This window comes from Callithrix jacchus, chromosome 7 (assembly GCF_049354715.1).
Source record: "Callithrix jacchus isolate 240 chromosome 7, calJac240_pri, whole genome shotgun sequence".
Classification (NCBI taxonomy): domain Eukaryota; kingdom Metazoa; phylum Chordata; class Mammalia; order Primates; family Cebidae; genus Callithrix; species Callithrix jacchus.
In genome coordinates, this window is record NC_133508.1 from 156,442,030 (window position 1) to 156,514,118 (window position 72,089).

The 72,089-nt window shown below is 38.3% G+C and overlaps 1 long non-coding RNA gene across 1 annotated transcript; it reads left to right on the top strand.

The window, feature by feature from the left end:
- Positions 1 to 35,885: 35,885 nt before the first annotated feature.
- Positions 35,886 to 58,124, top strand: LOC128928263 (uncharacterized). The gene is made up of 3 exons (XR_008473126.2): positions 35,886 to 36,025; positions 52,747 to 52,834; positions 56,688 to 58,124. It is a non-coding gene; the product is annotated as an uncharacterized LOC128928263 (long non-coding RNA).
- Positions 58,125 to 72,089: the final 13,965 nt, after the last annotated feature.

Below are 72,089 nucleotides of genomic sequence, written 5' to 3' on the forward strand. Positions count from 1 at the left end.
AGGGTGTTGAATTTTTTCAAATAAATTTTCTGCATCTGTTGAGTTCACCACGTGTTTTTCTTCCCTTTTTATTTTTGTATGCTGACCATCCTTGAATTTCTGAGATAAATCATTATGAAATTATCTTGTTTGAATAAATACTGAATTTGGTTTGCTGGTATTTTGTTATGGATATTTGAATTTATATTCATAAAGGATATTGGTCTCAAGTTTTATTTTCTTGTGATATCTTTGCCTGGTTTTAGTGTCAGGGTAATACTGGCCTCATAAAATGAGTTGAGAAATGTTCTTTCCTTATCTATTTCAGAAAGGTTTGTGAATGATTGTGTCTTAGTCTGTTTTGTGTTGCTATAACAGAATAGCACACACTAGGTAATTTATAAAGAAAAGATATTCACAGATCAACAGAAAGCTGGAAAAAAAAAAGAATAAAAATAGTTAAAAAAAAAAAAGAAAAGACCTTTATTTCTCACAGTTCTGGAACAGGGGATATCAGGTATCTAGGTGCTGGCCTAACAAGGGCCTTCTTGCTGCAGTATGCCATGGCATAAGGTGAGAGAAAGAGCAGGAGAAAGAGCAAGGTATAAAACTCAGAGATTCAAGCCTTTATATAACTGACACTGATCCATTTGTGAGGGTAGAGCCTTCATGACAAACTCAACACCTTCTATTAGGCTGCATTTCTCGACACTGTTACATTAGAGATTATGTTTTTAACATGTTCTTTGGTGAGGCACATCAAACCATATCATGGTGCTAATTCTTCTTTAAATGTTTGATTTAATTCACTATTACAGTGAAACTGGAACTAGACTTCGTTTTTTGTCAAACATTTAAAAATTGTTAAATACCTTCACTTTCTGCTGGTGTATCCATGTTTTCAATTTCTTCCTGAGTCAGTTGTGGTGATTTACATTTCTCAGAATTCTCCACTTTCTCTAAGTTCTGTATTTTGCTGGCATATATTTGCTCATTGTAATCTCTGATATGCCTTTTTATTTATTTTAAGGCTGTCTTGTTTTGTCTTTTATTTTTAATTTTCGCAATTTGATTCTTCTCTTTTCTTTGTCAGCTTAGCTAAGGACTTTTTAATTTTGTCAACTTTTGAAAGAACCAACTTTGTTTTCTTGATTTTCTCTATTGTTTTTATATTGTGTGCAATTATTTACTTTTACTATTAGTACTTTTTAGTTTCAAGCACACATTCACATCTAGCCATTCTTGTTCTCATTCCAACTTCTCCAGTGAGAACAAGAGATTGTCCTCATTTCAGGTTTCTTTTTAAAACTGTCCCTTCAGTGATACCCTGTACCCCAAGTCACCCAGGCTAGTATCACTTGAATAAATGTGGGTTATAGTGGCAACTGTGCCCTAATACTTGTCAGTCTCTCAAACCAACTACACCCTTATCAGCACTGAATGGAAGAGAAAGTGTAATTAAGAAATAAGTTGAAAAGACAGAATCTAAATCTTGAAAGGACTGTCAGGGCTATATTATCTCTTCAGATTTTCAATGACCTTTGTTTCATGGCTTTCAGAATTGCTTTCTCTATCTTGTTTCTTAACTTCATACATGAAATCATCTGTTTGATGAACTAATTATACATTGTTCAATACTAATTGTTACCAAACACTTGGCATATTGATATGGTTTGGCTCTCTTTCCCACCAAAATCTCATGTTGAGTTATGATCCTCAGTGTTGGAGGTAAGGCCTGGTGGGAGGTGATTGGAGCATAAAAGTGATTTCTGATGGTTTACACCATCCCCCTAGTGCTGTCTCATGATAGAGTTCTCAGAAGACCTGGTTGTTTGAAAATGTGCAGCATTTCCACTTTGCTTTCTCTCTTTTGCCAGCCATATGCTTTCCCCTCACCTTCTGCCATGATTGTAAGTTTTCTAAAGCCTCTTCAGCCATGACTCCTATACAGCCTGTAGAATTGTGAGCTAATTAAGCCTCTTTTTTATAAATTACCTAGTCCCAGGTAGTTCTTTACAGCAATGCAATAATGGACTAATATAGAAAACTGGAACCAGAGAAATTGGGCATTGCTATAAAGATGCCTGAAAATGTGGAAGCAGCTGTGGAAGTGAGTAATGGGCAGAAACTGAAACAGTTCAGAAGGCTCAGAAGAAAATACATGAGGGAGAGTTTGAAACTTCCTAGAGATTTGTTGAATGTTTGTGATCAAATGCTGATAGTGATATGGACAATGAAATCCAGGCTGAGGAGGTCTCAAATAGAAATGAGAAACTGACTGGGAACTGGAGCAAAGGTCTCGATTGCTATGCTTTAGCAGCACTGTGCTGCAGAGATCTGTGATTTTTGAACTTGAGAGTGATGATTTAAAGTATCTAGTGGAATAAAATGGTTTCATAGGCCAGAATTAGGGCCCCACTTCTCTGTACAGTCTCAAGACATGGCACCGTGTTTCCCAGCCACAACAATTCCATCCATGTCTAAAAGGGACCAAGGTACAGCTTAGACTGTTGCTTCAGAGAGTGCAAGCCCAAAGGGCAGTTCCCACATGGTGTTAAGCCTATGTGTGTGCAGAAGGCAAAAATTGAGGATTGGAGGCTTCCACCTAAATTTCAAATAATGTATGAAAATGCCTGATGTCCAGGCAGATGTTTGCTGCAGGGGCAGAGCCCTCATGGAGAATTTCTACTAGGGAAGTGCAGAGAGAAAATGTAGGGTTGGAGCCCCTACATAGAGAGGCACTTTATTAGTCCATTTCACACTGCTGATAAAGAAATACCTGAAACTGGGCTATTCACAAAAGAAAGAGATTTAATGGGCTTATGGTTCCACATGGCTGGGGAAGCCTCATAATCATAGTGGAAGGCAAGGAGGAACAAGTCATGTTTCACATGAATGACAGCAGCAAAGAGAGAGTGCTTGTGAAGGAAAACTACCCATTTTTAAACTATCAGATTTTGTAAGACTCATTCCCGAGAACAGCACAGGAAAAACCTACCCTCATAATTCAATTAATTCCCACAGGGTTTCTCCTATAACATGTGGGAATTACGGGAGTTACAATTCAAGATAAGATTTGGGTGGGGACACAGACAAACCATATCATTCTGCCTCTGGCCCCTCCCAAATCTCATGTCCTCATATTACAAAACCAATCATACCCCACAACAGTCCTCCAGAGTGTTAACTCATTTTAGTATCAACGCAAAAGTCCACAATCCAATGTCTTATCTGAGACAAGGCAAGTCCCTTCTGCCTTTGAGCCTGTAAAATCGAAAGCAAGTTAGTTACTTTCTAGATACAATAGGGGTATCCGCATTGGAAAAATACAGTCATTCTAAAAGCAAGAAATTGGCCAAAGCAAAGGAGCTACAGGTACCATGTAAGTCCAGAATCCAGCAAGGCAGTCAAATCTTAAAGCTCCAAAATTATCTCCTTTGACTCCATGTTTCACACCCAGGTTATACTGATGCAACAGCTCAGTTCCCATGGTCTTGGGCAGCTCTACCCCTGTGGCTTTGCAGAGCACAGCCTCCCTCCTCGCTGCTTCTACAGGCTGACATTGAGTGTCTGGGGCTTTTCTAGGCACACTGTGCAAGCCGTTGGTGGGTCTACCATTCTGGGGTCTGCAGGATGGTGGCCCTCTTCTCACAGCTCCACTAGGCAGTGCCACAATAGGGACTCTGTGTAGGGACTACAACTCCACATTTCCCTCCTGCATGGACCTAGCAGTGGTTCTCCATGAGAGCCTTGCCCCTGCAGAAAACATCTTCCTGGACATCCAGGAATTTCCATACATCTTCTGAAATATAGGTGGAAGTTCCCAAACCTGAATTTTTGACTTTTGTGTGCCTGCAGGCTCAACACCAGGTGGAAACTGTCAAGGTTTTGGGTTTGCATTCTTTGAAACCATGAGCTGAGCTGTATCTTGGCCCCTTTTAGCAATGACTGGAGTGGCTGCCATGCAGGGCATGAAATTCCTAGGCTGCACAAAGCATGGGGACGCTGGGCCTGGCCCACAAAACAATTGTTTCCTACTAGGCTTCTGAATCTGTGATGGGAGGGAATGCCATAAAGACCTATGACATGCCCTGGAGACATTTTCCCCATTATCCTAGTGATTAACATTTGGATCCTGATTATTTATGCAAATTTCTGCAGCCAGCTTGAATTTCTACTCAGGAAATAAGTTTTTCTTTTTTACTGCAGTGTCAGGCTACAGATTTCCTGAACTTTAAATCTGTTTTCCTTTTAAAATGGATTGCTTTTAACAGCACCCAAGTCATCTCTTGAATGCTTCACTGCTTAGAAATTTCTTCTGCCAGAAGAATACAGAGAAAACCACAAAGATATTCCTCAAGAAGAGCAACCCCAAGGCACATAATCATTAGATTCACCAGGGTTGAAATGAAGGAGAAAAATACTAAGGGCAGCCAGAGAGAAAGGTCGGGTTACCCACAAAGGGAAGCCTATCTGACTTACAGCAGATCTCTCAGCAGAAACCCTACAAGCCAGAAGAGAGTGGGGGCCAATATTCAACATCCTTAAAGAACAGAACCTTCAGCCCAGAATTTCATATCCAGCCAAACTAAGCTTCAAGACTGAAGGAAAAATAAAATCTTTTATGAACAAGCAAGTACTCAGAGATTTTATTACCACCAGGCCTGCTTTACAAGAGCTTCTGAAAGAAGCATTACACATAGAAAGGAACAACCAGTATTAGCCTTTCTAAAAATATACCAAAAAGTAAAAAGCATCAACATAAAGAAGAATTTACATCAACGAATGGACAAAACAGCCAGTTAACATCAAATGGCAGTAATCCTAAATTTAAATCAACTAAATCCCCCAATCAAAAGATACAGCCAAACCCAACAATATGTTACATCCAGACCCATTTCACATGCAAGGTTACACAAAGACTCAAAGGGATGGAGAAAGATTTACCAACCAAATGGAGAGCAAAAATAAATAAATAAATAAAAAGCAGGAGTTGCAATTCTTGCCTCTGATAAAATAGATTTTAAAGCAACAAAGATATAGTGGTAAAAGGATCAATGCCACAATAAGAGCTAACAGTCCTAACACCCAGATACATAAGACCTATAGACATAGACTCCCTAGACTCCCACACAATAATCGTGGGAGACTTCAACATCAGTATTAGATAGATCAACGAGACAGAAAATTAGTAAGGATATCCTGGACTTGAACTCAGATCCAGAACAAGTAAACTTAATAAACATTTATAGAGCTCTCCACTTTAAATACACAAAATATACATTCTTGTCAGTACCACATCACACCTACTCATAGGTTTAAATGAAATATCGATAGGCCATTATTAAGCACAATTATTGGCATAAAAGAGGTTTTCAATACCCATTTTTAGAATAAAGCAACATTCCCATTCTCTCTCCCTCTTTTTCTTCCTCTTTCTTCCTCTCCTTTACTCCTTTTTTCTTTCCTTCTCTCCTTTCCAAAATAAATGAATAAATAAATAAAGTAAAAAAAAAATTAACTGGACATAGTGGTGTGGATACCTGTAATCCCAGCTACTTGGGAGGCTAAGGCAGGACAATCACTTGAACCAAGGAGGCAAAAAAAAAAAAAAAAAGAAATTTCTTCTGGCAGATTCCCTAAATGATCTCTCTCAAGTTTAAAGTTTCTCAGATCTCCAGGGCAAGGGCAAAATGCCACCAGTCTCTTTGCTAAAACATATCAAGACCTTATTGTTCGTATCACTATCAGCATTTCTGTCAAAGCCACTCAACAGTCTCTAGGGAGTTCCAAACTCCCACATTTTCTTGTTTTCTTCTGAGCCCTCTGAACTGTTTCAACCTCTGCCTGTCACTGAGTTCCAAAGTTGCTTCCACATTTTTGGGTATCTTTCTAGTAGTGCCCCACTCTCAGTACCATTTTCATGTTGCTGATAGAGACATACCTGAGACGGGGCAATTTACAAACAAACAAACAAAAAAGAGGTTTAATGGACTTATAGTTCCACGTGGCTGGAGAAGCCTCACAATCATGGCGGGAGGCCAGGAGGAGCAAGTCACATCTTACATGGATGGCAGCAAAGAGAGGGCTTGTGCAGGAAAATTCCCATTTTTTAAACAATCAGATCTTGTGAGACTCACTATCATGAGAATAGTGCAGGAAAGATCCACTCCCATAATTCAGTCATTGCCCACCTGGTTTCTACCACAACACATGGGAACTGTGAGAGTTAAAATTTTGGTAACTCTCAATTTGGGTAAGATAAGATTTGGGTAGGGACACAGCCAAGCCACATCAGGCACTATGCAGTGGAGCTGTGAGAAGAGGGCCAACATCTTCCAGCCCTCAGAATAATAGCTTCACTGGCAGTTTGCACTGTGCACCTGGATAAGCCACAGGCACTCAACACCAACCTGTGAAAATAGCCATGGGGGCTGTATCCTGCAGAGCCACAGGAGCAGAACTTCCCAAGGCCTTGCAGCCCACCCCTTGCATCAGCATGGATGTAAGACATGCAGTCAAAGGAGATAGATTATTTTGGACCTTTAAGATTTAATGACTGCCTTGCTTGGTTTAGAACTTGCATGAGGCCTGTAGAGCCTTTGTTTTGGCCAATTTCTCCCTTTTGGAATGGGCGTATTTACCCAATGCCTGTGCCCCTATTGTATCTTGGAAACAGCTAAGTTGTTTTCAATTTTAGAGGCTCAAAGGCAGAAGGGATTGCTTTGGCTTAGATGACACTTTGGACTTAGACTTTTGGGTTAATGCTGGAATGAGTTAAGACTTTGGGGAATTGTTGGGAAGGCATGATTGTGTTTTGAAATGTGAGAAGGGCATGAGATTTTGGACGGGCCAGGGACAAAATGATATGTTTTCACTCTGTGTCCCCACCCAAATCTCACGTTGAATTGTGGTTCCCAGTGTTGGAGGTGGGGCCTGGCGGGAGGTGATTGGATTATGGAGTTGGTTTCTAATGGTTTAGAACCATTACCCTAGTGCTGTTTCATAATAGCATTCTCATGAGATCTGGTTGTTTAAAAGTATGTCCCCCTTTGCTTTCTCTCTCTCCTGCTGGCCATATGAAGTGTGCCTGCTTACCTGCTGCCTTCCATGATTGTTAGTTTCCTGAGGCCCCCTTAGAAGCCAGAAGCCTATACATCCCACAGAACTGTGAGCCAATCAAACCTCTATTCTTTATAAATTACACTGTTTCTGGTATGTCTTTACAGCCATGTGAGAATGGACTAATGCATATACATATTTTGGTTCTGATTCCTGATGACTTGACTTCTTCCCTCTGCTGTCAAACTGTGTAGTCAGATGTATTCATTGACAATCTGTGCTAGACTAACTTAGAATTTTGACATGGAAGTTTGTGGTATACCTAGAAATTACACCAGTCACATGCTGTTCAGTCCGAAACATAAAACTCAAAAATGCTACAGGTATTTCCATTTGTGTGAGAGGGAATGCCACTCAATATCTTTTGTATTGGGGCTTCAACATCTATGAGGGATATGGGTTGTCTTGCAGGCTGATATAAGTATTGTTAAGTTTAGACCAAACGCTGGAAGGTCAGACTGAATTATGTGTCAGTAACAAGCAACTCTCAAGTATTGTTTACTTACAACAAGCATTTATTTCTTGCTCAAGCTATATCCATTGCAGGTCAGCTATGACTCTGCGCTACTTCATCTTCTCTCCAGGATTCAGACTAAAGGGACAATACTTCTTAGGATTATTTCTCGTATTGTCGCAAAGAGAAAAGAGAACATTGTGTGATGGTTTTTAAGATCTTTGTTCAGAAGGGGCACATGTCACTTCTGCTCATATTTAATTGGCTAAAGCAAGCAACATAGCCAACACTAACACCAACAGGGCAAGAATATGTCATCCTTTCACATGAAGAAACACTGAGTATTTATAACAATAACAATCTACTATGATTGTGAGGCTGAGAGGAAGACGGGATGTGATCTCTCTCTCCATTAATTTATAAACAAGTGAGGACAATAATTCATACTCCATATTCTTCTGCTCACAATTTAGTCTCTGATTTGTTTTAGCCTCAACACTTAGGGCAGAGGAAAAGACTAGATGTTAGTTCATAGAAACCACCCTTGCCGCAACTTTTTCTTGACGTTTTCAGAGTCCTCCCTTCCATACTCCCATAATGTAGACAGATGGAGGCAAGTGTCTTCCTTGAAGTGTCTGGTTGATGAGAATGGGGAGTGGAGCCTGGGAGGTGTTCAAAGATGTGTTTAGTTTCATTTATGGAGCTATCTCATCAAGCACAAGTATGCTGTCTGAAGAATAAGGATAATAGAAGACAGATCCCTGCTGGGATTATCCTGCACTCCTCCCTGAGGTTAGTGAAAAAAATAAGACAATCGCTACTTTCTGGAAGAGTCTAAATGTTTCCTTTTGAAAAAGATACTGAAGCTCTTTGCTAATCCTTAAAAAGCCTGCACAAAAAGGCCACAAAATATTATCCTCGAAAAGCTTGAACAGAATGGCCCACATGCTCCTAAGTCAGAGTCCCCTGGTCTGCCATAACAGGGTAGTCCTGGAGTATCCTCCAGTAAGTGCCTGTGGGAAGTCAATCACTGGGCAGCTAACCAAGGCTTCAGCACACAGGCCTTGTGGTTGGTCAAAGTGGATGAACTAACTACGCTTGCCCCAACTAAACAGAGTAGGCTTTACCCAAAGCTGCAGAAACAGCCAGCTGTCTATGTTGAAAGGTGCTGAGTGAATCAGTTAGATATCATTTTCCCTTTACTTCCAAGCACAGGGAAGGTCTGTCACTGCTATTCACTGGGGAAGGGAAATAGAGAGTGGGGCTTAAAAATGAAAAAAAGAAGGCAACCAAGCCCATCCTTAAATTCCTCTGAAAGGAGGGTGGCAAATGAAGAGATGAGGAGGAGGGGGGGAATTACAAAAACAAATCCTTGCCCCAGATCCATCTGGAAGCCAGATACTCAGTGTGTGGGCAAAAAACCTCTCTTCTGTTCCAGGTGCTGACTCTGGTGGCTGTGTGGCTTAGTCTGCCCCTCCCTCTCACCAAACCACAGGCAAGTCCTACTCCTCTGCAACTCCCCCAAGACACATTGCTTAATATCTGAAAATATAGTTTTGCTAAAATCAACTGAAAATTATTTTTCCCAACTATGGTTTAATTACCAAGATTATAGATTGTATAATCATTAGTTGTTCAACTTGAATGTACTCAGATAGTAGCAATAATAGAAAGAGATAATGGACAGATGTAGATTTCAAATCTGATGCCCATTCATGAACTAAGTAAATAAGTTATTTAATTTCTTCAAAACTTCATTTTTCTAATTTGTGAAATGGTGATGAAAACAATATTGCCCTTATCCTATAACCATTCTTCATTCATATATCTACCCATTCATTTAAGAAATACATCATATGTATGTTTACTGTGTAGAAGACACCTGATACTGTTATGGTTTGGCTGTGTCCCCACCCAAATCTCATCTTGAATTGTAGTTCCATAATCCCTGTGTGTCATGAGAAGGACCCATGAGGGGTACTTGAATCATGGGGGTAGTTACCTCCATGCAGTTCTTATGCTAGTGAGTAAGTTCTCATGAGCTCTGGGGGTCTTATAAGCAGCTTTTCCCCTTTTGCTTGGCACTTCTCTTTCTTCTCTGTCCTGCCGTCATGTAAAGAAAAATGTATTCCTTCCCCTTCTGCCATGATTGTAAGTTTCTTGAGGCCTCTGAGCTGGGCAGAATTGTGAGTCAATTAAGACTGTTTCCTTTATAAAGTATCCTGTCTCAGGTATTTATAGCAGCATAAGAACGAACTAATGCAAACCATGCTAAGAGGCGGGCATATGGTAGACAACCAGTCTGACAGGGTCATTTACTTCACAGAATTTACAGTCTCTCTGCTGGGAAGGTCAGACATCAACAGTCACACAAATAAACATAATTGTTTTTGTGATGGGATGCATGAAATAAAAAGTATTTCTGAGGTGGCATCGGGCCGAGATTTGAAGGATGAGTGGGAATTAGAGGAGTGAAGAAGAGGAGAGTGTCAATGGGATAGGACCATGTATTGGGCAAAGGGAAGACTCCATTTGATGGTACCAAAGAATGACTGAGTTTAGTTTGCTGCTCAGATATTTAGAGTTTGCTACTGAGCTAGTTGGATTAAACAACCATTTAACTTAGAGCGATCACATTGAACACGTGGATTTCCTTGAAACAGACTGACAGAAAAAAGAAGTCAAGTGAATGAAAAGACTATTTTAAATCAATCAGGCTCATGCATGATCCTGTCTCTCACGTCTGTAATCCGAGCACTTTGGGAGGCTGAGGTGGGGGGATCACAAAGTCAGGAGTTCAAGACTAGTCTGAACAACATGGTGAAACCCTGTCTCTACTAAAAATAAAAAATTAGTCAGGTGTGGCATCCGGCACCTGTAGTCCCACTACTCAGGAGGCTGAGACAGGAGAATTGCTTGAACCTGGGAGGCGCAGGTGGCAGTGAGCCGAGATCATGCCATTGGACTCCAGCCTGGGCAACAGAGGAAGACTCGGTCTCAAAAAAAAAAAAAAAAAAATCAATCAATCAATCAATCAATCAGAGAAAACAAGATTCATTAGTGGGAAAAAAAAGAGTGACTAAGTTTCCAGGAACAAAAATCAGTATAAAAGCCATAACCAGAATGAAAATTACCACCACTAGGTAAGACAGAACCAGCCTATCCAGATCACACAGAGCGCTGTGGATCACTTAATGGATTTTACACTTTATCTTAAAGTGAAATGGGACACCAAAAAAGGACTATAAGAAAGGGAGCAACTATTAAATAGAGAATGTGTGTAAAATACCACTTCCTTAAAAGGTGTTTAATAAAGTCTGTGTGTGTGATAAAACACACAAACACTCCAAAGTCTTCATTTTTAAGATGAGGGATCGTAAAACTTAGCACATAATTTCACAATGTCCAAAGAGAATAAGAACATGATAATACTGAGTCCTGAACAAAACTCTTCATTTAGTTGGATTGATTGTAAATAAAGAATCTATTGGTATTTAAATGATTGATAGTGTTTAGGAAAATATAATCTATTTGACTGCATCTAGGAATGTCCTGTTTTGAATGGACAAGGGTCATGGCATTAGAGATATGAAGAAAATACTACCCTTGCACGAGGCATTGTTGTGTGAGCAGATTACCAGCTCAATTGGAATTTTAGACAAACATCAACCTTTTAGTGTAAGTATGGCTGAAATACTTCATAGAACATACTTATACACAAAATCGTTTGATGTTTATCTAAAATCCAAATTTATCTGGGCGTGCTTTATTCTTATTTGCCAAATCTGGAACAACAGTCACATACTCATAATAATATTTCTGAGTTCTGTATTTAAATTTTTGTCTTTTGAAATTTAAATAATATTTAAATTTTTGTCTTTTGAAATTTAAATAATATTTAAATTTGTTTAAGATAGGTTCTCTCTCTGTCACCCAGGCTGCAATGCAGTAGTGTGCTCACGGTTCACTGAAACTTCAACCTCTTGAGCTCAAGGGAGCCTCCTGCTTCAGCCTTCTGAGTAGCTGAGACTATGGGCTTGAGCCATCACACCCAGCTATCTTTCTGTTTTTTGTAGAGACGGGGTCTCACTAAATTGCTCAGGCAAGTCCGGGGCTCAGGTAATCCTACTTCAGTCTCCCTAAGTGATGGGATTACAGGCATGAGCCACTTAATAACATTATTTGTTGATTTTCAAGTTTTAGAGTTGCGTTATTGGTGAAACATCAAATACCTAATGTTATAGATCAGAATACAAATTTTAACAACTTTCAATATAAGAGACATAAATGACACATGGGAAACAAAGAGGTATAAAGAAAGATAGAGGAACGGATGTCCATTTTCAGTAGAGGCGAATGGAAATGTTGCTAAAAGTTGATGGATATCATGTGATTCACCTAGTCTAGTATTCTTTTTGCCAGAAAAGTTCTAAGAGATGGTATTATCATATCAGACTTAAGGCACAGATGTCTTTTTGTCTCTGAGTGGCCTTTTGTTGCATCAACTGATTTTTTTTTCCAAAGACGTTCAAAGTCTAGTCGGTGCTACCTTAGGAAATGAGGAGCACTTCCAACTTTATTAACTGTTATATAAGGCAGCTCATTACAAGTCATCTTTATCTAATACAACTGGAAACATTATTCTGGTAATATAAAAGCCAGTTGAAGTGGGAAATCATAAAAAAATGATGCATACAAACATGCATTTTATTTTTATTTTAAAAACATGAAGGGCCATTTATATGCCAGTCTTTTGATGTGGGGCCAAGACCTCTTCATTGACTATGGCTCTCTGAGTTGGAGTTTGTGTCACCATAAAGCAGCATCTCTCATTTCCATTATTTCCACTTAGTTTTTATGAATTGTAGTGAGAATTTGAGAATATTTAATCTGAAGGAAAAAGCATTCTGTATTTTCACAAAAATTTCCCCCATCTTCCACCATCTTGCCCTCAGCAATTTTTTTATGACTTGCTTTTACTGATTCTTTTCTAAGCACTTAATGTAATTTATTGGTGAAAACAATAAAAATATCCTTTGATATTTATATTCCATTGAGTTTCATTCTATTTCATCACATTATATAATTATATAACCAGAAAGACTGGGACAGGCTATGACAGTAGCATAAAAAGTCTACTTCTTTTTTCCTCAGTTGAGGTAAAATTCTCATTCTACTTCATATGCTCACCCCAAAAGTACAAAAATAAGTTGTCAAGGAGTTGAGTCAATTAAGTCTTCTTATAGGCTACACTACTGGGAGGCTGGAAATCAGGTTATACGATCGTAAAGGCCAATTTCACTCAAAAGTTGTATCATGACATGTATCTTGATATCATTCTTCAGTTTCTTAAAGTGTGAGATTTTTGATTCTCCTAAAATTGTGTTGCTTCCATGGAAAAGTTTCTATTTCTCTTGCACCTCATTATTTTTTCTTTACGTTTCCCCTTGAGGATGGGCGTATGGGGGAGAAGGGGTAATATATTTATTAAACAGCCTCAGAAAGTTCCTTGGGAGACAAGTGGCAGGTTATACTGAGGATAGGTCCTAAGTTAATTTATTATATTCTCAAACCCTGAACAAAATCTATTTTAATGAATGTGTAATAGGATTTTCTAGGCTATATCCAGTCATAGTGCTCCAGTAGAGACATAACCTCATTAATGGAAATGTATTTCTATTTCGTTTTTCTTTGCAGAGTTACGGTAATCCAAGTTTCTTCCTCCTTAACCAAGAAGGTCCACATCTTAAGGCACGAAACCTTCTTATTGCATCTAGTATTAAATTTCGTTTCATATACCAAATTTACCAGGTCATAGTCCTAATTTTACCTATCCATGAATATCAAAGTTTGACTAATTCCCAGAACTAAAGGTTAAATTGAGCTATTTTCCTTATGACTCATTTTCAGTAAAGCCAGAATTTTTCAAGTAACCTTTTTTTTTTTTTTTCAGTTTCTTATATGGATTTTCTGTTCTTAAATGTTTCTTTATAACGAGAAAAGAGATTCATTGTTGGAATGATGGATTTTGCTTTTTGTTTAAAAAGACAGAGTGCCCAGGGTGGGGTCTGGCCATTTCCTGCCCCAAAGCACAACCATAAAGATCAGTCATGTTATAGGCCTAAACAACATGACAAGAACACTTTAACCGCAACAGCAAATAAAGGTGATTCCCAACAGGGGTTTACCTCTCCCTTAATGAAGAGGCAGTTTCTCCTACTGGTAACATTACCTCAATAGAGGCACCCTCAGAGCAGCCCAGGACACTCTTCAGGAGAGTATGTTTCCTTGGCCGAAATAAATGAATCTTAGTACAAACTTAAAGGGTTCCACGTCTGTTGAAATCTTACCCTTCTTTAAAGGCCCAGATTAAAGGCTACCTCCTTTCTCACTGAACATGTCTGAACTGATTTTCCTTTACTGAGATCCCATTGTATTTTGTTTGTTTGTTTGAGATGGAGTTTTGCTCTTTGTCGCCAGGCTGGAGTGCCATGGTGCAATCTCAGCTCACGCAACCTCCACCTCCTCGGTTAAAGTGATTCTCCTGCCTCAGCCTCCCAGGTATCTGGGATTGCAGGCATCTGCCACCATGCCCAGCTAATCCTTTGGCATTTTTAGTGGAGATGGAGTTTTACCATATTAACAAGGCTGGTCTTGAACTCCTGACCTCAGGTAACCGACCCGCCTCAGCCTCCCAAAGTTCTGGGATTACTGGCATGAGCCACTGTGCCTGGCCCCATTGTATTTATTTTAGTTCACTTAGACAACACTTTAAATTATGCGTTTTTGAACAATTGACCACCTCACTGGATTATAAACAGCTTGAGGAAACGATTCTGTCTTACTTGTTATTGTACCTCCAAGGAATGGTGCTAAGAACAAGAGATATCAGATAATACAAAGATGAATTAGTTCATGATATCACAGTCTAATGGAGGGGGCTAATCTGTAAATAAATATTTGCAATGCAATTTGCTAATGATTCTATTAAAAGTGGATACAAGGCAATATGGAGACAAAGTACAGGGGAAAACTGATTCTGCCTGGAGATTTAGTATAGCATTGAAAAATACACACACACACACACACACACACACACACACACACACCACACACCTCACATACACCTCAGCTAATCAAACTGCATGAATTCCTAGTACCAGAGTCTGTGGTTGACACGTTTTCAGTTGTCTTCAAAGCTGTTCGCTACTATTCTCTGAAAAGTTCTTCTAGCTCCCATTTCAGGCCATATTTACAACTCTCTGACCCTATACCTTCCCCATAGCACACTGGTCCTTGGGTAGAACGTGCCTCAAGCTGGGCCAGTCCAATCCTGAGTGGTGAATATTGTGGTACATTGGATCTATTATACCTACCAACAGTTCAAACTTTAGATTACCCTGGATACATAGCCAGGGAGTATACCACCTTCTTCGAGAGATTTCATGTTGGAGATCAGCAAATAGTCTTTAAATCTGTACTGAGCAAAAAAATCACATCTTGGTGATCATTTTTGTCAAATAAATCAGTGAGATCAATATAAAAATGTACAGGGCAATTACCTATTCAATACCTATTGTATATGAATGGCTGTTAATCAATCAATAAAAGATAAACAAGGTATATGGTAGTCCCTTTCATCAGGGACAGGTATGTAGAAAAATGATTAGGATACATAGATAGATGCTAAACCAAAAGAATGAAGCAGGTGACATGAGCAGAGAGAAGGTCTAGGTCTGCGGCGATTGCGACCCTCTGCCTTTATGCTACTCTGAGAATCACAGGCCTCCTGGACAAAGTCACAAACCACAAATAATTTTTAAATAAAGATGCTCCTGTTCTTCCATCTCATCAAAGTATGGTTAAAAAAAAATCTCTTAATAAAAGTTCAGGTTAAATTCTATTGTCAAATGTATCGAAATCTTTGCGGGTTTGTTTTTTCCCCTTTTTCATTATGGGTTACTGAGCAGAAGCAGAGTGACTCTGGCCTGTTTTTCAGTCTGGAATTCGTGTCTCTGTGGGCTTCCAGACCTCAGTGACTGATCTCCAACATGAAAACGCTTGAAGGGGCTGACATCACCCGCCGAGAGGTCCCAAATTAGGAAACTCAGAGATTCCAAAGAGTTCTTTCTGGTCTCTGTCTCTCCATTTGCCCTGTTTTACTGCAATACGAGCCTCACTGAGGCAGCTGGGGTGTGTGTGTTAGCAGCTAACAGGGGCAAAAGCTGGCACTGAAAGGAACTACTTCCAGAGAGAAGATCCTGTTTCCACCATTACCACTTTCCTAGGACTTATTCAGCACCCTGGCTCCAGGAAGATTTATGGGCTGCTTAAAACATTCATGTCTGCTTACTGCTGAGCACTGGAAATGTAAGGGTGAGAACTGGATTGTTAGCAGTCAGGGAGCCCTCTGTTCCAGGCCCATGGGTCTTGGACATACATCCCCTTAGATTTCGCTCTCTATTCCTGCCCTCACAGCTTCCCCTGAGGCATACACCACATATTTCCTTCTGGGCTTCACTTGAAGTTGCCAAAGTTCAGTCAGTGTGCAACAGCTTGAGAGAGTCAGAAAATAACCATGTAACCTGTATAAGAACTCACATTTGTGAAGTTTATAGTTTACAAGGTATTTTCACATACATTAGCACCTGGCTCATTTATTCATTCATCCAATCATGCATTCATGTATCATATGTGTGCTTAGGAACCGGGTCTTACAGTGGCATTTTACAAATAAGGAATATTGCTTAATTTCTGTGGGCTTACATTTAATTCTGTAAAATCTATTTAACATTTTTGAAACATTGACGCTATAAAAAGCCTTGTGAGTAATAGGTGTGGGAAATATATAAATTAATTAGCTGAAATACAGATGATAAAGGATTGCAATCTAGTGAGGGAAATGGATTTGCCAAACAATGCAAAGAAACAAAATGGGTTGAAAAAGGGAATAAAACTAAGGAATAAACAGCAGCATCTAGGGTTCTGACTGGAGCAAAGGGTGATGCTGAGGTTTGCTGAGATCTCTTTTCTGATTATGATTAGGAAGCACAAGTCACCATTAATCCTATCCAACTCTAGTGAGAAGTGGGTTATACAAAAATCTCTTTTTTTTTCTTTTCTTTTTTTTTTTTTTTTGAGCTTCTCTCTTGTTACCCAGGCTGGAGTGCAATGGTGCCATCTCAGCTCACCGCAACCTCCGCCTCCTGGGTTCAGGCAATTCTCCTGCCTCAGCCTCCTGAGTAGCTGGGATTACAGGCACACGCCACCATGCCCAGCTAATTTTTTGAATTTTTAGTAGAGACGGGGTTTCACCATGTTGACCAGGATGGTCTCGATCTCTTGACCTCGTGATCCACCCACCTCGGCCTCCCAAAGTGCAGGGATTACAGGCAAAGCATTAATATGAAAACCCCAACCTGGGCCCCGTGGAATCCATAGGCAGTTTGCTTCACTGATGCTACAAACCAGAGCAGCTTTGTTTGTTTTTTTTTCCCTTTTTTCAGACTTAACTCCAGCAGAAGCTTTAATTTGAATAAAAGTTTCTAAGGCTAACAAAATAAGGAAAGGAAAGGAAAAAAGAAAAGGAGGAAGGAAGGAAAGAGGGGAGGGAGAGAAAGAAAATGAAAAAGAACAAAAACCCTCTGTTCTGGGTCTCTAACATGCTGTGGAATTAGAGAAAGGTCACCGTTATTTCATCCACGGAATATCTGAATTCTAATAAGAAAAAAATTACGTAAACAAAAATTTAAAATAGAATTTCAAGTATCAAGATAGAGAAGGTGGGTAGAAAACGGAAGTGGCTAATAGCTTCAATCCCCTCATCAAAACACCCAGCCCTGATGCCTGTGTTGATTTAATGTTGGCCCCAATTTTGTGTACTTAGCTTTTAATGTTATTAAGATACATTGAAATAATACATTAGTTCAGAATAGAGTTTTGTTTTTTTTTTTTGAAATAGAGTCTTACTCTGTTGCCCAGGCTGGTTTGATCTCAGCTACCTGCAACCTCCACCTCCTGGGTTCAAGCAATTCTCCTGCCTCAACCTCCTGAATAGCTGGGATTACAAGCGTGTACCACCATGTCTGACTATTTTTTGTATCTTTAGCATAGGGCTTTTTTTTTTTTTTTTTTTTTTTTTTTTGTCGTGTTGGCTAGGCTGGTCTTGAACTCCTGGCCTCCCAAAGTGCTGAGATGACAGGCGTCACATACTGCACCCAGACAGAATGAGCTTTATCTGTTAGATTTTTAAAGTTCCTTAAGTTACCCCCTCTGTCACTCTGTTTAACACTTTCAGAAGTTTTTGGGAAAAAACAACACATATCACTTCCCCTAATAGCTTAAGAACAACCTAGTTTTTATACCCAGGAATCTTTTAACGTAAGACTGATGGGAAGGCAGAGAGTTCCCAACGTGGCTGCCCGTAGCCTTCGGCTTTTACTACCGTGGGCCCCAGTTGTGACCCAAGCACGGTGCCCTGGGGCATTCATCCATCAGAAACCATAACTGGGAAACTTTACATGTATGCAGCTCCAGCTTTTTAAGGGTTATCAGGAGATGTGAATGGGGGAGCTTTCCCAGATATATCCAGTATATTAATAATTTATTAATGGCGACAAGACCCCTTGGGGCATATGAGTGTGGACCCTTACCCCCACAGTGCAAGTAGCCCTCCAAGCACAGCGACTGCAGGCTGGGTGCTGGACACCAGCTGGTAAGCTCTGGCCTGACCATTCTAGACTGTACCTAGGCTGGCCACCATGCTAAAAACAAACATAGACCATGCACAGATGCAAGCACAGCCTTCGCATTGCTCCAGCAGGTATTCTAGGCCAAGAAGGGAGGTGCCCCAGAGACATTTGCTCCCCTTATTCAAGGGAAACATTTCCTCTCTGGTTCCAAGTTCCCTAGAGTCTGTTTAGCCTCATTTTCTTTTCCTACCTGCTTTTTCTGGGGGAGCATGTATACTTTTTTCATCAGCTACATTCTGAACCCAGGGCAACCAATAGACATTTTAATTTGAATGCCTGACAAGTATGCAGATTCAAACAAATTTAATATTTTCTCCCTTTGCAATCCCAACTGCTTCTCACCTTCACTAGTGACCAAGCCTTAGTCTTTAGAGGCAGAAATGTCATTTTCTCTTCCTCAGCCTGTCTATTTTAGCACTTAAGACCTGGGGAATCTACCTCAGAAATATCTCTGAAATCTCCATCTTCTACTTTAGTCATTAATCTGTATTGAACACTAAAGGTCTTGGATAAGATTCAGCCCATTTTAATAATAATCAGGTGCGTACTGGAGTGTGGGAAATATAAATAGCCATTAATCCAATGTGAGAAATGGTTTCATAGAGGTTTGCACAGGGTGGTCTTGGAGTGAAAAGGAGGGGCCATGTGTATGTTTTTCTGGTAGCAATGCTCAAAAAGCATTTGTCGTGGATGTTCAAAAAATATTTTTAGGCCGGGCGCGGTGGCTAGCACTTGTAATCCCAGCACTTTGGGAGGCCGAGGCAGGTGGATCACGAGGTCAAGAGATCGAGACCATCCTGGTCAACATGGTGAATCCCCGTCTCTACTAAAAATACAAAAAATTAGCTGGGCATGGTGGCGCGTGCCTGTAATCCCAGCTACTCAGGAGGCTGAGGCAGGAGAATTGCCTGAACCCAGGAGGCAGAGGTTGCGGTGAGCCAAGATCGCACCATTGCACTCCAGCCTGGGTAACAAGAGTGAAACTCTGTCACAGAAAAAAAAAAAAAACTTTTAGAAGCAAACTAAACTGAAGTGGTGATGCATATTCTCAGTCTTTGAGAATGGATTTGTCAGGTAGACAACTGAAGGGGTGCCATGTAGGGAAAAGAAACTGTCTATACAAACCATAAAGAAGCAGGAGAGACAGTGCGGAATGAGTGAAGGCGAACAAGGTGACGGATGTAACTGGAGGGTAAGTACCTGGAAATGACACTGGAGACGTAGGCAGGATCTTGTGTTTCCCGTTGCCAGGCTTGGACTTTAAGGCAAGGCAATGCCGTATGGGAATTTTCAGTTTGGAACAGAACTGACAAATTAGTCTTGGTGGTGACTAGGGGGTGCTGAAATGGTCTACGATGTCGAAGAGGCAGTGCATTTTGGGGAAATGTAGAAGGTAGACTCACGTAGATGTCGGTACTAAATAAGATAGGAGTGCTGATGATGGGCGGCAAAGAAGGTGGAACGAAGGCTTTGGAGGGGACTGGAGTTTCTGACTTGGGCATGTAATTCAGTGGGTGGCTGCCTTCATATGTGCCCTTCTCTCCCTCTGTTATTTCACTGCCTTCGTACGTGCCCTTCTCTCTCTCTATTATTTTCACTGCCTTCGTAAGTGCCCTTCAGTGGGTCACTGCCTTCATACATGCCCTTCTCTCCCTCTGTTATTTTGGCAATAATCCTCTAACTGGTTTCCTTGACTTTCGTTTCTCCATCCTTCTCACGGAAGCAGCACTCATCTTTCCTAAACTTAAATCCGATCATAGGACCCTCCTGCATAAAGCCCTAGATTGACTCTCACTATGTGAAGAACCGAAAAGGCCAGACTCCTCAGCCACCACTTCAATCGTGCCTTTGCCACGCCCTCTGAGACCCTCACTTGTTAACTGCAGCCACACTGAGGTGTTCAGTGTTTCCCAGGCATGGCCTGCATTCCCTTCCTCTGTGCCTGTACACATGCTGTTTACTCAGGAAGCTCTTCCAGTTATTGTTTCCTGGTCATAGCTACTGGCACGAAAGACTCATTTTAAACATCACCTAGTCTGTAAAGACCTTCCTGCCTTCCCCAGGCACAGCAGCTCACTCTCTCTCTTCACTCTCTATTCTCTTTTTTCCTTTTTAACTCTTTTACAATAAACTTCGTATGATATCAAATCACAGCTTGTTCTTGAACAGCGTGAGTCTGAACTGCACAGGTCTGCTTATACGCAGATTTCCTTTTGCCTCTGCCATCCCTGAGACAGCAAGATCAAGCTATCCCCTCCTCTTCCTTTTCAGCAACACAATCTGAAGATGATAAGGATGAGGAGCTTTATGATGATTCACATCCACTTGATGAATAGTAAATATATTTTCACTTTTTCATTATTTTTAATAACATTTTCTTTTCTCTAGCTTACTTTATTGTAAGAGTACAGTGTGTAATACACATAACATACGAGATAGGGGCTAATCGACTGTGTTATCTGTAAGCCCCCTGGTCAGCAGTAGGTTACCAGTAGTTAAGTTTTTGAGAGACAAAAATGATATGTGGATTTTCAACTGTGGGTGAAGGTCAGTGTCCCTAATGCCCATGTTGTTCAAATGTATTTTGTTACATTGTATTATTGTGTCTGGATCAGTTTCTCACACCATCTTCTGAAGTTTGAAACTATTATTCTCATCATGTCTTGTAGAAGATGCTTCATAAAGTGTTCTGTGGGTTGGGTTTTTTTTTTTTTTTTTGGTAAATTTCAGAGCTATTCCCTTAAATTTTATTTTTTTCTTGAATTTCTCGCTATTACCACTAAAAAGAGGGGAGAGAGGAGAAGGGAAAAGCAGTCGCAGAGAGGAAAGAACAAAGCAAGATTTTCTCTTGGATAAACAGGTAGCAAGTCTGAGAATTTAGAAAGAATTGGAAGGGTCTAGAGTGAACAGTTTCCTTATGAAAACACAAATGTTACACATGGAGATCCTGTAGCATGTAGGGAGTGATTGCAGAGTTGACTTGTAAAGAGACTTCTTATTCCTCAGGCCTATGAGAGGGTGGATTTTGAATCAAAAGTGTTTTGGTATTTTCATTTGAAGAAGTTTCTAGCTTAAAGGCTTTGATGTGTGTGTGTGTGTGTGTGTGTGTGTGTGTGTGTGTGTGTGTCTGTATGAGAGAGACAGAGAAGGGGAAAGTACAGAAAGGAGGAAGAGGGAGAGAGAAGTGTGAATGAAGCATATGATTTCTGTGTTTTTTACAGATTTGCTTGTCAGTGCATTTGCAAATTTCTTTGCATGTGTTTGGCTGCATATTGTTTCCATGTGTTCACGTGGGTGTGTTTATGAGGGAGTGAATTGTATAAAAATGTGTTGTTTTTGTCTGTAAGTAGTTCAGTAGAGTGATGTTTATATGCGCATGTAGGGAGTATACCAATATACAATGTTCCGTATATACACCGTGAATATACATTCATGGAATGCTGTGAATTTTGAAAGCATTATTTATAAACATTATGGGTTTCTATTATTATATTAAATTTCTTTTTTATTGTTCCCCAAATTTATTCAATTATAACATTTTCCACATTTACCTTTTTTTTTAGTATTGTACGTTAAGTTCTGGGATACATGTGCAGAATGTGCAGGTTTGTTACATAGGTATACACGTGCCATGGTGGTTTGCTGCACCCATCAACTCGTCATTTACATTAGATGTTTCTCCCTTCCCTAGCCCCCACCTCCCAACATGCCCTGGTGTGTGATGCTCCCCTCCTTGTGTACATGTGTTCTCATGGTTCAACTCCCATTGAGAACATGTGGTGTTTGGTTTTCTGTTCCTGTGTTAGCTTGCTGAGAATGATGGCTTCCAGCTTCATCCATGTCCCTGCAAAGGACATGAACTCATCCTTTTTTATGGCGGCATAGTATTCCATGGTGTATGTGTGTCACATTTTCTTTATCCAGTCTATCATTGATGAGCATTTGGGTTGGTTCCAAGTCTTTGCAATTGTAACTAGTGCTGCAATAATCACACGTGTTCATGTGTCTGCATAGTAGAATGGTTTATAATCCTTTAGGTGTATACCTAATAATGGGATTTCTGGGCCAAATAATATTTCTGGTTCTAGATCTTTGAGGAATCACCACACTGTCTTCCACAATGGTTGCAATGGTTGAACTAATTTACACTCCCACCAACAGTGTAAAAGAATTCCTATTTCTCCACATCCTCTCCAGCATCTGCTGTTTTCTGACTTTTTGATGGTCACCTTTCTAACTGGTATGAGATAGTATCTCATCATGGTTTTGATTTATATTTCTCCAATGACCAGTGATGATGAGCTTTTTTTCATATGTTTGTTGGCCACATAAATATCTTCTTTTGAGAAGTGTCTGTTCATATTCTTCACCCGCTTTTAGATGCGATTTTTAAAAATTTCTTTTAAATTTATTTAAGGCCTTTGTAGATTCTGGATATTAGGCCTTGGTCGGATGGATACATTGCAAAAATTCTCTCCCATTCTGTAGATTGCCTGTTTACTTTGATGATAGTTTCTTTTGCTGTGCAAAAGCTTTTTAGCTTAATTAGATCCCACTTGTCAAGTATGGCTTTCTGTGTTTTAGTCATGAGTCTTTGCCATGCCTCTGTTCTGAATGGTATTACCTAGGTTTTCTTCTAGAGTTTTTATGGTTTTAGGTCTTATGTTTACTTCTTTAATCCACCTTGGGTTAAGTTTTGTATAAGGTGAAAGGAAGCAGTCCAGTTTCAGTTTTCTGCGTATGGCTAGTCAGTTTTCCAAACACCATTTATTAAACAGGGAATCCTTTCCCCATTGCTTGTTTTTGTCAGGGCTATCAAAGGTCAGATGGTTGCAGACGTCACCCACTTTTTGATGGGGTTGTAACTAGTTATAGATGTCTGGCATTATTTCTGAGGCCTCTGTTCTGCTTCATTGGTCTATACATTTGTTTGGGGACCAGCACCATGCTACGAGGTTATTGTAGCCTTATAGTGTAGTCTGAAGTATGGTGGCATGGTGCCTCCAGCTTTGTTCTTTCTGCTTATGATTGTCTTGGCTATGCGGGCTCTTTTTTGGTTGCATATGAAATTTAAAGTTTTTTTTTTTTTCTTATTCCGTGAAGAAAGCCAATGGTAGCTTGACGGGGATAGCATTAAATCTATAAATTACTTTGGGTAGTATGGCCATTTTCATGATATTGATTCTTCCTAACAATGAGCATGAAATGCTTTTCTATTTGTTTGTGTTCTCTTTTATTTCCTTGAGCGGTGGTTTGTAGTTCTCCCTGAAGAGGTCCTTTACATACCTTTTTTATTTGTAGGTATTTTATTCTCTTTTTAGCAATTGTGAATGGCAGTTCGTTCTTGATTTGGCTCTCTGTTTGTCTGTTATTGGTGTATAGGAATGCTTGTGATATTTGCACAAGATTTTGTATCCTGAGACTTTGCTGAAGTTGCTTCTCAGCTTAAGGAGATTTTGGGCTGAGACAATGGAGTCTTCTAAATATACAATTATGTAATCTGCAAACAGAGACAATTTGACTTCCTCTCTTCCTATCTGAATACGCCTTATATCTTTCTCTTGCCTGATTCCTCTGGCCAGAACTTCCAATACTATGTAGAATAAGTGGTGAGAGAGGGGATCCTTGTCTTATGCCGATTTTCAAAGGGAATGCTTCCAGCTTTTGCCCATTCAGTATGATATCAGCTGTGGGTTTGTCATAAATAACTCTCATTATTTTGAGATATATTTCATTAATATCTAGTTAATGGAAAGTTTTTAGCATGAGGGGGTATTGATTTTATCAAAGGTCTTTTCTGCATCTATGGCTTTTGTCATTGGTTCTGTTTATGTGACGGATTATGTTCAGAGATTTGCCTATGTTAAACAACCCTTGCATTCTAGGGATAAACCTGATTTGACCATGGTGGAGAAGCTTTTTGATGTGCTTTTAGATGTGGTTTGCTGGTATTTTATTGAGGATTTTCACATCAATGTTCATCAGGGATATTGGACTGAAATTTTATTTTTTCTTTTGTCTCTGCTAGATTTTGATATCAGGATGATGCTGGCCTCATACAACATGTTAGGGAAGAATCCTACTTTTTCTATTGTTTGAAATAGTTTCAGAAGGGACGGTACCAGCTCCCCTTTGTACCTCTGGTAGATGTCGGCTATGAATCCATCTGACCCTGGGCTTTTGTTGGTTGGTAGGCTATTAATTACTGCCTCAATTTCAGAGCTTGGTTTTGGTGTGTTCAGGGATTCAGCTTCTTCCTGGTTTAGTCTTGGTAGTGTGTATGCATCCAGGAATTTACCCATTCCTTCTAGATTTTCTAGTTTATTTGCATAGAAGTCTTTATAGTATTCTCTTATGGTAGTTTGTATTTCTGTGGGAGCAATGATGATATTTCCTTTATCATTTTTATGTGTGTATTTGATTCTTCTCTCTTAACTTCTTTATTAGTCTGGCTAGTGGTCTATTTTGTCAATCTTTTCAAAAAACCAGCTCCTCGATTCATTGATTTTTTTGAAGGGTTTTTTTGTATCTCTATCTCCTTCAGTTCTGCTCTGATCTTAGTTATTTTTTGTCTTTTGCTAGCTTTTGAATTTGTTTGCCCTTTCTTTTCTAGCTTTTTTAACTTGTGATGTTAGGGTGTCAATTTTAGATCTTTCTCACTTTCTTCTGGGGCATTTAGTGCCACAAATTTCCCTCTAAACACTGCTTTAGATGTCCCAGAAATTCTGGTACATTGTAAATTTGTTCTTATTGGTTTGGAGTGGACCGCCAGCAAACTCTAGCAGACCTGCAGCAGAGGGGTTTGACTGTTAGAAGGAAAACTAACAACTGGAAAGGAATAGCATCAACATCAACAATAAGAACCTCCCACAGAAACCCCATCCAAAGGTCACCAATATCAAAAACTAAAAAAGATAAATCCACAAAGATGAGAAAATAGTGCAGAAAGGTGGAAAATTCCAAAACCAGAATGCCTCTTCTCCTCCAAAGGATAACAACTCCTCACTAGCAAAGGAACAAAACTAGCCAGAGAATGTTTGACAAATTGACAGAAGTAGGCTTCAGAAGGTGGGTAGTAACAAACTCCTCTGAGGTAAAGGAGCATGTTCTAATGTAATGCAAGGAAGCTAAGAACCTTGAAGAAAGGTTACGGGAGTTGCTAACTAGAATAACCAGTTTAGAGAAAACATAAATAACCTGATAGAGCTGGAAAATACAGCACGAGAACTTCATGAATCATACACAGGTATCAATAGCCAAATAAATCAAGCAGAAGAAAGGATATCAGAGATTGAAAATCAACTTAATGAAATAAAGCATGAAGACAAGATAAGGAAAAAAAGACTAAAAAGAAACAAGCCTCCAAAAAATTTGAGACTATGTGAAAAGACCAAACCAAGTGACAGGAAGAATGGAACCAAGTTGGAAAACATACTTCAGGATATTGTCCAGGAGAACTTCCCCAACCTAGCAAGACAGGTCAATATTCAAATTCAGGAAATACAGAGACCACCACAAAGATACTCCTCGAGAAGAGCAACCCCAAGACACATTATTGTCAAATTCACCAAGGTTGAAATATAGGAAAAAGTGTTAAGTGTAGCCAGAGAGAAAGGTCCAGTTACCTACAAAGGGAAGCATATCAGACTAACAGTGGATTTTTTCTGCAGAAACCGTTCAAACCCAAAGATAGTGGGGCCAATATTCAATATTCTTAAAGAAAAGAATTTACGACCGAGAATTTTATATTCGGCCAAACTAAGCTTCATAAGCAAAAGAGAAATAAAATCCTTTACAGACAAGCAAATGCTGAGAGATTTTGTCAACACCAGGCCTGCCTTACAAGAGCACCTGAAGGAAGCACTAAGTATCGAAAGAAAAAACCGATACCAGTAACTGCAAAAGCATACCAAATTGTAAAGACCATCAACGCTATGAAGAAACTGCATCAGCTAGTGGGCAAAAGCATACCAAACTGTAAAGACCATCAACACTATGAAGAAACTGCATCAGCTAGTGGGCAAAAGCATACCAAACTGTAAAGACCATCAACACTATGAAGAAACTGCATCAGCTAGTGGGCAAAAGCATACCAAACTGTAAAGACCATCAACACTATGAAGAAACTGCATCAGCTAGTGGGAAAAATAACCAGCTAACATCATCATGACAGAATCAGATTCACACACAACAATAATAACCTTAAATATAAATGGCCTGAATGCCCTAATTAAAAGACACAGACTGGCAAACTGGATAGAGAGTAAAGAGCTATTGGTGTGCTGTATTCCGAAGACCCATCTCACATGCAGAGACACACATAGGCTCAAGATAAAGGGATGGAGGAAGATGTACCAAGCAAATGGGAAGAAAAAAAAGCAGGGGTTGCAATTCTCATCTCTGATAAAACAGACTTTAAATCAACAAAGATCAAAAAAGACAAAGAAGGGTATTACATAATGTTAAATGGATCAATGCAACAAGAAGAGCTAACTATCTTAAATATATATGCACCCAATACAGGAGTATCCAGATTCATAAAGCAAGTTGTTAGAGACCTATAAAGAGACTTAGCCTCCCACACAATGCTAGTGGAAGGCTTTAACACCCCACTGTATATATTAGACAGATCAATGAGACAGAAAATTAACAAGAATATTCAGGACTTGAATTCAGCTCTGGATGAAGAGGACCTAATAGACATCTACGGAACTCTCCATTCCAAATCGACAGATTATGCATTATTCTCAGTGCCACATCACACTTATTCTAAAATTGCCCACATAATTGGAAGTAAAACACTCCTCAGCAAATGAAAAAGAATGGAAATCATAACAAACAGTCTCTCAGACCACAGTACAGTCAAATTAGAACTCAGGATTAAGAAACTCACTCTCAACCACACAACTACATGGAAACTGAACAACCTGCTCCTGAATGACTACTGGGTAAATAACAAAATTAAGGCAGAAATTATATTAAATTTCAATGCATAGTAATCTCTCAATAAGAATTTACAAAGGAACAACTGCTTTGAGTAATGGATATTAAACCCACATAATAATACCTATATATATCTTGTTTTGAATTTACAATTGTAAAATTTGCAGAAAAGTATTATACACAAAAGTTGTAGAAACTGAAGAAGGTACAACAGGAGATGGTTTTTCACTTGCTTCTTGATTCTTTTGGTAAAGTTCACAGTTGTCTATAGGAACCAATTATTATTTTCCTAGATCCGCGTCAGCAAGCGCAGCTCAACTCTTTGCCAACTTTTGTCCTTTTCAAATTAAACGGCGACAGAGAAGGAGGACAGGAGGCTTATGTAAATCCATGTCAATGCCTGAAACAAAGCAGATGATGGTGCTGTGCAGAAAGCCGACTTTGGAGTCATTTAGAATGGGGTCTGAAACACAGTCCTGTCATGTGCCAGCTGTGAGGCTTTGAGCTCGTTACTTCACTCTTCAAGGCTTAGGTCCCTCAACAACTCAATGGGTTAATAATACCTACCTTACTTTTAAGGGTGGTTGTGAGAATCGAGTGAACTAAGCAAGTAAAATGCGTCTTATTAAGTCTGGTAAATAGGTAGAAACTCAGCACATATTAATGCCTCTATCAGAAAGGCGGTGAAAATGTCAAGCAGTGGTGCTGGAAAGAGAAAAGCCTGGTTTTTGTGTCTGTCATGTCTGCTATGTAAGAAGACAGGTGTGGTTATTCTGAACTAGACTGTCTGGGAGGTAACTGAGAAATACCGTAAGTCAGTTGCTGAGTATACTGCTTTCAAGGGTCTGTATTGCTCTGAGTGAGAAAGCATGGAGAGGTACTGTAGTCAAGCGTGCCCGTCTTCCCACAGCTTCCCAGCTTTCTGCCTCTGTCTTGACATCCAGAGTTTCCCCTGCCCCTTTCAGGCCCCACGTAAAGGAAAAGGGGTTTGAGCAGAAGCATTGCACTGTGAATAGGCTGGTAGTGATTCTTATGAGAAAATAGGTTTTAGAAGTTGGGAGGAGCAAAAGCAAACTGGCTGAAGACAAACAGCAATGTGAGTGAGCTGCTGAGTATGGGATTTAGCTGGTGTCTTGGTTCCTAAACCTGGGCTGTGCTGACTTCTAACAGTCACCTCCAAAATGGAGACAGTATGAGCTCCAAATGGTGACTAAGGCCAGTACCATATTTAATCAATTTTCTCATTAATTACTGTGAGGAGAATAAAGACTTAATTTCTAATTCATGTGTAGTTTAGAAGGGGGAATGCGATCCATATGTTTCTTATTCAATTACATTTCTATCATCAAAATAGACTGTCTGTTTTTCTAAAGCTATATCATGGCCAAGAAATTCAATGAACCCTTTTAACTAGCATTTTAAGCCTTATTTCTTAAAAAACAGGAAGTCTCATATTTGACTTTGAGTAAGCCAATTTCCTCTGGACAAGTTTTAGAAGTGGCTAAGTTGGACACCTGCAAATCCTAAATTGTTTTCAGTCAAATTCTAAGTTTGTTTCAATCGTGTGGAAACCAGTTCATTGAACTTTTGAACAAACTTTCTGAAACCAGGGAAGTGACCATATTGCTCAACAATTGTTCTCTTTACAAAGTAGCCTCTTCTTGTTTAGAGAGGTGTGTCCAAAAAACAGCTCTGATACTTTCTTGGTGCTGCCTACCTACTGTGTAGTCTTGGACAAATTCCTGACAAGTGACTTGAATTATGGGCGTCTCAGGTTTTCAATGCTCTGTTCTGTAACATAATTTTCAGTTTGAAAATACGACGTCCTTGTGATTCTAGAATCAGCACACAATGAAAAAATATTCCCTCTAGATGCTCTTGTAAATCTGGGTTAAAATTCTGTACCAGAACTTACAAGCTATTAAAACTCTTGGCCTCGATTTTATCATGTGTAATTATGTGAGATAACATTTATTATCACAGTTTGTGGTTCTAAGTAATCATTTCATATGTGTATTTTTATTGTTTCCTCTTCCTTCCTATTCCTCTTCACTTCCCTCCCTTTTTTAATTCCTCTGATTTTTCTATTATATTTGCATCTTTTTCTAACAGGTGAAAGTTTTGATTGGCTTACACTATTCCTTCTGCAGAAACTCATCTGTGTGATTTCATCTCCTCTAGTTGGTGAACTATTTGAGGAGTGAACAATTTCTTCTGTCTGATGCTCTCCATGTTGCCTCACCAAAGATCCCAAAAATCGCAGTTCCTGAGTCAATGCTATGGGCCTCTTGGCCTCAGTGATTTTGGCAGCTATTTACACTTAAAGACAGCTAGATTCCATAGAATGATTCACCTCTGTACTCTCTTGTGCTTTACCTTGTAGGCTTAACGTGATCAAATCGCCTTAAATATAAAACACGTATTCACGGTGCTTAGTTTTTCTTTGGCTGATTTTATATGTTTCTAAATATACACTTCTAATAAAATTTAAATCTTAAGAAAATCAGGAAATTCAGTCAGAAATGGGACTAGTGAAGCAAGATGTACTCCCCTTTCATGAATACTCTAAAATCATTTTGAGACTTCATCTAATAAAATTTAGAACTGCTGATGCCTGAACCATTGAAGGACACGTTGGCCCTTACATACTGTGAGTCAAAACATTGTTCAGGAGCTAAATTTGCTAAAAATATGTTCGCCCTTTAGCAATTCTTATACTTATAGACCATAAAAAGCCATTTCCATGGCACTTTCCTAGGAACCTGATAACCTGTGTTCCGGCATTTTAGACTTTTCATGTAGGCCTGTCTCGTAGAGCAATGCTTCTCAAGTTTCAGTTTACATAGAAGTATTACTAGATCTTGTTAAAACATAGATTGATTCGGTGGGTTTGAGGTGGAATCTGCAATCCTGCATTTCTAACAAGTTCCAAGGTAAGGCTGAGGTTGCTGTTCCAGTAACAAGAGTTCAGCACTTGGATCAACATGAATCTCAAACCACATACTGCACAGTGTGCCCTTGAGTTTCATGACATGCTGGGCCTTAGTACCTCTCTGTATAGGTTTGAGAGCTCATGGCTTCTAGAAGAATTTGTTGAGATTCTGTAAGATCACTAGCTGCCAAGGAAACCTCTCTTTGAACTTAAGTATGTTTCTCCTTGACCCTTGTTCACACAAGTTAAGGAGAGAAAAGACAGAACGTATACTTGGACTTGGGATAAAGGTCATGGTTACTAACGTGTTACCACCTTTTTGTCCACATTTCTGTTCACCGAGGGTGGTACAGCTGAGGGCTCCTCGGCTTATTCAGGGATGATGAGGTCAGAGTTTGCACGACATACCAGGTCACCGTCTACCCAGCAGTGCTTATACACACGTCCTGTAAATATTTTCTTTTTATTCCACACATTTCAGTTGGACTGAAGAGAGTAATATAGACGGAGATGTGGCTCCCCAGCTGACTAGCTATGTGACTTTGGTGAGGAGACTTCACATCTCTCTGCTTCAGTGTTCTTAGCTGTAAAATGGGTCATAGCAACTTTCAGGGCTGTTGTCAGAATGAGAGGTACCTTTGAAGTGCCTGCCAGAGCAAATGCTGGATGTGACTATTCGCCTTAGTGATTTCTGTCATTACATGTACTGCACTGTAACTGCTCAAGGCCACTGAGAACAACGGGCAAAGCTGATTCATTATTCAGAATAGTTCCATGTGCAGATTTGGCCCCAGTGACGGTAATTAGTGAATTCTGGTGTTTGAGACTAAATTTATTGTATCAACACTCTCAGTACAATTGCATTTAGGCTTATTCAGTGTAATATATTAACCGGGGCTTTTAGAAAACACTAAAAATAGTTGATACAATCACGAGCTTTATAATTGGTGAAAATGCCTCCTACACGCTACTACTAAGTAAGAACTGTTAAAGCTACTTAGTGTACACTTTACCCCCTTTCTAAGACATGCTGAAAAATGGAGAACAAGCAAAACTCTGAGGCAGTTGACATAAAGTTTTCTAATAATGAAAAGAAGTATTGCATAGTCTGCTAAGTGTCTACCCCATTAACTCAGTCTTACTTATTTCGTCCAAAACTCCTCTGGGGTGGGAGGGACGTCTCGGTGTTTTCCTTAGCTCCTTCTACCCGGTCATATCACGTAGACGTCACTTTGTCAACCGTGTTATGAACTTGCTTCACCTCCTTGCTTCCCTTTTTTTAAAAATTTTTATTGCATTTTAGGTTTTGGTGTACATGTGCAGAACATGCAAGACAGTTGCATAGGTACACACATGGCAGTGTGTTTTGCTTCCTTTCTCCCCTTCACCCACATTTGCATTTCTCCCCAGGCTATCCCTCCCCAGCTCCCCGCCCCCAGCTGGCCCTCCCCTATACCCCCCAATAGACCCCAGTGTTTAGTACTCCCCTCCCTGTGTCCATGTGTTCTCATTTTTCATCACCCGCCTATGAGTGAGAATTTGCGGTGTTTCATTTTCTGTTCTTGTGTCAGTTTGCTGAGAATGATGTTCTCCAGATTCATCCATGTGCCTACAAACAACACAAACTCATCTTTTTTGATTGCTGCATAATATTCCATGGTGTATATGTGCCACATTTTCCCAATCCAGTCTATCATCAATGGGCATTTGGGTTGATTCCAGGTCTCTGCTATTGTTAACAGTGCTGCAATGAACATTCGTGTGCATGTGTCCTTATAGTAGAACGATTTATAGTCCTTTGGATATATACCCAGTAATGGGATTGCTGGGTCAATTGGAATTTCTATTTCTAAGCCCTTGAGGAATCGCCACACTGTCTTCCACAATGGTTGAACTAATTTACACTCCCACCAACAGTGTAAAAGTGTTCCTTTTTCTCCACATCCTCTCCAGCATCTGTTGTCTCCAGATTTTTTAATGATCGCCATTCTAACTGGCGTGAGATGGTATCTCAATGTGGTTTTGATTTGCATCTCTCTGATGACCAGTGATGATGAGCATTTTTTCATATGATTGTTGGCCTCATATATGTCTTCTTTCATAAAGTGTCTGTTCATATCCTTTGCCCAATTTTGAATGGGCTTGTGTGTTTTTTTCTGTAAATCTGTTTGAGTTCTTTGTAAATTCTGGATATCAGCTGTTTGTCAGATGGGTAAACTGCAAAAACTTTTTCCCATTCTGTTGTGTGCTGATTCACTCTAATGACTGTTTCTTTTGCTGTGCAGAAGCTGTGGAGTTTGATTAGGTCCCATTTGTCTATTTTGGCTTTTGTTGCCAATGCTTTTGGTGTTTTGTTCATGAAGTGCTTGCCTACTCCTATGTCCTGGATGGTTTTGCCTAGATTTCCTTCTAGGGTTTTTATGGTGCCAGGTATTATGTTTAAGTCTTTAATCCATCTGGAGTTAATTTTAGTGTAAAGTGTCAGGAAGGGGTCCAGTTTCTGCTTTCTGCACATGGCTAGCCAGTTTTCCCAACACCATTTGTTGAACAGGGAATCCTTTCCCCATTACTTGTTTTTGTCAGGTTTATCAAAGATTGTATGGTTGTAGATATGTTGTGTTGCCTCCGATGCCTCTGTTTTGTTCCATTGGTCTATATCTCTGTTTTGGTACCAGTACCATGCTGTTTTGATTACTGTAGCCTTGTAGTATAGTTTGAAATCCGGTAGTCTGATGCCCTCCGCTGTGTTCTTTTTGCTTAGAATTGACTTGGCTATGTGGGCTCTCTTTTGGTTCCATATGAAGTTCCTGGTGGTTTTTTCCAGTTCTGTGAAGAAAGTCAATGGTAGCTTGATGGAGATAGCATTGAATCTATAAATTACTTTGGGTAGTATAGCCATTTTCATGATGTTAATTCTTCCTAACCATGAACATGGAATGTTTCTCCATCTGTTTGTGTCTTCTCTGATTTCGTTGAGCAGTGGTTTGTAGTTCTCCTTGAAGAGGTCCCTTACGTTCCTTGTGAGTTGTATTCCAAGGTATTTTATTCTTTTTGTAGCAATTGTGAACGGCACTTCATTCTTGATTTGGCTCTCTTTAAGTCTGTTATTGGTGTATAGGAATGCTTGTGATTTTTGCACATTGATTTTATATCCTGAGACTTTGCTGAAATTGTTTATCAGTTTCAGGAGTTTTTGGGCTGAGGCAATGGGGTCTTCTAGGTATACTATCATGTCGTCTGCAAATAGAGACAATTTGGCTTCCTCCTTTCCTATTTGAATACCCTTTATTTCTTTTTCTTGCCTGATTGCTCTGGCTAGAACTTCCAGTACTATATTGAATAGGAGTGGTGAGAGAGGACATCCTTGTCTAGTGCCAGATTTCAAAGGGAATGCGCCCAGCAGAAGACAAGAAATAACTAAGATCAGAGCTGAACTGAAGGAGATAGAGACAAGAAAAACCCTTCAAAAAATCAATAAATCCAAGAGCTGGTTTTTTGAAAAGATCAACAAAATAGACAGACCACTAGCCAGATTGATTAAAAAGAAAAGAGAGAATAACCAAATAGATGCAATAAAAAATGATAAAGGGAAATCACCACAGATTCCACAGAAATTCAAACCATCATCAGAGAATATTACAAACAACTCTATGCACATAAACTAGTAAACCTGGCAGAAATGGATAAATTCCTGGACTCCTGTGTCCTCCCAAGCCTAAACCAGGAGGAAGCTGAAACCAAGAATAGACCAATAACAAGGGCAGAAGTCGAGGCAGCAATTAAGAGCCTACCTCACAAAAAAAGCACAGGTCCAGATGGGTTCACAGCCGAATTCTACCAGACACACAAAGAGGAGCTGATACCATTCCTTCTGAAACTATTCCAAATAATCCAAAAAGAGGGAATCCTCCCCAAATCATTTTATGAGACCAATATCATCCTGATACCAAAACCTGGCAGAGATCCAACAAGAAAAGAAAACTTCAGGCCAATATCCATGATGAACATAGATGCAAAAATCTTCAATAAAATATTGGCAAGCCGATTGCAACAGCAAATCAAAAAACTTATTGATCATGATCAAGTAGGATTCATCCCAGGGATGCAAGGCTGGTTCAACATACGCAAGTCTATAAACGTAATTCACCACATAAACAGAACCAAAACCAAAAACCACATGATTATCTCAATTGACGCAGAGAAGGCATTTGACAAAATTCAACAGGCCTTTATGCTAAAAACCCTCAATAAACTCTGTATCAATGGAACGTATCTCAAAGTAATAAAAGCTATTTATGAGAAACCAACAGCCAATATCATACTGAATGGGCATAACTTTCTTCTCTTTCTTCCTTGTCGAATGCAGGAAGACAGTGAATGCCCCCTCATTGATCCATGCCTGCTGAAGGCCCTGGGTTCACTAAAGAGTAAGAGGCAGTAAATACAGTAAGTGGAGTGGACGTTAAATCACTTGCTGCCCAGAAGCAGCAGATACACTAGCAGACTGGACTAGGGAAAGGCCTGTGTGCTTACATCCACGAGACAGCTCAATTCTCGGTACCCTATGTGAAGGACAATTGTGGTCAGGGAATGGATTTTCTACTCCCAGCCTCCTTGTCTTCCTTCTGTATTTTAACAAGTACAGTAAAATTTCTGAGAAACAAGCATGCTATTTCACGCCCTACGCTTACTCAGTCTTCTTTTGTAATCTTCTAAGTTTTCTCTCATTTTTCCCCAAGGGCAATTTTATTTAGGGAGCCCTCTTCATGTATTCAGTTCAACAAAACAAAGAAGAAGTGTCAAAATGGCTTTTTGTGGTCTGGTTTTAGGAGTTATCAAGTTACTTAAACTACAACGTGAAGTTTTACAGGCTCATTAATCACCCTCACTTGTCCACGTATGCCCCTTTGCACACAAACAAGTCAATTTATGCAAAAGTGCAGAAAGGCCTTCTGTGCTTTTTTGTGTATTCTAATTGAGACCCCCAGAGGGAGAATGCATATGATACACGCTTGTAATGGAGGATTCTCAGAATGCCGAGACTATGCTATCTCAAAGTTGAGAGAGTCCTCAAAGACAATTTTTTAAAATGATTCATGTGATGCTTGAACCCTCTGCACAGTTTCCTTATCTGTATCAACCAGAGTTTGATTACCTCGATTTCCAGAAACTTCTTACCTCCCTAAGCTGTCTGTTGCATCTTTGATTGCATTGCTTCACTTGAATTACGTATTGCACTTCTGGCTGTATTTCATAGCTGCCTGTACCTGCAGCAGCTGACCTATCTGTAACAGGCATAGTTGATAGCAGATCAAGGTTCTCCCTCTGAGGGTGTGGGCACCACAAGCAGATTGTACATTGGGTAATCAGCCATGCCCATGCAGAGAGCCTTTTTGGGGTGTTTGTGCCCAGTGTGTGGAGTGGTGGCTCCGAAGTCTGCCAAGGCCAGTGCGATCTCCCTCAGCTTCCTGGGAGACTCTTAGCTGTACACTTTGAATGATTCCCTGCTCACCTGCTGCACTCTGTCAACTAGCAAGGAAAATTTTAGGGCAGAAGCCTAGGATGCAGCCAGGTTCAGAAACCTCTCACTGGGCCTTGCGGTGAATCCATGCTCACACATGGGCTGCCTGCCAAACATTAACTAAAATACTCACGCTTGTTTTCGACAACGGTCCTCAGGTTAAATTTCACCAAGTGCTATTTTGGGTGAGACGCTATGGTAGAAATGTCTCCAGATTCCGGGTGGCTGTAATGCCTCTGCAAAGCCACCTTTCAGCATGTCCCATTTGCTGTGCTTTCAAGTACTCAACTGTGTTGGTGCCTTTACAAGATTCAGCCCCAAAGGTGAGTGGGGAAGCCTGGAAAGGGGCTTCTGAGATAGAGCCTTTGGGACAGGCTACTCTAGGAGCCTCCCTGCCTGAGTTGACTCATTCTTTGATATATGAAAGCAACAGCAAGGGGTGGTTTCCAAGTGCCTGTCTGTGATGATGGATGAGTTTGGCCCTGCAGCCTGGGGAACAGATAGGAGTCAGCAGAACACAGATGTTGCAAGGCAGCCAAATTAATCTTTAATGGGAATGTACAAGTTGGGTTCTTATTAGAATATCTAATAGCCTAACCTCATTGCAACTCGAGAGCTAACCTTACAGAATAGATTTACAGAAAAATCTCCAGGCCTTGCTGAACTTGAGTCAACAACTGATTCATCTTGTGAGGCTTTCTTGAAACTCTTTCAACCATTAAGGAAAGATTTCACAGCCAAGAAGAGCACAGTCTGAAATGCTCACTTTATGCAGTCCTTCGGGGGAGTTGAAGCTCAGGGTGGCAGACATTTGAGTGACTCAGACTGAGCACTGATCAGGCTGAATCAAAAGCAAGAATCAAATTTTATGACAATCCTTGGGTAAGAAGTATCCTCTTCTGCAGAAATATCTCCAGAGAAATATACATTTAATTGGTCAGGCAACCAAACCTATGATTTCTTTCCATTAAGAAAGGTTGTGTGTTAACTGACCTAAGAAAGCTAGTTAGCTATGTAGAAATATGTGGAAAAAGTTACCAACATCAGAGACCAAATGCATCTTGGGTATCTCTTACCCTACCAAATTAGAAAGGTGGTGGTATCTTGATGTCCTTTCAATAATTTATTTCTGGAACTATGTAACTTTCAGGGAATTCATTTCACATTCTAAGGATATTGTGGAGAAGTGGAGATTCTGGTGAATCAAGCCCCTTTCTCAGTAGAATTTCCGAATAAAGAAGAAAAGAAAATTGAGGGAAGAAATCATGACCATAAATGGTCTCAGAAAAATGTCTATAAATTGTTTTAACAGTATATATATGATGACTACACTAGATACCTGGCAAGTCTAATAGAAATGAAGGTTGCACATCTGATCCAAGAGTATGTAAGCTTATGAAAGGCACTGATCATACATTAAATCAAGACCGTCTTGTGGGTCTTCAGTATTCATATGCAAGCCATTTAGAGACAAGAGGTAGTGTGCATCATACCAAATACATAAGATCGGGCGAAAGACAGGCCTGGTTTGGAGCTTCAGATAGTTTTTATGACATACGTGATATGGTTAGGCTTTGTGTTCCCACCCAAACCTCATCTTGAATTATAATTCCCAGGTATCAAGGGAGAGACAAGGTGGAGGTAATTAAATCATGGGGATGTTTTCCCCCACGCTGTTCTTGTGATAGTGAGTGAGTTCTCGTGAGAGCTGTTGGTTTTATAAGGGGCCCCTCCCACTTCACTCAGCATTTCTCCTTCCTGCCACTATGTGAAGAAGGCCCCTTGCTTCCTCTTTGCCTTCTGCCGTGATTGTAAATTCCTGCGGCCTCCCCAGCCATCTGAACTGTGAGTAAATTAAATCTCTTTCCTTATAAATTACCTAGTTTTGGGCAATTCTTTATAGCAGTGTAAAAATGGACTAATAAATAGGGATAAAAATACCTATCCTACAAGACCATTGGGAAGATTTTGGCTCTATTTTTGAAGTAAGCTTATTCTTGTCAAGTGTAATAATGCACAATTATACATTTGTGCATTATTGCACAATGGCTGCCTCTCTAGCTCATTATGATGGGGAAAAGTTTAGAATTGAGGAACATTCTGAGAAAGTGCCAGAGCCTGTGTGGTAATCTCCACTTTCATCCCTCTCTTCTGAGAAAGAAGAGATAGAAGTGCCTTCCATACTGGGAAATCTGATTGAGGCTTTGCTCCATCTGTCCTGGAGATGAGTTATCCCTGTCTGATGTAGCCATTTCTTGGACTCTAACAAATACAGTCCAAATGAGCACTATGTACAAGAAAAATAAAAATAATAAAACAAATTGACACAGTTAACACACTAAGGCTTTAACTATCTATTATAAATGTTCTCATGTGTTTAAAGAAAAACTTTGATCATAAATATAAAACAAATAGGAATATCAGTAGGAAAATGGAGAGTTAAGGAAAGGATCCAAATGGGAATTTTAGAACCAGAAATCATGATATCTGATATGAAAAACGTGCTAAATGGGCTTATGATTAGATTAGATATTATAGAAGAAAAGATCGCTTAATTCAAAGACACTACAATGGACGTTAGGCGAACTATAGCATATAGGAAAAAAAATGTCTGACAGAAGAATGGACAGTGAACAGAGGGTTAGTGACTTGTGGGCAAAATGAGGCAGTTTAACATATCTGTAGAGAACCAGAACAAGGTGAGATGAGGGAAATACCCGGTAAAAAATACTTTAAAAAGCACCAGTGGAATGTTTGTCAGGTTTGATGAAAATATAAACCCACAGATTCAAGAAGTTCAATAAACTCTTAGCAGTTTAAACAGACATACTGATAGAAGCACTTATATAATTGCTGAAAACCAATGATAACGATAAAATCCTAAAAACAGAGAAAAAGGCACATAGAACAGAACAAGATTTGCTAATAACTTCTCATCTAAAATGACAGAAGCCAGATGATAGCATGAGACCTTGAAATTGCTAGAAAAAAAGTCAATCCACAGTTTCAATTGCAGTGAAAATATGCTCCAAAATGAATGTGTAAGGAAGACATTTTTGGTTAAACAGAGTGAAGACATTTCTTTTCCAGAAGACCTATGTTATTGGAATTACTAATGGAAGTTCCTCAGGGTGGACAAAAATGGTATCAATGGATCTAGAGAGTACTGAGAAGGGCAAATCTGTGGGCAAATACAAGAGACATTTTCTTCATTTCATAATTTATCAAAACATTATTGTCTGGTTAAAGCAAAAACGATAATAATGTACTACACGACTTAAAACAGTTAAAAGTAAAATTTATAATAATAGCAAAGGGAATGGGAGAAGGGTGATTATAGAATACTGTTTTAGGGTTCTCACATTATACATTATGTGATGTAATTGACAGACTGTGGTAGATTCAAAACCCTAGAGAAATCACTTAACAAATAAAATAGAAAAGTATGCCGAGAATCCAGTACAAGGGATACTAAACACTGAAAAATAAAAGATCTGTAGAAGGTTGAAAAGGAGAGAAAAGGAAGAACAGCAGTAACAGTAAATAAATACCACAAATAGAAAACAAAGAGCAAGATGACACTAAAATTTAGCTGTATTGATAACTGCATTAGAAAGTAAAATGAAATATGTGTTATTTGTAAGCAACATACTTTCAGTATGACATGGATAGTTTGAAATTAACACAATGGAAAAAGATGCATTATGCAATCAATACACATGAGAAAGGTGGCTTGGTTATATCAATAACATGCAAAATAGACTTACAAAAGGATCAATTCATCAAGAGAAATAAATACAGTCCAACACAATTCAGTGTAATTCCTGGTTGATTTTAGTCTATTACATTAAGTTTAGATAAAGAAATATTAAGCCATGATAAAAAAGTAACTATAAGATGTATAGAATAAGATAAACAAGGAATGCCAAAACATACCCTGGGGCTAAGGGAGACGTCCCAAGTAAAGACAAACTTTGAATGGAGGACAGTTCCCAAAGGCCAGCATTGAGATCTCATTGGAGTAGGTGTGACTGCAGATCTCTGAGAGGCGGAGAAGCTTCCTGTGTTCCCAGGCCATTATTAGAACAATTGGATGTCAACACAGCAAACTGTGAACCTAGACCCTTACTTTGTGCCATATATATATATAGTATATAAAAATTATATATATTATTTTATATATAATGGTTTTAGCTATTACATTTAGATCTATTATACATTTTGAGTTGATTTATATATAATCATATATATTATATATAAAATAATATATATAATTTATATGTATAATATATATGAATATATATAAATCAATATTATTTTTTTATTTTTTTCTGGGGTAAATACTTAAGTGTGAGGCTGATGGTTCATAAGATAAGTGAATACTTAATTCTATAAGAAACTCTAAAATTGTTTTCCAAATTGACTGTACCATTTTATAATTCCACCAGAAATATATGAGTTCATATATATATAAATTATATATGTAAAACAATATAATTTATATATATAATATATATGAATATATATAAATCAACTCAAAATGTATAATTGATCTAAATGTAATAGCTAAAACCACAACACTTCTAGAAGAGAACGACAAAATCTTTGTGACCTTGAATTAAGATTTCTTAAATAGTATCCAAAAGCACTAACCATAAAATAAAATAATAATGAATTGGGTTTTATCAAAATTCAAAACATTTGTGCTCTAAAATATAATCATGAATAAAATGAAAAGGCTACCAAAGAGAGGGGGAAATTATTTACGAATATAATACTGGAAATCAGCTTGTATCCAGAATATATAAAGAATTCTTACAGACAAATAGTGAGACAGACAATCCAGTTGAGATGTGGGCAAGAGATTTAATGTCACTCATAGCAGAAGGCAGATGAATGGCAAATCGGCATGTGTAAGATGCATATTGTAATTAATCATCAGAGCCATGCCACCTGCCGTGCGCCATTACAGCTGCATGATACACTAGACCCTGCTGCGTTGCCTGAAGCTCGCGAGACGGACATTGCCAAACGTTGGACGTAGTGGAGCAGCTTGATCTCATAGGTTCTGGTGCAATTATAAAATGGCACAGTCAATTTGGAAAACAATTTTGTAGTTTCTTATAGAATTAAGCGTTCGCTTATCACATGAACCATCAGCCTCACACTTAAGTATTTACACCAGAAAAAATAAAAATATATGTTCATACAAAGACCTGTAATACTCAAGATCTGTGCATTTTATTGCATGAATAATACATTAAATTTAAAACAAATGGAAGTCATAAAATGTATTTTTTAAAGTATTATGATGATGACACAGACAATTGCCTGATAGTACAAAACAATTGTAGAAGAATGAATGTGGTACATTTATATAATGTACGGTCTGGCTGAAAACCAGTCTGGCTCTTGAAGCAAAGGTTAACAAGGCAATTGGGTTTGATTCTATTCTCTGATTGAAGAAGAAATGGGGTTCTTGGAGATGTTAGTCTCCCTTCTCACTTAAAGGGTTGGGCCTGTGACCCTGAGTCCACAGTTTGAACATGGTAGATAGCAGAAGGAAGTCCACAAATACATGACTTTAGTGAATGAAAGGCATAGCCTGACAGATTTCCAGAACTAAGGAATTTTCTGGTGAGAAGCAAGCATGGCAGGGTCAATAGGTATGTCAGGGTAAAGAAAACTCTTTCTAAAAAATAAAAACGTCTTGCCTCAATGTCTAAGTCACTGGAAATGCTAAATGTCATAGCGAATTCCCTTCATAATGCCAGATTAATTAGGCCATAGTCAGCTAGTTGGATGTTTTTAAATACAAAACAAATTTCCAGCAATCCATGTGCAGCACATTTTTGTTGCACATATGGTTGCTTGGCTTACTACTTTATGTTTCAGTAAGATCTGGAGCATTGATTCTGTTATAGGCATAGGAACTTCCTCTTCCCTCAGAATCTCTGCTTTCTCTGACCAGGATTAGGGCTTCCAAATCTTCGCAGCCGCCGCAGGAAGCCACTAAACACATATCCTGATGGGAAAGCCTCTGAGGAATGTGAAATCTGGTATAGTGCTTAAGGATGATATCTCCAGGAGTGTGGCAGAAACAATCAGTAATAATACTAAAGTTTAGTTTCTTGGGGAATTTGCATTTGATTTAAAAACAGTCACTATGTGAATATTCTGACTTCTCCAAGAAGAATTTGAGTGAAAGATAAAGTCTAGAAGGTCGTGGCATGACCTGAGTTTCCTATTTTTATGGCTTTTATGAAATCAAGCTTGAAGCTGCACCAGGCAGAACAGCCAAAACGGATAGGAAAACTGTAGCCGTGTTGGTCTGAATAACCAGAGGACAGAATTTGGAACAACCACAGTTGCTGGAAAATGAGGGGAGAAATTTTGGAAAGGAGAATGACAAAGAGAGAGTATTCCTAATTCTCTGAATAACTTTTGGCCTAACCTCTGGTTGACTCCTGAACTATGTATTTGAGGGCACATGCCAAACATCCCGGTAAAGAACTGAACGGAGGTTTTTTTAAGCCAGCACTCACCGTAGGGATACAAAGTTTTCAGTATGGATTTATTCAGATTAAGTGCCTGTTAAAACACATGTAGACACATGATTAGCACTCTTCAGAGGAATATAATAGAATCCAGAATGCCTACAACTTATTATTCACAATATCCATGATGTAATTGAAAATTGGCTGACATACAAAGAAACAGGAAACCCAGACTAGTTCCTAAGATAAAAGACAGTTTGTAACCATTCCTGAGATAACCCAAATGTTGGAATTAATAGACAGCATTTTAAAGCAACTATCTTAAGCAACTATGCTAAGTAACTATGCTTTTATTTCTCTGCTAAGATCTTTTTGTTGTTAATACATTGTAAGAATTCTTAGCAGAGAAATAAAAGGAACAAGTAGAACTGAACTGAATAAATGCCATACTTGAAAAATCTACTTGATGGTTTTAACAACAGAATGGAGATAATGGAAGAGTTAGTGAACTTGAAGATAAATTGTTTAATCTAGAGAACAGAGAGAAAAATTGGGGGCAGGGGAAATGAATAGACCCATGGAATAATATCAGTAAGTCTAGTATACATGTATTTGAGTACCAATGGATAGCAGAGAGACAAGAAAGTAGAAAATATATTTGAAGAAATGACACAGTGGATCATGCTGTAATTCTAGCATTTTGGGAGGCCGAAGTGAGTAGATCACCTGAAGCCAGGTGTTAGAGACTGGCCTAACCAACATGATGAAACCCCATCTCTACTAAAAATACAAAAAATAGGTGTGGTGGTGCATGCCTGTAATTCCAGCTACTTGGGAAGCTGAGGCAGGACAATTGCTTGAATTTGGGAGGTGGAGGTTGCAGTGAGCTGAGATCATGCCATTGCACTCTAGCCTTGAGGAAAAGAGTGAAACTTTGTCTCAAAAAAAGAAAGAAATAAAGAAAAAAAGGAAATAGGGACATCAATTTAATAAACGATTTGAATATTATTTGTTAATAGTGGAATACATAGGATGGGACATTGGGGGCAGGTCACTCTTGGTCCAGCCAATAGGGGATACATTTTTTGAAGATAATTCATAAACAAAATAATAATACCTCGAAGTTAATCTTTTTAAAAATTATCACTCTGTGCTGGCACTTTTAAAGAATATCAATAAAAAGATACTTCTTCCTGCTCAGGAGACCGGCAAGCTGGTCAAATACAAATAGCTTCAAGGGTCTGTAGCTCTCAGCAAGACCAATGCAGAAGGCAGGCAATTCCTGCATTTCCAACTTAGCCTCCTCTGTGATACCAGGCAAATAGGGTCTGGATGATACCAGGCAAATAGAGTCTTCAGCAAACTCCAGCAGACTTACAGAAGAGGGGGCCTGACTTTAGAAGGAAAACTAGCAAACAGAAAGTAATAACGTCACATCCACAAAAAGGATGCCCACGCCCAAACCCCATTCAAAGCCTATCAGCATCAAAGATCAAAGGTAGATAAGTCTACAAAGATGAGGGAAAACTAGCACCAAAAGGCTGAAGATTCCGAAAACCAGAATTCCTCTTTTCCTCCGAATGATCACAACTCCTTGCCAGCAAGGGCACAAAACTGGATGGAGAACTACTTTGATGTAATGACAGAAGCGGGCTTCAGAAAGTGGGTAATGACAAACTCCTCTGAGCTAAAGGAGCATGTTCTAACCCACTGTGGGAAAGCTAAGATCCTTGATAAAAGGTTACAGCAACTGCTAGCTGGAATAACCTGTTTAGAGAAGAACATAAATTGCCTGATGGAGCTGAAAAACACAGCACGAGAACTTCATGAAGGACACACAAGTGTCAATACCCAAATCGATCAAGCAGAAGAAAGGATATCACAGATTGAAGATCAACTTAATGAAATGAAGCGTGAAGATAAGATTAGAGAAAAAAGAATGGAAAGGAACAAACAAAACCTCCAAGAAATATGGGACTGTGTGAAAAGACCAAACCTACAATTGATTGGTGTACCCAAAAGTGACTGGGAGAATGGAACCAAGTTGAAAACACACTTCTGGATATTATCCAGAAGAACTTCCCCAAACTAGCAAGATAGGTCAACATTCAAACTCAGGAAACACAGAAAACACCACTAAGATACCCCTTGGGAAGGGCATGTTAAGGGCAGCCAGAGAGAAAGGTCAGATTACCTACAAAGGGAAAATCATCAGACTAACAGCAGATTCTCTGCAGAAACCCTACAAGCCCAAAAAGAGTGGGAGCCAATATTTAACATTCTCAAAGAAGAGAATTGTTAACCCAGAATTTCATATCCAGCCAAACTAAGGTTCATAAGCAAAGGAGACATAAAATCTTTTACGAAGAAGCAAATACTGAGGAATTTTGTCACTACCAGGCCTCCCTTACAAGAGCTCCTGTAGGAAGAACTAAATATGCAAAGGAAAAACCAGTACCAGCCACTGCAAAGACATACCAAAATGTAATGACCAATGGCACTGTGAAGAAACTGCATCAACTAATGCACAGAATAACCACCTAGTATCATGATGACAGGATCGAATTCACACATAATGATATTAACTTTAGATGTAAATATGCTAAATGCCCCAATTAAAAGACACAGACTGGCAAACTGGATAGAGTCAAGACCCACTGGTGTGCTTTATTCAGGAGACCCATCTCATGGGCAAAGACACACATAGGCTCAAAATAAAGGAATGAATAAATATTTACCAATCAAAGGGAAATTAAAAAACAAAAGCAGGAGTTGTAATCCTAGTCTCTGATAAAACAGACTTTAAACCAACAAAGATCAAAAAAGACAAAGAAAGGCATTAGATAGTGGTAAAGGGATCAATGGAACAAGAAAAGCTAACCATCCTAAATATGTATACACCCAATACAGGAGCACCCAGGTTCATAAAGCAAATTCTTAGAGACCTACAGAGAGACTTAGACTCCCACACAATAATACTGCAAAACTTTAAAATTCCCATGTCAATATTAGACAGATAAACAAGGCAGAAAATTAACAAGGATATGTAGGACTTGAACTCAGCTCTGGACAAAGAGGACCTAATAGACGTCTACAGAACTCTCTATTCCAAATCAACAGATTATACATTATTCTCGGCACCACAAAACACCTATTCTAAAATTGACCACATGATTGGAAGTAAAACACTCTTAAGCAAATGCTAAAGAACAGAAATCATAACAGTCTCTCAGACCACAGTGGAATCAAATTACAACTCAGTATTAAGAAACTCACTCAGAACTGCACAACTACATGGAATCTGAACAACCTGCTTCTGAATAACTACTTGGTACAAAATTTAGGTAGAAATAAATGAGTTCTTTGAACCAATGAGAACAAAGACACAACATACTAGAATCTCTGGAACACAGCTAATGCAGTGTTTACAGGGAAACTTGTAACACTGAATGCCGACATCAAAAACTGGGAAATACAAAAATTGCCACCCTAACATCACAATGAAAAGAACTATTGAAGCAAGAGCAAACACATTCAAAAGCTAGCTGAAGACAAGAAATAACTAAGATCAGAGCAGTACTGAAGAAGATAGAGACACGAAAAACTTTTCAAAAAAATCAATGAATTCAAGAGCTGGTTTTTTAAAAAGATTAACAAAATAGATAGATTGCCAGCCAGACTAATAAAGAAGAAAAGAGAGAAGAATCAAATAGACAAAATAAAAAATGATAAAGGGGATATCACCACTGATACCACAGAAATACAAACTACCATAAGAGAATACTGTAAATACCTCTATGCAAATAAACTAGAAAATCTAGACGAAATGGATAAATTTCTGGACACATACACCCTCATAAGACTAAACCAGGAAGAAGTCAAATCCATGAATAGACCAATAACAAGTTCTGAAATTCAGCCAGTAATTAATAGCCTACCAACCAAAAAAAGCCCAGGACCAGAGAGATTCACAGTCAAATTCTAACAGAGGAGCTGGTACGTTCCTTCTGAAACTATTTCAAAAGTAAAAAAAGAGCGACTCCTCCCTAACTTATTTTATGAGGCCAGTGTCATCCTGATATCAAAACCTGGCAGAGACACAAGAAAGAAAATTTAAGGCCATTGTCCCAGCTGAGCATCATTGCAAAACTTCTCAATAAAATACTGGCAAAATGAATCCAGCAGCACATCAAAAGCTTATCCACCATAATCAAGTGAACTTCATCCCTGGGATAAAAGGTTGGTTCAACATACACAAATCAATGAATGTAATCTATCATATAAACAGAACCAATGGCAAAACCACAAGATTATCTCAATAGAGGCAGAAAAGTGTTTCCATAAAATTCAACACCCTTTCATGCTAAAAACACTCAATAAATCATGTATTTATGGAACACATCTCAAAATAATAAGAGCTATTTATGACAAAACTATAGCCAATATCACACTTAATGGGCAAAAGCTGGGAGCATTCTCTATGAAAACTAGCACAAGACAAGGATGCCCTCTCTCACCACTCCTATTGAAAATAGTATTGGAAGTTCAGGCCAGGACAATGAGACAGAAGAAAGAAAGAAATGGTATTCAGATAAGAAGAGAGGAAGTCAAATTGTCTCTGTTTGCAGATGACATAATTATACATTTAGAAAACCCCATCATCTTAGTCCAAAACTCCTTAAGGTGATAAGCAACTTCAGCAAAGTCTCAGGATGCAAAATCAATGTGCAAAAATCACAAGCATTCCTATACACAAATAATAGTCAAACAGAGAGCCAAATCATGAGTGAACTCCCATTTACAATTGCTACAAAGAAAATAAAATACCTAGGAATACAACTTAGAAGAGACATGATGGACCTCTTCAAGGAGAACTACAAACCACTGCTCAAGAAAATAAGAGAGGACACAAACAGATGGAAAAAAAAATTTCATTCTCATTGATAGGAAGAACCAATATTGTGAAAATGGCTGTGCTCCCTGAAGTAATTTATAGATTCAATACTATTCCCATAAAGCTACCATTAACTTTCTTCACAGAATTAGAAAAAAAAAACTACTTTAAATTATATATGGAACCAAAAAAAGAGCCCATATAGCCAAGACATTCCTAAGGAAAAAGAACAAAGCTGGAGGCATCACGCTACCTGACTTTAAACTGTACCACAAGGCTACGGTAACCAAAACATCATGATACTGGTACCAAAACAGAATTATAGACCAATGGAACAGAACAGAGGCCTCAGAAATAATGCCACACATCTACAACCATCTGATCTTTGACAAATCTGACAAAATGGCAACGGAGAAAGGATTTTCCACTTAATAAATGGTACTGGGAAAACTGGCTAGCCATATGTAGAACACTGAAGCTGTACCCCTTCCTTACACCTTATACAAAAATTAACTCAAGATGGATTAAAGACTTAAATGTATGACCTAAAACCTCAAAAACCCTAGAAGAAAAACTAGGCAATGCCATTTAGGACATAGGCATGGGCAAAGACTTTATGACTAAAACACCAAAAGCAAGGGCAACAAAAGCCAAAATTAACAAATGGGATCTAATTAAACCAAAGAGCTTCTGCACAGCAAAAGAAACTATCATCAAAGTGGACAGGCAACCTACACAATGGGAGAAAATATTTCGCAATCTATTCATTTGACAAATGGCTAATATGCAGAATCAACAAGGAGCTTAAACAAATTTACAAGAAAACAAACAAACCCATCAAAAAGTGGGTGAAGGATATAAACAGACATTTCTCAAAAGAAGACATTTGTGTGGCCAGCAAACATATGAAAAAGAAATAATCATCACTGGTTATTAGAGAAATGACAATCAAAACCACAAGGAGATGCCATTTCACACCAGTTAGAATGGCAATCATTAAAAAGTCAGGAAACAATAGGTGCTGGAGATGATGTGGAGAAATAGGAACGCTTTTGTGTAAATTAGTTCAACCATTGTGGAAGACAGTGCGGTGATTCCTCAAGGATCTAGAAACAGAAATACCGTTGGACTCAGCAATCCCATTATTGGGTGCATCTCCAAAGGAGTATAAATTATTCTACTATAAAGACTCATGAACATGTATGTTTATTGTAACACTAGTTACAATTGCAAAGACTTGGAACCAACCCAAATGCCCATCAGTGATAGAATGGATAAAGAAAATGTGGCACGTTATCTATCATGCAATACTATGCAGCCATAAAAAAGAATGAGTTCATGTCTTTGCAGGGACATGGATGAAGCTGGAAAGCACAATTCTCTGCAAACTAACACAGGAACAGAAAACCACACACTGCATGTTCTTACTCATAAGTGGGAGTTGAATGGTGAGAACACATGGATACAGGGAAAGGAACATGATACACCAGGGCCTGTCAGGGGTGAGGGACAGCTTTAGGACAAATACTTAAAGCGTGTGGGACTTGAAACCTGAATGACAGGTTGATGGGTGTGGCAAACCACCATGGCACATGTCTACCTATGTAACAAAACTGCACATTCTGCACACGTATCCCAGGACTTAAAGTATAATAAAAAATGAAATGAAATAAAATAAAATAACAACATAAAAGACACTTCTTCCCCAATCTCATATTGTCCTAATTTCTAAACAATTGCTATAATTAGTATTGATTTTAATAATACATATTTAACTTTCAAATAAGCACCTTTTCAAAAAGTACCATTTAGTAAATATTGTTGTATAAAAGAGTTAATGTGGAGTACTTCAGTTAAAGAATTGACCATTTCTATATATATTTCAATATAATTTATATTTCAATGAATTTATATTTCAGTATAAATTCATTCTAAAGGTAAATTCATAAATTTTGGTATAGAGTGCATTTAAGTACAATTTTGTATACAACTCCTAAATGCTATATATTCCTGCATTTAAACTGTAATTCAAAACAATAGATGTTAACACTGTGATTGTAAAGATGAAGAAACAGAACTCGAGTTTTGCAACTTTGTCATTTGGTATGACTTCATGGAGTTATTTTGTTTAGATTTTAAACAACAAAACAGTGAACTTGTGAGGTGTAATATTCATTTTGGGAATGTAGAAATTTTAGTTCATATGTGACACTTTCATATAGCCTTGAAAAATATTGTCTTAAGAAACAAAATCATGCTTTTGCAGTAACATAAATGCAGCTGGAGCCACCGTCCTAAGTGAATTATCACAGAAACAGAAAACCAAATACTGCATGTTCTCACTTATAAGAGGGAGCTAAACATTGGGTACACATGGACACAAATATGGGAACAATAAACACCGCGGAGTCCAAAGGCAGCGAGGGAGAGAGGAGAGAAGGGCTGAAAAATTGCCTATTGGGTATTCTGTTCGCTGCGTAGGCAAAAGGATCATTAGAAACCCAAACCTCAGCATCACACAATATATCTATGCAGCAAACCTGCACAAAACTAAATTAAACTAAAGTAAGATAAGTAAAATCTTTAAAAATTGGCATGTATTCCTTTTTTTTTTTTTGGGATTTCAACAGATTACTTTAATGTTAAACCTCGCAATGAAGGATACTTTCTCAAGAAAATAATGCACTTTAGTGTAATGAAAAGTTTCATACATACAAGTAATATTGAAAACAAAATTCCTAGTGACTGGTTAGCTGGTCATATGCTGCTCAAAAACTGTCTTTCAAATCTAATGGACATAGATTGCCTTATTATTTCTTTACATTATCAAAGAATATTTTGCCACAAATGAATAATGGGCAGAGACATGTATTCCTTCTTACATTGTTAGATATTTATGTTTAGGTTAAAGAACAAATGGAGAGGTATAAAATTACTTCAGTCATTCAGTTTAGTCATAGTATAAATTGTTCCTTTTGCAGACATTTTTGTTGTATTAAAATTTACTTGGTTATTAGACAGTTATTTACATAACACATTTTACATAGAATTTTAATATAAGCATCAGAGCTAAAACTGCTAGGTTAATATAAAAGTACTGAATTGTGCACTTTTGTCCTATAGGAATTTGGAGGACCTCTCAGTCATTTAGAATATTGTTCCAAATTAGAAACTGTTAAATACTTTTTTTGAATTTTATAAAGAAGTTTGGAGAAAAACAACCCACACTTACATGAAAGAGCAAAAACCCGGTGGAGCTCAACAGATAATTTTTTTTAAAGCAAAAGGGGAGTCAACTGAAGCGATGTCTATAACTAGCCTGAAATAGATAATTCCTTCAGCACTGCATATAATTTATGAAAGTTTTAAATAAGTCCAAGTTGGTACATTTAAACGTGGATACTAGAAACACAGGATTCAGATGATACTGGCATAAAAGACAGCAAGAATTATCTTCTACAAGCATTGACAAGAAAGAGAAAGAAATGTTCGCAAATATCACTGAGGATTTTTTTTAATGGAGAAGAAAATGGCATTAATAAAGCAGAGACACTGATGAAGAAGAGACAGTGGATGATACTTTAATCTAATTTGATATTAGTGATGATCAATGCCGTTTCCAGAGGGCAGGAGTTAATTTGATTAAGAGAGGAAGAGAACCTTTCCAGAATACATATGGACTCTTCTCTGCAGTTCAAAGACAAGGAAAAAAGAGCAAAGGAAGCACCCCACACATGAAGGCTTCATGATTTTAGAAATCCTTACCAAACAGTGAGAACACGGCAGTATTTTCAAGGTTGAAATAATTATTTTGTTTTGGCTATAGACTATAGATACTGGAACAGAAAATGAACATTCAACTTTATAAATGGCTCTAAACCTAAAAGTTAAATCCTAAGGTCTGTGAGACATCTCAACAATATCTCCCCTGCTTTTCTAACCATTGTTATTTTATTTCATGACCGTTACTGAAAATAATTTTGCCATATAAAGGAGAGAGTGTTAAAAAGGATTTTCTCCAGGTGTCAAATATGCGAGGTATACCATTATTAGATAAAATAATAACATCAATAACTTTTCTGACGTGATCATTTTTATGATAGAGAAATATCTGACTTATGTAAATAACTATCTAATAACTAAGTGAATTTTAATACAACAAAAATGTCTTCAAAGGGATAAATTTATACTATGACTAAACTGTATGACTGAAGTAATTTTATTCCTCTCCATTTGTTCTTTAACCTAAAAATAAATATCTAACAGTGTAAAAAGGAATACATTTCAATTTTTAAATATTTTACTTATCTTTAGTTTCTGATTTCCACATCCTTGTTAACACTTGTTATTTTATGGGTTTTTTTTTCTTAAAATTTTTTGGATAATAACCATCCTAATGAATAAGAGGTGGTATTTTATTGAAGTTTTGATTTGCATTTCCCTAATTTGTATATACTATTTAGAGAAATGTCTACTCAAAGCTTTTGTCCTTTTTGAAAAATTGGGTTATATATATGTTTTGGCTTGGGTTGTAATAGGTCTTTATATATTCTGGATATTAACCTCTTATCAGATATATGATTTGCAAATATTTTTTCCAATTTTGTAGGTTGCCTTTTCACTCTATTAATTGTGTCCTTGATGCACAGAGTTTTAAATTTTGATTGAGTCTAACTTGTCTATTTTTACTTTTGTTACCTGTGTCTTTGGTGTCATATGTAAGAAATTGAGAAATCCAATATCATACAGCTTTCCCCTATTTTTCTTCAAAGGGTTTTATAATTCTAACTCTTGTGTGTAAGTCATCAATCCACTTTGAGTTATTTTCTTGTATAAAGTAAAGGTCCAGCTTCATAATCTCGCACATAGATGTCCAGTTTTTCCAACAACATTTTTTTGAAGAGACTGTCCTTTACCCATTAAATGGTCTTTACATTTTTGTTAAGAAACATTTGATCATATATGCAAGAATTTATTTTTGGTCTCTCTATTCCATTGGTCTATATGTCTATTTCTTTGTTAATACCATACTGTTTTGGTTACTGTAGCTTTGTAGTAAGTTTTGAAATCAGGAATTATAAGACTCCTAACTTTGTTCTTTTTTTGATTGTTTTAGCTCTCCAGGATCTCTTGAGATGTGAAATAAATTTTAGAATGATTCTTCCATTTCTGCAGAAATGTTGGATTTTGGTAGGGATTGTATTAGATCTGTTGATCACTTTGAATAGTACTACTATCTTGACAATATGAAGTCTTTCAATTCATTAACACAGATGTCTTTTCATTTATTTGTGTCTTCTCTAATTTCTTTCAGCAGCATTTGTAGTTATCACTGTATAGTCTTTAGTCTCCTTGGTTAGGTTTATTCTAAAATATTTTATTCTTTTTGATGCTAATATAAATGTTTTGGTGTAGGTTTAACTTGTGGGCCTTCAATTATTATATATTTAATATAAAGTTTCTGATAAGATTTTTTGCTCATTTTTGCATTGAGTTTTTGTACTTCCTCTTCCCCTTAATCAATTTTTACTGTTACCAAATAATGATTTTATAATCCCTATATTCTTTCTACATTTATTAGTTGACATTTGACTATAAATAAGAGCTTTTTCCTTACTATTATTATTTAACAGAATGCTTAAAATTGTCATAGGCTTGTGCAGTAGAAGCCGCTTCATGCTCTCTCTTGTGTCCTCTGAAATGATCATCATTCTTCAAGTGCTACCATACTTTCTGAAATGGTAAGATATTTCAAGCTCGTTTTTAACTTCTACAACCCAAGCCTGGAATAAACCATTTCTCCAAGGATCTCTGGTTCATTTTTAGCGGAAAAAGTATTTTGTAACAAATATGTACTACTGCTTGTAGGCCCTGTCAGCAGACAGATCTAAGAAATAAGAATATGTATATATAAATATATGTGTGTCTATACATAAACACACCACTGAACATAACTGTATCAATATCTGTGTTTGTATCTGTACCTTTACCTGCATTAAACTGTGAGTTTATAGTGAAAGATTTAGTTCTAATTCAGCACCAACAGTTTCATTACGTATTTTCCTTTGATGCATAACTTCTTCAACTGTGAAAAATATGCTTCTTATTATCTATGACATATTTAATTTTTGCTCAAGCTAGGATATCCACAAAGCAGTTTCAGAGTTGCTAAACCATAAAGATGCAAGAAGCATGCCTAAGAGTCTAATATTTGTCTACAGTATTTTTCTGTAGCCTATAAAATTGTACTCGGAGTGTTTCCTTTTAAAAAATTCTCCCCCTTTTTCCCTCTTCATCTGGTTAAAGAAAGAAAATAAATTTTTTTTCAGTGTAGTTATGTTTTTTATTTAAAGATAGTTTTTAAATTTAACTAAAAATTTTAAAAATTGTTTTTAAATTTTTTGGTGAGTTTTTCGTTTATTTTCACACTGGAATTTTTCAAACACAGTTCTAGATCCCCTAATAGATTTTTTTAAATTGTGGCATATAGCTAATTGTGGTGGTTAAAAGGAAATTGATAGATTTACCTGCTTATATTAGAAGAAAAGAACTCCTGAAAATTAATGTTCTATGCATATAATTTAAGAATTAAGAAAAAGGATAAACAGAATGAGCCCACAACGTAGAAAGAAAGAAAGAAAGAAAGAATCTTAAGATAAAGAAAAAAAGAAAGAAGGAATAAACACCAGACTTTGAAAGAGTATAATCTAACTACAGTTGTAGTAGAGATGAAAAGATATTTTAAAAAATACAAATAACTTTAGGCCATACATTTGAAAACATAGATAAAGTATTTAACTCTTAGAAAAAATATAAATTCCTGTATTTGAGAAGAAATAGAAAACCTGAATTGTTTTATAACCAATGAAGAAATTAAATTGCAGTTTTAAAAACATCCTAGAAAAAAAATAACAAGCCCCAAATGTTTGCAGGTAACTCTTACAGAATAGTCACGTATTAGAAAACATTAATACTACAAATGTCTTGCGGATTAACGGAACAAAATGGACAATTATGGCGGAGTAAACATTTGATATCAAAACCAGAAAAGAACAATTTAAAAAAATGAGAAAGAAGTATTACAGGCCGCAATCATTCATAATTATATATGCCGAAACTCTAAACAAAATATTAACAACTAAAGTTAGTAGTGCATGGAAAGTAATACACTATGATAGAATGTAAATATTGAGGAATTCAGGTTAGTTCAGCATTGGAAAAAAAAAATCTATTGATGTAATCTATCTTAACGTAAGCAAGAAAAATTACATGATTCATTTCAATAGATGCTGGGGAAAAATACATTGACAATACCCAGCATCTACTCATGATTAGAACTTTCATTAAACCAAGAATTAAAAAGAATATTCTTAATATAATAAAGAATATTTGTAAAAAAAACTTTAATATTATATTCAGTAGCACATTTTTATTTGTACACACTTATGGGGTACATGTGAAATTTTGTTACATGTATGTGATACATGGTGACCAGGACAGGGTATGTAGAGTGTCCATCACCTGAGTAGAATACATTTTTGTTACGTGTAGTCACCTTACTTTGCTATCAAGCATTGAATTTATGGCTTCCGTATTATTTAGTAGTAAAATACTAAAAAAATTTCTTTAAACTGAGTCTGATATCATCAATTCTATTCAACATCATATAATCCTTGATGATCCTTGTCAGTAGAAAAAATAAGAACTATAAATGTTAGTAGGAGGAAAGATAAAACTGTATTTGTCAGGTATAAAATCAATGTAAAGTTATCTGCATTTTTATACACAAAGGTTGAGTATCTCTTATTCAAAATGCTTGAGACCAAGAAGTGCCTTGGATTTCAGATCACTTGGGATTTTTGAGTATTTGCATATTTATTCATGTATTTATATTTATATATTTACATAATGAGGAATCTTGGGGATGGGACCCGAGTCTAAACACATAATGTATGCCTTCTATACACTTTATACACACAGCCTGCAAGTAATTTTATGTAGTGTTTTAAATAATTTCATACATGAAATGAAGTTTTAACTTCATTTTGACTGAAACCTGTCACACGAGCTTGGGTGTGGAATTTTCCTCTTGTGGTGTCATGTTGGCATTCAAAAAGTTTTGGATTTGGGCACATTTTGAATGTCACAGTTTTGGATTAGCAATGTTCAACCTGTATGCCCTTTAAAACAGCAGCAGCTAATTATAAGATAATATTTTTAGATGTGTAAGTAATTTATGAAGTAAATTATATTGACAGTTCTTAAAGGATATTCAAAGAGAGGGAGATATATGCTGAATTCACAGAAGGGGAAGCCATATTATAAAGAAATTAATTCTTGCCAAATTTAATGGTGATTTTACCAAAAATCTCAAAAGTTTTTATGAAATTTAGCAAGTTGATTCTACAATTTACATGGCATAAAAAAAGGCCAAGAGTACTAGATTTTCCCTACCAGATAAAAAGACAAGTTATAAAGTTAAAGCAATTAAGGATATATGGTTTTGATATAGAGATAGACACATACACAACTAAAACTTTAAGGGAACCGAGAAACAGAACCAGGTGTGATATATGCACTTGGCGCATGAGAAATAATGATCTTTTCAAAAATGGGGTTTCGTCAATCATTTAGCCATATTAAATAAAAATAACTCTCCCTTACATTATACAGAAAAAGCGGTTTTGTGTGTGTTATAAATCTAATAAAAAATAAAACTAGAAAATATCGTAGGAGCACAAACCATAAAGGAAATAGTGATAAACTGAATTATGTAAATGTGAGAACTTTTGATAATCAAAATATAACAATAAGAGAATGAAAAGGCTTACCACAGATGGAAAGAAGATATATGCAACGTACATAACTAACAAAGGAGTTGTACCTATTTTCAATATATAATCCAGTACAGGTATCCAACATGTAAATATTTCAATAAGAAGACCTGCTGGGTAATATGCTTATTACCTGGGTACTGAAATAATCTGTACACCAAATATCCTTTGGCATACAATTTATCTATATAACAAATTGGCTCACGTACCCCTGAAACTACAGGTTAACTAAAATAAAAGTTGAGTTTGTCATAGACAGAAAAAGAAAGAAAGAAAATCAGGCAACTCGATAAAAACTGTACAAGAGACTTGAATAGATACTTCAAGGAGGAAGGTATACAAATGGGCAATAAACATATTAAAGAGTGCTCATATTTATTAATAATTATGGAATTGCAGATTTAAATAAAAAAACACTAAATATCCATCGAAATGGCTGAAGTCAAAAAGACTAACAATACCATGTGTTGGCACGAATATGGCACAACTAAAGCCCTAATCCACGTGGATGATTTTCTAATTTGGTACAACCCTTTAAGGAAATTCTGACTGTACGTACTAAAGCTGTGCATACGCGTTTTTATTCCCCAGCAGTTCTCCGAGGTATACACCCAGAATAAATGTGGTGCCTGTTTTCTAGAAGATGTGTAAAAATGTTCACACTGGTAATAATTCAAACTGGAGATAATATGTATATTCATCTACAGCAGAATGGATAAATTGTGGTTATTTATTTTATCCATCTAACAATATATTTCAGATTTCAACAAAAGTGAATGAACTACCGTTAAATGCAACAACGTGGGTGGACATCAAAACATGATACTGAAGACAGACACAGAAGATACACACCTTTTGATTGCATTTACCTGAACTTTGAAAACAGTAAAAACAAAATTATTGGGTTCTAAGTCAAAATAGTAGTTAGACCTGGTGGGGAAGGCAGGGAGTAGGAGTTGGGAGAGGCCATAACAGGAAGAGGGGAGGAACTCTGGAGTCCTGGCATCTTATGTTTTTTTCAATGGTGGTTACCCCAGTGATCGCTTTGTGACAACTAATCTGTGCATTTACATGTCATGCACTTTTCTGTATGTGAGAATACTTTGCAATAAAAAATGCTTTCAAAATATCCAGTGGAATTAGGATAAATCTGAGAGGCAAAGCTATTAAATTTTTAGAATCAATATAATAGAATTTCTTTCTGACCATAAGATAGGAAGAGTTTTAATGTAGAACACTCAAAATACCACAAAGAAAATTGTTTGATAAATATCAAAAAGTTTTACATTAAACTTTAGAACTATTTTCCACTACAAGATGTCATAAAGTAAAAAGATAAGCCATAGACCTGACAAATATATTTGTAACACATATAACTAAAAAATGATTATATAATTTATAAATAAGAAAACAGACAAACATGCCAACCTAAAAATGAACAAAAGACATGAGCAGGTAATTTACAGAAGAACACATGAATGGCTAATAATTATATCTGAAGCTATTCAGCCTCATTAATAATTAGAAAATGCAAATTAAAACTGGCTGAGTTGGCCAGAACTATAAAATATGACAATTCCAATTGCTGGTAGGGTACGGAACAACAGGAACTCATACACTGTTGAATAATAAATTGGTATAATCAGTCCAATGGACATTTTTGCATTCCCTGATCAATATTTGCATGTGCTACATGGTCAGCAATTCTACTTTTGGAGATATTCCTCAGGAAACTTCAATTGAGATCATGTACAAAAAAATCCGTGTTAGTATTGCTTATACTAGTAAAATACTGGAAATAATGTGTACGTCCATCAAGAGACGAATAAGTACTAAATTATGTTTCTCCATACAATAAGCACATTTTGCAGCCGTGAAGTTTAAAGGATGCGATGCATCAGTGTGGATGAATTCTCAGAAACACATCACGCAACAATGATAAGTCAGTCACAAAAGAATACGTAGAATGCTTCCATTAAATGAAGCTTACATAAGAGGTAAGACTAATTTAATAGTTGGGGATGCATACCTTTGTGATAACAATATAAAGAAAAGCAAATAAAGAAGAAGACAAAATGCAGCATAGTGATCAAATTGCAAGACAAGGAAGCGGAATGCAATCAAACCGCAAGAGAAGGAAGGGGAATGCAATCAAACCGCAAGAGAAGGAAGGGGAATGCAATCAAACCGCAAGAGAAGGAAGCGGAATGCAATCAAACCGCAAGAGAAGGAAGGGGAATGCAATCAAACCGCAACAGAAGGAAGCGGAATGCAATCAAACCGCAGGAGAAGGAAGCGGAATGCAATCAAACCGCAAGAGAAGGAAGGGGAATGCAATCAAACCGCAACAGAAGGAAGGGGAATGCAATCAAACCGCTAGAGAAGGAAGGGGAATGCAATCAAACCGCAAGAGAAGGAAGGGGAATGCAATCAAACCGCAACAGAAGGAAGCGGAATGCAATCAAACCGCAGGAGAAGGAAGCGGAATGCAATCAAACCGCAAGAGAAGGAAGGGGAATGCAATCAAACCGCAACAGAAGGAAGGGGAATGCAATCAAACCGCTAGAGAAGGAAGGGGAATGCAATCAAACCGCAAGAGAAGGAAGGGGAATGCAATCAAACCGCAACAGAAGGAAGCGGAATGCAATCAAACCGCAGGAGAAGGAAGCGGAATGCAATCAAACCGCAAGAGAAGGAAGGGGAATGCAATCAAACCGCAACAGAAGGAAGGGGAATGCAATCAAACCGCTAGAGAAGGAAGGGGAATGCAATCAAACCGCAAGAGAAGGAAGGGGAATGCAATCAAACCGCAACAGAAGGAAGCGGAATGCAATCAAACCGCAGGAGAAGGAAGCGGAATGCAATCAAACCGCAAGAGAAGGAAGGGGAATGCAATCAAACCGCAACAGAAGGAAGGGGAATGCAATCAAACCGCTAGAGAAGGAAGGGGAATGCAATCAAACCGCTAGAGAAGGAAGCGGAATGCAATCAAACCGCTAGAGAAGGAAGCGGAATGCAATCAAACCGCAAGAGAAGGAAGCGGAATGCAATCAAACCGCTAGAGAAGGAAGCGGAATGCAATCAAACTGCAACAGAAGGAAGGGGAATGCAATCAAACCGCAAGAGAAGGAAGGGGAATGCAATCAAACCGCAAGAGAAGGAAGCGGAATGCAATCAAACCGCTAGAGAAGGAAGGGGAATGCAATCAAACTGCAACAGAAGGAAGGGGAATGCAATCAAACCGCAAGAGAAGGAAGGGGAATGCAATCAAACCGCAAGAGAAGGAAGCGGAATGCAATCAAACCGCTAGAGAAGGAAGCGGAATGCAATCAAACTGCAACAGAAGGAAGGGGAATGCAATCAAACCGCAAGAGAAGGAAGGGGAATGCAATCAAACCGCAAGAGAAGGAAGCGGAATGCAATCAAACCGCAAGAGAAGGAAGCGGAATGCAATCAAACCGCAAGAGAAGGAAGGGGAATGCAATCAAACTGCAACAGAAGGAAGCGGAATGCAATCAGGAAGGGAACCAGGGGCTGTAGAGGTATTGGTGACAATCTCTTAAGGTGGACTTTTTTTATTATCATTATTAAACTCTACATATAAATGATATACAGTCTTTTGTATGCATGATGCATTTCATAATAATTTGTGTACAGTCTCTACATGGCTCTCTATAGAAAAAGCATTACTGGGAGTCAGCAGCAGAAGACAATAAAGAAGCCGGGCTGCTGTTTCAAGTGTCCAGCAGTGGCTGATGTCGACCTAGAAAACTGGAGAAGAATGGAGAGTATAGCTAACGGTTCCACTTTTGAATGTTATTCAGGTTTCGTTTTGTCCCGTGTCTTCTCAGTTTCTTTGTAGAAATGAAAGAGAGAACACTTCACGAGTTGATGGCTAGATGCCATTTTGTACCAAATTTAATCTTCTCAGCAATACTGTGTTGCTGGAATGAGGGTATTGTCCGTTGTACTTGATGGATCAAGAAACTGGGTTAAGAAAGGTCCACACAGATGACCTCAAGGTACACAAGTGAAAAGGTGAAGGCTGCTCTGGATTTCCCCTTACACTCTACCAGCTTTCCTCAGTGTGTCTGTGCCTGGAATCAGCAGCAGCAGCCGCCAGCATCGCCCCACACTGAGGCTCGGAAGCACTCAGCCAGCCTCAGTCTCTCTGGGAGCCTCCTCTGGGCCTTCAGGGAGGTGTGATATACTGGGTACAGTGGAGGTTAAGTATCCATTTCCTCTAACTTTCTGCTTATGAGTAGTGACTGTCCCTGAACAACCTTTTGACTTAAGCCCTCTGCTCTCCTAAAGGCTTAGTTAGGCATTGTGGCTACAGACCATCTATATATTTAAAGGTACATTTGCAGAGAGGAGACCCTTTGCTGATGTTAAGAACAGCTTGTTAAAATGGTGGATGGGCGAGGGGGGGCAAGGCAGAGTCCTGTGAATGATAGCTTCATCAACTTGACATTCCCTCAGGACCCACCACCTCCATGGGGGTTCTTTCCTGGCCATTTCCCCACCAGATGTAAAAATTATTAAGTGTATTTGGCTAGAGTTTCTTGGGAACTCTTCTTTCTCATTTTCTTTCCTTTACCCTATTTTCTTCTCTGCTCCTAGTTTTTAATTCTCATGTTATTTCTGCTCCCACATAAGCTCTAGCTAAAGGGTGCTTTGAGCCCAGGTTTGCTTAAAGTGGAAAAGTTGACCTAATAATAGGGATACTTCTTTCCCCAACAATTTAGCAGTCCAGCAACTCAGGGCTTAGAAAAGACCTAGAGCTGGCTTAGAAAATTCTCCATAATTTCAAAAAATTTTTAAAAGCTGGACAGGGCATGGTTTGAGAAAACGAAGTGGAGAAGTTTTGTGTTTCTTTTTTTAATTGTATTGCATTCACTGAAGTTTAAGGACTTCAGGAGAAAATAATGAGTTGAATTGAGGCCATTGAAAGGTTTGGCGCCCTCAACTACTGGCTCCACAGACGGGGAAGTACTCATATATACTGTATATGTACATTACATATATATTCCTAGTGTATATACTGAGATGGAGGAGACCCTAATCGCCCCTCAGTTGCCTTTTAGCGGCTCTACTTCTGCTATCTAAAAGTTTTTCTATGACTTTTTTTTTTAGGATCTCACTTTTAAAATGCCTTTGATTCTGAGAGTCACATTAACCACAAGACATACTCCTTTAACATTTTACATTTGCAAGCATATTTACACACATTGCCTCATTTACACAATACAGTCACTTTGTTTTCTCTCATGGGCACTAGGAGACAGGAGTCTTAGAAAACTATTCTTTTGACACACGCACGCGAATGTTCAGTGCAGCACTGTTCACAGCAGCAAAGACACGGAAGCAACCTAAATGCCCAACCATGACAGACTGGAGAAAGAAGATGCAGTACGTATACACCACGGAATACGGTGAGCCTAACAACGAACAAGACTGGGTCTTTGTGGGACTATGGATGGAGGTGGAGGCCATTATCCTCAGCAAACTAATGCAGGAATGGAAATCCAAATACTGCCTGTTCTTGTAAGTGGGAGCTAAATAATGAGAACTCATCAACACAAAGAAACAACAGACACTGGAGTCTATTTGAGGCTGGAGGGTGGGAGGTGGCAGAGGAGCAGAAAGGATAACTCTTGGGTACTGGGTTTAATACCTGGGTGACGAAATAATCTGTAAAACAAACCCCCGTGACATGAGTTCATCTATGTAGCAAACTTTCACATGTACCCCCCAAACCTAAAATAAAAAAAATTTTTTTAATTATGCTTTTCCAATTCTTAGGTATGGGAGCTAGAATTTGAAGCTGATATTTGACTTAATGTGCTCATTCTTTCTAAATCCTCATGCTAACTTTAATTATTCATATCTTAGTATGATTTTGTTTTTCACAACGTGTAAGCTGGAAAATCAGCTTCACTTGAAGCTGGGCCTTCCGCTGCTCAGCAGCCATTGCTCACCAACCATTCAAGGCAGTTTTTTCTTTTCAAACTGGTTTACAGATCACCTGGAACAGATTTATTCTGGGGAGGAAGCGTTACTGATAAAATTTTACATTCTTAAGCTGTATCCCTGGTCTACTCAGCTTCTAGGGGACGAGACTCAGGAAAGTGTGCTTTTAAAGCAGGAACCCAGATTAGTCTCATCTGCCCTAGATTTTGAGAAGCAGTGGTTTAGCAACCACATCACCCTCTTCATGGCCCCTGTCACATCTCCTCTGAATTTCTGGGATTTTGATGCTTGAGTGGAAGGGGTCATTGTCAAAATACATCCCAGAAGATTTCTTTTTGGAATTTGATCCATTGGCCAAAAATTCTTTCCCCATCCCACCCAACAATGCAGGATGTTTTTTCCGGGCTGGCCTGGAGGAAAATCCAATCATTGTTCTCATTCTGACTAATTGGAGACAGTCTGGCCACAAACATCTCCCTTTGTGCCTTTCTCTTCTACAGGACTTGAGCAGGGCTGCAGAGCGGCTGGTGTGGAGGGTGGCTGGGGTGGGGCCCAGAGAACAATAATGAAAACGGCAACGCCTTCCGTCATTAAGTCCTGAGTGGAATGCTGAGTTGAATCATGGAAAAGGTCTCTGCTGTCTTTGGGAACATTTTTGTTACTGTCCCAAGTAAAAGTCTTGAGTGTCAAATGAGATTCTTTTATGTCTGTACTTTTCCACAGTTTTTTAGAATTTCCTACGGTCTGTGCAGTTTCCTTAAAACCATTCGGTTGGCTGTCCTCAATTCGTTTCAGCTGGTCCAAGGATTCTTTAGATAAATTCAATAAAATGCAATTAGGAGAGGCATTTGTTTCCTTTTGCTTTCTTGGAAAAGCGAAGAGTGTAAATTGCTAATGCCCATAAACGGCCAGAAACCCCAAGTTTTCTACCGGCAGCAGTACCTTTCTGTGCTGCTACAATATTGCGTTCATATCTTTCTCCGAATACGAGTCCCATGTACAAACAGTTGTAGCGGTAAACATTTGCTGAGCATTTATTTATTCCAGTTATTGTGATAAGTACTCTGTGTATTTTGTCATTTAATTCACCCAATTACTCTTTAAATTAGGCACTATTACAATTCTCACTTTACGAATGAGCAACTGAAGTCCTAGAAAGTTGAAATAACGTTTCTAAAGTCACACAGGTAAGCGTTAGAACGGTGATTTCTACTAAGGAAGTCTACCTCCAGGGCCATGTTCCTTTTTGTTATGTATAATCACTCCCATAATACACACACTCAGGCTTTAAGTCTTTGTTTAATTTTTAAGACCAGCATGCAGAGTTTAATTATTATGAGAGCCATATTTTTTAAACTAAAAATCAATAAAAATTTCGGGGATATAGGAGAGAAAATTTTGAATTAAGGCTGTTGCAAAGAAGACTGGAATGAAGGCTGTTATAGCCCCTGGAGACCACACTGAGAATAGCAATTGGATCCTTTACTCCTTTAATAAATAACTTTCATATTAAAGGAATTTACAGCTTCAGTGTCTGATACCGTTTATAAAATGTGTAGGTGACGCGCTTAATAAATATTTATTGAATGATTGAAGGTATTCCTGTCTTCAAAGAATTGCTGGTCTTTAAGGGCAATGACTCAAACAATGTCAGTACATTAAGTGCTACGTTAGAGGTACACGATGGAGACTTAATATTTATTAAGGAGATGAAGAAATCCATAGGGTGCTTGTGGTGGTGGAGAGGATTCTTAGAGGGCCATGACATGATTCCCGGAGGCATTGTCACCTAAGGTAGAACCTAAAGACAAGTAGGTACAGGTCAAGTGAAGACGGATGGGAAACCAGACAAGGCAGAGGAGGCCAAATAGACAAAGTACCAGAGACAGGAGAAAAAACACTAGGGCAGGGAGCGGTGGCTTAAGCCTATAATCCCAGCACTTTGGGAGGCCAAGGCGGGCGGATCACGAGGTCAAGAGATCAAGACCATCCTGGCCAACATGGTGAAACCCCGTCTCTACTGAAAAAACAAAAAAATTTAGCTGGGCATGGTGGCGTGCACCGGTAGTCCCAGCTACCTGGGAGGCTGAGGCAGGAGAATTGCTTGAACCCAGGAGGCAGAGATTGCACTGAGCCATCGCGCCACTGCATTCCAGCCTGGCGCCTGGTGACAGAGCAAGACTCTGTCTCAAAAAATAAAAAAAAAACCAGAAAGAAAAAAAAAAAAAAACGCGAACCGTTGAACAAATTCCAGTAGTTCAGAATGGCTGGAACATAAATATCAGGGGGACTTGTGGGAAGATGCTGCTTATCCTGCCTCGGCTCTGCAGGAACAGGTTCTGACACACCACGGAGCTCAGACTGTATTTTAAATACTATGGGAGCCTTTGAAAACTATGTAGCCAGAGGGTGACATAATCTTGGTTATAGACGTACGTATGTAAATGCACGTGTTTAGTAAAGTGTATATGATTTACTGCTCCGCATGGGACCTGGTCTTTCCATTCATCATTAATGAAATGCTCTTCACTGCTTTGAAGTTATAGTTGTGGAAGAGCCACAGCCATTTATACTCTTTCATTTTCCAAGAAAGCACAGGGATTCACCACTGTGATAGGGAAGGGTTTTCCTAGCTTTCACGTTCATAGGATTACCTGGGAATTCTGTCAACAAGTATAGTCTGATTCAGTAGGTCTGGGGGGCCTCAGATTCTGGGTGTCTAGCAAGCTCCCAGGTGATGCCAGTGCTCATGGTTCTCAGCCCGCACTTGTGAGCGGCAAGGGGATAGAAAGGGAGGAAAACAGTATTTCAGAAAAATTAAGGATGTCAATGGAAACCAAAATTCTGAGTCAGTGAGAGCATAGGATAAAGGAGGCAGGCTTAATGAACTAAAGCTTAGGAAGACAATAAGAAAGGAGAAGAAAATGCTACATGAAACAGGCATATCAAGTAAATAACGTGGGAGTGCCTGACTTAGCTGATGACAAGGTGGTCAGAAAAACATTTCTAAAGGAAATGAAATAGAATTTGTTGACAGTGATGATTATAAGCTTCAATTTGAAACTCAGTCTGCAGTAGCTAGTGTAACATTTCCCAAACTGCTCTGCAGAACGCTCAAAGGGGTGTTCTATAGAATGCTCATTCTAAAGAAACAATCCGTGTTTTGGCAAAGACTTTCATGACCAAATAAATTTTGGAAATGCTCTTAAGCAACCTTAAACTCATTCCTATGAAGCATTTTACCAAGAAACATCCTTTTCACAAGACACCTAATTAACACCTCAAGACCCAGAGTTTTTACCAAGCACGATATTGGAAAACTAAAAGAAGACCATTAGATTTGGAGTAAGGTCTGAGTTGCAGACTCTTCTCTTTAGCAAGTTACTTAACCCCTAAGTAAGCTACAGTGGCTTGACTGATAAAATAGGCATTACACTACTGACCTTGCCATGCTATTATGAATATTGAAATAATAAGCACAGGAGATAATAAACTCCATAGCATTATGATATTATGCTTCTTTTTGACTGCTACAACATCTGCATCATGTTTCATTCATTGGCACTAAATCTTCTATGAAGGAATCAGTTAACTGATTAATGATGTTAGGCCAAGAAACTCCTTAAAGGAACTTAGTAAGAGAGCTGGAAATTGATGTTCTCCTGAGAAAGGCAGAAATTAGGCAGAGGCCAATGAAGAATAGGACTTAATGTGTTGTTTCTCCTACCCTTTGATATTACTAAAGGGTAGGAGACAACATCCTACCCTTTATAGGACAGGATCCTTCCTATTATAGAAGAGATCATAGAATTATTTGCAAGGCAAAAAGTGCATACTACCTGAAAAAGGAGGAACAGAAAATAATCTCAGCCCTGTGTTCCAGTGGGTGAGCCGGTATTTATTTCACATTAAATTTTAGGATTACTGATAACTTATCTCATGGTGATAACATATTATTTTGGCCATAAGAATATCCACATGGTAAGTTAATGCTTTTCATATCTAAAGCTATGCAGGTTCTCAATGAATCTGACCAAACTCAAGCATTTTATAATAAAAGTGGTTAAATATTACAGGTAGAAAAAAGGAACACGATAACACATCCATCAATACTTAAAGAATACCTTTGAAATTTAAAATACGTGGATGTTTATGAAACATTCAGTCAATTATGTGTTTAGTAATCATCTTGCCAAATGTCTAGCCATTTGGAAACATCTGGAGCATTGAACGCTCATCCAGATGTTCAGTCTTGAGTGGATGTTTGGCAATCGCAAAATATAATTTTTCAAGTTGCTTGGTCTGAATTTTGCTGAATTTTAAAAACACTAATTTGAATAGCTATTTTGTATCCATGCCACTGTCCTGGCTTTAGACTGATCAACTAACAACAGGCTTGGAAATAAGACTTCTGAATCAGTGTTCTGAGCTATGTTACCTGGCCCAGCAGTAATGTATTGTTTCTCTTTTTTCGCTTACTTATGGGCGTTGAGCAAGGACATAGAACTCTTCATAGGGACGCAGAGGAGCAAATGGTGTGTGGTACAGGTAAGACACTGTGAGGGGGGATGAAAAGGCTTGGTTCGCGTCCTGGATCTGTTCTCACCAACCGAATAGTCTCTGACAACTTTCTTAACCTCAGTAGCAGCTTGTCTTCGGTGAAATAAGTATATTAATAATTGATCTCCCACTCTGAGGTTCGTGGGGATAATCCAATGAGACAGAAATGTGAATTTGTTTGTGAAATAGTACGTGTTTTATATGTTTGTGACGTATACATATGCCGATGTTAAATGTGAATACCTTTGCTTCCGTTTCCCTCTAGGCAAGTATAATTCATACTGCAAGTGTCCAGCTTTGTACTAAAATGAGGATGAATTTTTAAAAAGAATGATTGGGAAACACATTACAATTTAAAACAGAAAAAAATTAATTTGGCCTGAAATGGCAAATAGACATTTCAAGAAATTCTGTTCCTGACCTTTGATTTCATCTCCTTCCCACTGTTTTTGTCAAATAGGTAAGGCCCATAAGCATTCCATACTTTTCAGCTCTGTTTTTTTTTTTTAAAGTTATTTCTCCATGCTTGGAATATTATTTCTTCATGTTCCCCAAAAATTAACTCCTTAAGGAACTTAATAAAAGAGATGGAAATTGATGTTCTGAGAAAGGCAGAAATCAGGCAGAGACCAGTGAAGAATATGACTTGATGTGTTGTTTATCTGTTTTCCTCTTTCTGTGGCGCTTTGATATTACTTAAGGGTAAGAGACAAGATCTATTATAGAAGATTTCATAGAATTATTTGCAAGGCAAAAAGTGTGTACTACCTAAAACAGGAGAAACAGAGAAAAAAATCTCAGCCCTGTGTTGCGGTGGGAGAGCCGGTATCAATTTCAAATTAAATTTTAGGATTACTCAAAACTTATCTCATGATGGTAACATATTATTTTGGCCATAAGAACATGTTCATTTCCTATTAATGGTTTCATGTTTTATTTAAAATGTCAGCTTTCCCTAAGAATATTTCATTCGGGGCCAGGCGCGGCGGCTCACGCCTGTAATCCCAGCACTTTGGGAGGCTGAGGTGGGTGGATCACGAGGTCAAGAGATCAAGACCATCCTGGTCAACATGGTGAAACCCCATCTCTACTAAAAATACAAAAAATTAGCTGGGCATGGTGGCGCGTGCCTGTAATCCCAGCTACTCAGGAGGCTGAGGCAGGAGAATTGCCTGAACCCAGGAGGCGGAGGTTGCGGTGAGCCGAGATTGCACCATTGCACTCCAGCCTGGGTAACAAGAGCGAAACTCCGTCTCAAAATAAAAAGAATATTTCATTCATCCTTTAACCCAAGAGTCATGACTTTAAAAGTCAGGACTTTAAGTGGCAGAAACCTGTCTCTGCCACTTCATAATTGTGTGAATTTGGCCACTGAAATGATTTGTTTGGAATATGGATTTCTTCAGTAAGAATGATTGTATCTCACACAGTGAACTGAAAATTGAAAGAGATAATGTATATCCTGGTAGATATTCCTGCCCTTTCCAAAAAATGCCCATTTCTGCTTCTGTGTCTTTAGAGACACTTTAGTTTTCAGTTTTTTTATCCTGTCAATGGACATCCTCAAAAAAAAATCAAATAGTACCTCTAGGCTTATAAAAGAGGATTCCTGTGCCTCCACCTCCCGGTATAGTACTTTCAGTGTCAACTCTTTCCAACTCTTTCAGCTGACACTTCTATTTCTCTCCAGATTTCTAGTTCTCATCCTTAAACTGCCATTTATTGATTTTTCAATTTGTAAAAGTTCCTTCTACTGACTTTTCACCATGGAAAATAAGGACTACCCCTTCCTACGGCTTCCTTCCTTATATGCATACATTTGCCCTCTCCAATTCTCTCAGGGTAGCTCATTGTTTCTTATGACCATTTAAATATTATTCATATGCAAACTAAGAAGAGGACAACGATTTTATGTTTGTTCTCATGCCCCGTTTCCTTTTTTCTGAAGTTAATGATCATTTTATTTTTTAATATCATAGTTTATTATGCTCTTTACTCTTTATGTTTTCCTTTCTAGTAGTAGTTATTTAAACTGCTTTCGGCCTTTAGAACAGTGGTTCTTTTTCTTTTACGTGGTTATAAAATTAAATACACTAAAATGTAGAATGTGCTTTGACTGGTAGCTCTGTGCTTATCAAGCCCATATGACACGGATTGGTGGCGTCAGTCCTGTGTGATGACATCAAGCTAAATAGTCTCTCAACATGAATACCTTTAGAATGGAATTCTTAGGGTTTTCTTTACCAGCAAGAGTAAGGTTTTTTTTTTTTTTTTTCTTTGAGACAGTCTCACTCTGTCACCAAGGCTGGAGTGCAGTGGTGCGATCTCAGCTCACTGCAACCTCCGCCTCCCGGGTTCCAGCGATTTTCCTGCCTCAGCCTCCTGAGTAGCTGGGATTACAGGTGTGCACCAACACACCTGCCTAATTTTTGTATTTTTAATAGAGACAGGGTTTCACCCAGCAACAGTAAGTTTTTACACTTGGAAGAATTAGTTTCCAGCTCTTCGAAAATGTACATCCATTTTGTATCTATAAGGTTGTTTTGGTAGATCAACTGTTTGCCAAACAGGTCCTTTTTATTTCTAAATCCATCATACAGTTCATTTATGATTCCCATGACTTCTATTCCCTGGTGTACATGCCATGTATGGTCTCCTCACCTTGACTGAGTGTCAATGGATATGATACAGTTCACTCCTATGATTAAGTTATGCTATATGACAAAGATGAGAGGATTTTTCAGATCTTCAATTAAAATCTAAATTCAGTTGACTATGAATTAATCAAAATGAAAATTATCCTTGGTGGGCCTGACTTAATCAGTCTCCTTTAAAAACTGGGGCTTTCCTGTAGGAAGAGATTTAAAGCAAGAGACACTCTCTTGATGGCTATGGAAAAGGAAATTCTTATATTGCAGAGAGGGCCACGTGGGCACAGGACAACAGACAGCTCGTAGAACCTGGGAGGGGTCCCCAGACAAGAGCCACAGAGAAAGCAGAGACCTGTGAGCTTACATGAGGGATGATGAGTGGCTGAGACCTTGATTTCTGACTTGTAGATCTTGAGCAGAGAACCCAGTAACAAACTGCTGGAACTTCCCATCTACAGAACTGTGAGACAAGAAATGAATGTTTTTGGGCTAGGCAAGGTGGCTCATGTCTGTAATCCCAGTACTTTGGGAGGCCAAGGCAGGTGGATCATTCACCAGCCTGGCCAACATGGTGAAACCCTGTCTCTTTTAAAAATACAAAAATTAGCTGGGCAGTAGTGGCATGCACCTGTAATCCCAGCTATTTGGGAGGCAGAGGCTTGAGCCTGGGAGGTGGAGGTTGAGGTGAGCTGAGATGGCACTATGGCACTCCAGTCTGAGCAACAGAGAGACCCTATTTCAAAAAAAAAAAAAGGAGTAATTTTTTTAAAGCTGCTAAGTTGGTAGTAATGTGTTATGTAGCAATAGAGAACTAATGCACTATTTGCATCTAAAAGAGTGATCATTTCTAAAGACTCCAAAGCCTGTTAGATATCCTCCTAAGTTAAACTTTTCTCAGAAAATTGTTTTAAAGTATAGAGATTGTTTGAACCTGTTAAAGTTGAATTCAAAATAAGGTACAATTTTAGCAAAAAAATTAAGAAAGTTGTATTTAAATTTATTGTCCTTTTCTGTCTCCTTCCTTCCTTCCTTCCTTCCTTCCTTCCTTCCTTCCTTCCTTCCTTCCTTCCTTCTTTCCTTCCTCCCTCCCTCCCTCCTCCCTCCCTCCCTCCTTCCTGCCTCCCTCCTTCCCTCCCTCCCTCCTTCCTCCCTCCCTCCTTCCCTCCTTCCTTCCTCCCTCCCTCCCCTCCCTCCTTCCCTCTTTCCCTCCTTCCCTCCTTCCCTCCTTCCCTCCTTCCCTCCTTCCCTCCTTCCTTCCTTCCTTCCTTCCTTCCTTCCTTCCTTCCTTCCTTCCTTCCTTCCTTCCTCCCTCCCTCCCTCCCCTCTCTCCTTTCCTCCCTCCTTCCCTCCCTCCCTCCCTCCCTCCCTCCTTCCTTCCCTCCTTCTTTCCTTCCTCTAAATCAGCTTTATTCTCCACCACCCCAAAAAGTCGTTTTCTTTCCATATGAACTTTTGCCACGACCTGCATAGCATTAAATAACTCATGTATAATTTGTTCATCCTTATGTAGGATCCTTACAGGCTCTTCAAAGATTGAACAGTTTTGGAAAGACAGCACATAAACTTCTGTCTTACTTTAATTTTTGTCTCCATTCTTAAACTCAATATATTTATAAACTAGAGAAGAGTATTCTTCTTATCCCACACTTTGAAATATGCTTTTACTCCAGGCCAACATGTTAACATTTTTTCTATGGCTGAAAGCACCAGTAGTCATCTTGCAGGTACGTGTCTAAGAAGCCTACCTCCTTCACTCTCTATACAGTAAAAGAATCTTAGTAAGTGCTTCTACATGCCTTAAGGAAACTGAATAGTAACCAAAATGTTTTATTACAAAAGTGTCAATGTTACAGGTAAAATAATTATTTCTCCTTTTGGAAATGTGTATAGAAATGTTCTATATACAGAAGAGGTATATAGGGCATTTAGTAGGTAAGATCTTTTTATTTTCTGTAGAAATAAGTTTACTGACTGAATGGAATTCACCAGAATTTAGATCTGCACTGTCTGTCAAATATGTGGATAGATGAGCAATGCCTAGTTTGTATTTGGAAAAGATATCAACAATCTTTTGTTTTATGTTTTCTACAGTTCTGTTAGCATTTTTCTAGACATGAACAGGACAATTGGAAGCTACATTTTTGCAATCAAAGTTTTACTGGTAAAACATGATAGAGTCAGTTTCACACTGTTAGTGACTAACTTATCTGCTTAGCAGAATTTCCCCGTTTTTATCAATGCACCTGAAATCTCAGTATAATGTTAGCAAAGGAATTCTTTTAAGTTTAAACTCACAAACATGAATAAATGTGAAAAGAGCAATAATGATTAAAAATAAATAAAGGCCAGGCACAGTGGCTTATGCCTGTAATCCCAGCACTTTGGGTGGCCGAGGCCAATGCATCACCTCAAGTCAGCAGTTCGAGACCCGCCTGACCAACATGGTGAAACCTCGTCTCTACTAAAAATACAAGAAATTAGCTGGGTGTGGTGGCATGAGCCTGTAATCCCAGCTACTCGGGAGGCTGAGGCAGGAAAATTTATTGAACCCTGGAGGCAGAGGTTGCATTGAGCTGAAATTGCACAACTGCACTCTAGTCTGGGCAAGAGAGAGAGACTTTATCTCAATAAAATAAATAAAATAAAAATGAGACAATAATGAATGAGTGATATGAAAATTTGGGGAGTTTGAAAGTAGTAGATAATCAAATAGTTTCTGACTACATTTAGGAAAACCCAAAAGAGACAGGATGGGTCAAGAGGAAGAAGCGTAGTGGGAGATAACAGAAACAAAATATGGCCGATTGCTTTTCCCGTGAAGTTTCCCCTCTTTGAACCCTCCAAGCTGGTACTTCGTCTCTTCCAACCCCACACTCTACTGGTACTCTACATGGCCCTAATGTTGCTGATTATTTTAACAAAACGACATTAGCTCTTTTTCTGTCCCATGGTCTTATGTTCCCTTTTAAATCAAAGTA